The sequence below is a fragment of the Rhinoraja longicauda genome, chromosome 41, assembly GCF_053455715.1.
Source record: "Rhinoraja longicauda isolate Sanriku21f chromosome 41, sRhiLon1.1, whole genome shotgun sequence".
Classification (NCBI taxonomy): Eukaryota; Metazoa; Chordata; class Chondrichthyes; order Rajiformes; family Arhynchobatidae; genus Rhinoraja; species Rhinoraja longicauda.
The window spans coordinates 2,263,279-2,327,022 of record NC_135993.1 but is presented as its reverse complement, the minus strand read 5'-3'; the positions used below and the strand labels follow the sequence as shown (position 1 = coordinate 2,327,022).

The window sequence follows — 63,744 nt, the reverse complement described above, 5'->3', positions numbered from 1 at the left end:
GTGGAATTCTCTGCCTCAGAAGGCAGCGGAGGCCAGTTCGTTGGATGCTTTCAAGAGAGAGCTGGATAGAGCTCTTAAGGATAGCGGAGTGAGGGGGTATGGGGAGAAGGCAGGAACGGGGTGCTGATTGAGAGTGATCAGCCATGATCGCATTGAATGGCGGTGCTGGCTCGAAGGGCTGAATGGCCTCCTCCTGCACCTATTGTCTATACCTGTACGTCTTTGTGTACGTGTCGATACTCTCCACAGTGTCGACCAGTTGAACAGTACAGGGTGTCAGGGGTTGTGGGGAGAAGGCAGGAGAATGGGGTTAGGAGGGAGAGATAGATCAGCCGTGATTGAATGGCGGAGTAGACTTGATGGGGTATTCCTTATGACCTGAACGTTATTCCCTTATCATGTATCTGAACACTGTGAGTGACTCGATTGTAATGGTGTCTTGTCTTTCTGCTGGCTGGTTAGCAAGCAACAAAAGCTTTTCACTGTACAATAGACAATAGGTGCAGGAGGAGGCCATTCGGCCCTTCGAGCCAGCACCGCCATTCAATGCGATCATGGCTGATCATTCTCAATCAGTACCCCGTTCCTGCCTTCTCCCCATACCCCCTGACTCCGCTATCCTTAAGAGCTCTATCTAGCTCTCTCTTGAATGCATTCAGAGAATTGGCCTCCACTGCCTTCTGAGGCAGAGAATTCCACAGATTCACCACTCTCTGACTGAAAAAGATTTTCCTCATCTCAGTTCTAAATGGCCTACCCCTTATTCTTAAACTGTGGCCCCTGGTTCTGGACTCCCCCAACATTGGGAACATGTTTCCTGCCTCTAACGTGTCCAACCCCTTAATAATCTTATACGTTTCGATAAGATCTCCTCTCATCCTTCTAAATTCCAGTGTATACAAGCCTAGTCGCTCCAGTCTTTCAACATATGATAGTCCCGCCATTCCGGGAATTAACCTGGTGAACCTACACTGCACGCCCTCAATAGCAAGAATATCCTTCCTCAAATTTGGAGACCAAAACTGCACACAGTACTCCGGGTGCGGTCTCACTAGGGCCCTGTACAACTGCAGAAGGACCTCTTTGATCCTATACACCTCTGTACAGGTGATGATAAAGTGAGCTGAGCGGAGCAGATATTGTGGGCAAGACGCTGGTGTAGAGGAATGTTTTGCGTCTCAGGATGTTTTGTGTCTCAGGATGTTTTGTGTCTCAGGATGTTTTGTGTGTACGGAATTACAGATGCTGGTTTAAACCGAAGCAAGCCACAAAGTGTTGGAGTAACTCACCAGGTCAGGCAGCATCTCGGGAGAGAAGGAATGGGCGACGTTTCAGGTCGAGACCCTTCGCCAGACTGAACAAGAGGTCCCAACCCAAAACGTTCACCTGTCCACGTTCTCCACAGATGCTGCCCGACCCACTGAGTTATTCCAGCATTTGTTCAGTTGAGTTGAGCAGAGTAGACTTGATGGGCCGAATGGCCTCAGCCTGCTCCTAGAATCTATGAAGCCAGCGGGTTCAAGATTAGAAACCCGTGGTCTCCAGGTGGCAATCGCCTTCTGTGTGGATGTAGGGTTGACAGCGGCCCTGGGCAATAAGGCAATAAGGAGGACATTCCTTTCAGCGAATAAGTACAAGAGAACCCTTCACAAAAAGGGGCAGGTGGGGCCGCAGATTAGTGGCAGATCCGTATTACAGAGGACATGCTGGCGATGGGTTACACGCTTGGGTTCCACTCTGGCATCAATCCCCACCACAAATATGTTGACGCAGGCACTACATAATCAGTGCTGGAATGACACACCTGGAGTATCAACTTCAAAGCCTGTGCCAACGTACCTAGAAGCAATCAAAACTCAAAGACAATGGGGAGTACAGGATCGCCACACGGAAGACCAACACCAGTGTTCCAAGGTGTCTCGCCGAGCTGCCAAGCACAACAACGCCTCCACTTCTTGTCAAGGAAGATTGTTCCCGATGTTGGGGAAGTCCAGAACAAGGGGCCACACAGTTTAAGGATAAGGGGGAAGTCTTTTAGGACCGAGATGAGAAAGTTTTTTTTCACACAGAGAGTGGTGAATCTGTGGAATTCACTGCCACAGAAGGTAGTTGAGGCCAGTTCATTGGCTATATTTAAGAGGGAGTTAGATGTGGCCCTTGTGGCTAAAGGGATCAGGGGGTATGGAGAGAAGGCAGGTATGGGATACTGAGCTGGATGATCAGCCTATACCTGCCTTCTCTCCATACCCCCTGATCCCTTTAGCTACAAGGGCCACATCTAACTCCCTCTTAAATATAGCCAATGAACTGGCCTCAACTACCTTCTGTGGCAGAGAATTCCACAGACTCACCACTCTCTGTGTGAAAAAAAACGTTCTCATCTCGGTCCTAAAAGACTTCCCCCTTATCCTTAAACTGTGACCCCCTTGTTCTGGACTTCCCCAACATCGGGAACAATCTTCCTGCATCTAGCCTGTCCAACCCCTTAAGAATTTTGTAAGTTTCTATAAGATCCCCCCTCAATCTTCTAAATTCCAGCGAGTACAAGCCTGGTCTATCCAGTCTTTCTTCATATGAAAGTCCTGCCATCCCAGGGATCAATCTGGCGAACCTTCTCTGTACTCCCTCTATGGCAAGAATGTCACAGCAGTTACTAGATTAACTTCAGAGGAGTGGGTCGATTAATTTGGCTGCCGGCATGGAATCCCAGCCAAGAGCATCGCAAGCAACATTTAAGAATTGAATCTGGATGAATTCCAATTTAAAAAAAATGTTGTAAGAAAAATCTGTTCTTAAAGCATTATTTAAAAAAATCAGAGGACGCTTGGAATGAGAGAGGAGCCGAGGGAGGGAGGGAGGGGGGGAGAGGTGGGAGAGAGAGGGAGGGAGAGGGGAGAGAGTGAGGGAGGGAGAGGGGGGGAGAGGTGGGAGAGGGAGGGAGAGAGAGGGAGGGAGGGGGAGAGAGGGAGGGGGAGAGAGAGGGAGGGAGAGAGAGGGAGGGAGGGGGAGAGAGAGGGAGGGAGGGGGAGAGGGAGGGAGGGAGGGGGAGAGGGAGGGAGGGAGGGGGAGAGGGAGGGAGGGGGAGAGAGGGAGGGAGGGGGAGAGAGGGAGGGAGGGGGAGAGAGGGAGGGAGGGGGAGAGAGGGAGGGAGGGAGGGAGGGAGAGGTGGGAGAGAGAGGGAGGGAGAGGGGAGAGAGTGAGGGAGGGAGGGAGGGGGGGGAGAGAGGGGAGAGAGAGGAGGGAGAGGGGAGAGGGAGAGGGAGGGAGGGGGAGAGAGGGAGGGGGAGAGAGGGGGGGAGAGAGGAGGGAGAGAGAGGGGGGGAGAGGGGAGAGAGAGGGGAGAGAGAGTGAGGGAGGGAGGGGGAGAGAGGGGGAGAGAGGGAGGGAGGGGGAGAGAGGGAGGGAGGGGGAGAGAGGGAGGGAGGGAGGGGGAGAGAGGGAGGGAGGGAGGGGGAGAGGGAGGGAGGGAGGGGGAGAGAGAGGGAGGGGAGAGAGAGGGAGGGAGGGGGAGAGAGAGAGGGAGGGAGGGGGAGAGGGAGGGAGGGAGGGGGAGAGGGAGGGAGGGGGAGAGAGGGAGGGAGGGAGGGGGAGAGGGAGGGAGGGAGGGGGAGAGGGAGGGAGGGGGAGAGAGGGAGGGAGGGGGAGAGAGGGAGGGAGGGGGAGAGAGGGAGGGAGGGGGAGAGAGGGAGGGAGGGGGAGAGAGGGAGGGAGGGAGGGAGGGAGAGGTGGGAGAGAGAGGGAGGGAGAGGGGAGAGAGTGAGGGAGGGAGGGAGGGGGGGGAGAGAGGGGAGAGAGAGGGAGGGAGAGGGGAGAGGGAGGGAGGGGGAGAGAGGGAGGGGGAGAGAGGGGGGGAGAGAGGAGGGAGAGAGAGGGTGGGAGAGGGGAGAGAGAGGGAGAGAGAGTGAGGGAGGGAGGGGAGAGAGGGGGAGAGGGAGGGAGGGGGAGAGAGGGACGGGGGAGAGGGAGGGAGGGGAGGGAGGGAGAGAGGGAGGAGGGGAGAGAGGGGGGAGGAGGGGGAGGGGGAGGGGATGGAGGGAGGGGAGAGGGAGGGAGGGAGGGGGGAGAGAGGGATGGAGGGAGGGGGAGAGAGGGATGGAGGGAGGGGGAGAGGGAGGGAGGGAGGGGGGGAGAGGGAGGGGGGGAGGGGAGAGGGTGAGGAGACGTACCTGTACCTGTACCTGTACCGCCAGGTGAACAACGCCAAACGCCAATGTCGGGACCACAAGTTTGACAAAAACTTTCGCAACTTCAGCGCAAACTTTCCAGGGCTGCGGCTCGGGTGACGTCACGCGTGCAGTCCCCCCCCTCCGCCGCCAGGTGTGCCCCACCGCCGCCGCCTTCACTGCGCAGGCGCCGCCGCCCAGCCTGCTGGGAGTTGTAGTCCCACATGCCTGATGGGGACTACAACCCATTCCTTCTCTCCTGAGATGCTGCCTGACCTGCTGAGTTACTACAGCATTTTGTGAATAAACGCCTTCGATTTGTACCAGCATCTGCAGTTACTTTCTTATACAACTCTTGATAGCATTTGCTTCACCTCCCCATTCCCACACTGACCTTTCTGTCCTGGCCCTCCCCCACTGTCAGATGCAACCACCTCATATTTCTCTTGGGCAGCTTATTTCCCTTGGGCAAGGTTGTGACTTCTCTAACTGGTGGTGGGTTGTATGAAACAGAGCTGCCAGAGGAGGTATCACAAAATGCTGGAGTAACTCAGCAGGTCAGGCGAGAAGGAATGGGTGACGGTTCGGGTCGAGACCCTTCTTCAGACTGAGGAAGGGTCTGAAGAAGGGTCTCGACCCGAAACGTCACCCATTCCTTCTCTCCAAGATGCTGCCTGACCTGCTGAGTTACTCCAGCATTTTGTGATACCTTAGATTTGTACCATTTGTACCGGGACTGTCATATGTTGAAAGACTGGAGCGACTAGGCTTGTATACACTGGAATTTAGAAGGACGAGAGGGGATCTTATCGAAACATATAAGATTATTAAGGGGTTGGACACGTTGGAGGCAGGAAACATGTTCCCAATGTTGGGGGAGTCCAGAACAAGGGGCCACAGTTTAAGAATAAGGGGTTGGCCATTTAGAACGGAGATGAGGAAAAACTTTTTCAGTCAGAGAGGTGCGAATCTGTGGAATTCTCTGCCTCAGAAGGCAGTGGAGACCAATTCTCTGAATGCTTTCAAGAGAGAGCTAGATAGAGCCCTTAAGGATAGCGGTGTCAGGGGGTATGGGGAGAAGGCAGGAACGGGGTACTGATTGAGAATGATCAGCCATGATCACATTGAATGGTGGTGCTGGCTCGACGGGCCGAATGGCCTACTCCTGAACCTATTGTCTATTGTCTACCAGCATCTGCAGTTATTTTCCTACACAACTTGCCAGAGGAGGTAGTTGAGGCTGGGACTATCCTAACATTTAAGAATGAAATTTTGGGACTATCCCAACATTTAAGAATTTCCGGCGCAGCGGTAGAGTTGCTGCCTTACAGCGAATGCAGCGCCGGAGACTCAGGTTCGATCCTGACTACGGGTGCCGTCTGTACGGAGTTTGCACGTTCTCCCCGTGACCTGCGTGGGTTTTCTCCGAGATCTTCGGTTTCCTCCCACACTCCAAATACGTATGTATGTTAATTGGCTGGGCAAATGTAAAAATTCCCCCTAGGGTGTGTAGGATAGTGTTAATGTGCGGGGATCGCTGGGCAGCGCGGACCCGGTGGGCCGAAGGGCCTGTTTCCGCGCTGTATCTCTAAATCTAAAAAAATCTAAATCTAAAAAAGTGAAGACAGGTACATGGATATGACAGGTTTGGATGGATAGTCAATAGTCGTTTAATACGGACCAAACGCTCGTGGGCAGGTGGGACTAGTGTAGCTGGGACATGTTGGCCGGTGTGTCTGGGACGTTAGGCTGAAGGGCCTGTTTCCACGCTGTGTCACTCTATGAGAACTTGTTGTGCGCACACATACCTGCCCCCCTCACTGCCCTGTTTTGTTGCTATGTCTGCACCATGTTCAGTTTTCTGCAAAACTCCACACAGGAATGTCTTCACTACATAAATCAGCCTGCCTGCAGTCTGGAATGTGAGAATAGGTAATTAGCACGAGATTGATGGCAGTGGTGGGAAGGTTTGCCGTCTGATCACTGACAAACATGAAAACCCAGTTCGAGTCCCTCCCAAAACTTAAACATAGAACAGTACAGCACAGCATCAGGCCCATAGGCCCACAATGTCCGTGCTGAACTTGATGGCAAGACCAACTCTTATCCAGTACAAAATCCTCCTCATGACCTACAAAGCCCTCCATAACCTGGCCCCATCCTACCTGACTGACCTCCTCCACAGGCACACTCCCACCTGCACCCTCCGCTCTGCTGCTGCCAATCTCCTGTCCCCCCCCCCATCCGGACCAAACTCAGATCCTGGGGGGACAGGGCTTTCTCCATCGCTGCTCCCACCCTATGGAACTCACTGCCCCAAACCGTCAGAGACTCCTCCTCACTCACCACATTCAAAACATCACTGAAGTCTCACCTGTTCAGCACTGCCTTCAACCACTGAAGGTCACCTCACCTTCCGTCTCCTTTTTCTATTCGTTTACTTATTTATCTATTTATTTACTTCTCTATGTTCTAGTAATCCCTGTAAAGCGTCTTTGAGTGTTTGAAAAGCGCTATATAAATGTAATGCATTATTATTATTATTATTATCTGCCTGCACATAATCCATATCCCTCCATCCCCTGCAGACCAGGAACCTGCCCACGGCCCGGCCCGGCCCGCCCAGAGTGGAAGGAGCAGACGGTCTGTGGGAGGGAGGGCACGGCCTTGACGGGGGGAGTGGGTCGTTGGAGGCCCTGCAGCAGCCTGGGGCTCGGCTGGACCCGGCACCGCTCCAAGAGGCCGAGCGGGTGGACCGCACGCGGCCTGCGGCGGAGGACAACGCTTGGCCAAGTCGACCCTGCAATGCCGCCAGGACAACAGAGCTTCATGGTCAAGTCAAGACCCCTGCACGTACAACAACTGGGACTTGGAAATGGTGCCAAAAACAGGCGACTCAGTATACCGCCTCAATGTACTACTGCAACTGCACGACTACTCCTTCAACGGACCAGAGACCACACACAAATGTGACCTTTGCGACAGAGACTGTCACTCCTGCATTGGTCTCTCTAGCCGAGGTGTGGAGCAAGCAGCCAACTAGGATGCATCACCCATGGTCAGCCATGACCGAGGGGGGCCTAAGAAGACGACACACTAGTACTGTACCTGAGATGTTCATACAATACAATACATCTTTATTGTCATTGTACCCAGGGGTACAACGAGATTGGGAATGCGCCTCCCATACGATGCAATAATTTAAGTAATTTAGACAACAGCAACCCAACGAAACGAAACAATTGTAAGAGTTTTAGACAGGGTAAAGTGCAAGTTGATCTATGCGTTGTGGCCATCCGGCTCAGCAGGACCGGTTCATAGCAGCTATGGCCCTGGGGATGAAGCTGTTCCTGAGTCTGGAGGTGCGGGCGTAGAAGGCCTTGTATCGTCTGCCCGATGGAAGGAGTTCGAACAGACTGTTGCAGGGGTGTGAAGAGTCTTTGTGGATGCTGGTGGCTTTTCTGAGGCATTGTGTGTTGTAGATGCCCTCCAAGTCTGGTAGCTGTGTTCCGATGGCCCTCTGAGCTCTATGGACTACCCGCTGTAGAGCTTTCCTTTCTGCCTATGTGCAGCTGAGGTACCACACAGGGATGCCATGCGTTAGGATGCTCTCTATGGTGCATCTAAAATGTATCTAAGTGCTCATGTATGGTGATACTTGTACTGACCTGTTTATACTGTAAAAATGTGCAGGAAGGAACTGCAGATGCTGGGTTAAATTGAAGGTAGACACAAAATGCTGCAGTAACTCAGCGGGTCAGGCAGCATCTCCGGCAACAAGGAATGGGTGATGTTTCGGGTCGAGACCTTTCTTCAGACTGAAGTATGAATACAGAGGATAAAGTGCCTGTTTCCACGCTGTATCACTATGAGGACTCGTGTGCCGACATTCCTGAACCACCTCCGCCCTGATTTGTTGCTGTGTCTCCATGACAGGCTTTCACATCTGATTTATGCGTTGACTTGACCTCAAAAGCAGGGAAGCTATGCTGAAGTTTTCAAGCTCATTTTTAGCCGGAGTACTGTGTCTAAAATATGTGGGCAGTATCCGGGCCGTCTTAACGCATGGGCCTGATGGGCACTTGCCCGGGGCCCCACGAGCATAGGGGCCCCATGCTGATCTGTGTATGTTAAGTGACTTGCAATAAATAAATACTACTTTAAAAATGTAGGTTCAATAAGTGCTTTTTTCGCAACAGTTTCGGTCCCTAAGTGTTTTTTCGCAACATTTTCCATCCCTAAGTGCTTCTCACAGCGATCTGTTTCGCAACAATTAGCTCCCTAAGTGCTTTGCTTTTCCATCCCTAAGTGCTTCTCACAGCGATCCTAATGTTTCAACACCGATTTTGTTGGAAGTGCCAATAAAATAAATATATGTTTAATTTTATCGACCATTTACATTTTTATTCTTGTGAGTAGTTGTCGTAGGGGCCCCAGTACACTGCTTTGCCCGGGGCCCATAATGCTGTAAAGACGGCCCTGGGCAGTATACTATACATATCAAAACGAAACACAAAGCGCTGGAGGAACTCAGCTGGTCAGGCAGCATCTGTGGGGATAGATGATGTTCCAGGTCAGGACCCTTCTCCAGACTGATGTATTTGGTTGACACTGAAACATTCTCTGCCCATTCCCTCCATGGCTGCCTGACTCACTGGGCTTTGCTCAAGATTGCATCATCTGCAGACTCTGTATTTCTCCATATATTTCAAAGCTATGACGTAGTTACAGAAATTTACTCAAGAGTCATAGATTTGATGAGCGTTTGACAGCACTGGGCCTGTGCTCGCTGGAGTTTAGAAGGATGAGGGGGGGGACCTCATTGAAACTTACCGAATAGTGAAAGGTCTGGATAGAGTGGATGTGGAGAGGATGTTTCCACTAGTGGGAGAGTCTAGGACCAGAGGGCACAGCCTCAGAATTAAAGGACGTATTTTGGAAAGAAGATGAGGAAGAATTTCTTTTGTCAGAGGGTGGCTGTGGAGGTCACGGCAATGGAATTTAGAAGGATGAGAGGGGATCTTATCGAAACATATAAGATTATTAAGGGGTTGGACACGTTCGAGGCAGGAAACATGTTCCCAATGTTGGGGGAGTCCAGAACCAGGGGCCACAGTTTAAGAATAAGGGGTAGGCCATTTAGAACGGAGATGAGAAAAAACGTTTTCAGTCAGAGTTGTAAATCTGTGGAATTCTCTGAATGCATTCAAGAGAGAGCTAGATAGAGCTCGTAAGGATAGCGGAGTCAGGGGGTATGGGGAGAAGGCAGGAACAGGGTACTGATTGAGAATGATAGCCATGATCACATTGAATGGAGGTGCTGCCTCGAAGGGCTGAATGGCCTCCTCCTGCACCTACTGTCTATATTTTAAAGATTATTGACAGATTCTTGATTAGTACGGGCGTCCGGGGTTATGGGGAGAAGGCAGGAGAATGGGGTTGAGAGGGAAAGATGGATCAGCCATGATTGACTGGCAGAGTAGACTTGATGGGCCATATGGCCTAATTCTTCTCCTATAATTTATGAGCACAGAAACAGCCTCTCCGGCCCAAGTCAGTACTGACTAAAAGTGAGGTCAGAATTTAGCCTGGGTCTCCGAATCTGTGAGACAGCAGCACTACCCGCTGCGTGGCTCAAACGACACAAGAAACACCACCAAGCAAAGATTTCACAAGTTCTTGTAGTAGAATTAGGCCTTTCGGCCCATCGAGTCCACCCCGCCATTCAATCTTGGCTGATCTCTGCCTCCTAATCCCATTTTCCTGCCTTCTCCCCATAACCCTTGGCACCCATTCTAATCGAGTTAGAGGAGTGGTAACGATGTAAATACCAAAGGTAAAAGGTTCTGCCCCAGTGAACAGTCCCTTGTCTGTCTGCTCTGTACTGTACCCCACCCGAGTGAAAACTCGTTAAAGTGGTGAGTCGGCTTCCTTCAGGCAAAATTCCAATCTGTCCCTTTTGGAACACAGCTAGATGAGTGCAAACCTGCTTAGCAACCACTCACACACGTACAAAAAGACACAACGTGCTGGAGTAACTCAACGGGTCGGGCAGCATCTCTGGATAGGTGATGGCCAATGAAAGGCTGTTGGTAGGTTCTCTGTGTGGAGTTTGCATGTTCGCCATGTGACCATGTGCGATTCCTCCGGGTGTTCCGATTTCCTCCCACATCCCAAAGACTTGTGGGTTGTGTAAGAAAATAACTGCAGATGCTGGTACAAATCGAAGGTATTTATTTCACAAAATGCTGGAGTAACTCAGCGGGTCAGGCAGCATCTCAGGAGAGAAGGAATGGGTGACGTTTCGGGTCGAGACCCTTCTTCAGACTAATGTTAGGTGGGCGGGACAAAGGAAGGATATAGGTGGAGACAGGAAGATAGAGGGAGATCTGGGAAGGGGATGAGAGGGACAGAGGAGCTATCTAAAGTTGGAGAAGTCAATGTTCATACCACTGGGCTGCAAACTGCCCAGGCAAAATATGAGGTGCTGTTCCTCCAATTTCCGGTGGGCCTCACTATGGCACTGGAGGAGGCCCATGACAGAAAGGTCAGACTGGGAGTGGGAGGGGGAGTTAAAGTGCTCAGCCACCGGGAGATCAGGTTGGTTGAGGCGGACTGAGCGAAGGTGTTGAGCGAAACGATCGCCGAGCCTGCGTTTGGTTTCGCCGATGTAAATAAGTTGACATCTAGAGCAGCGGATACAATAGATGAGGTTGGAGGAGGTGCAGTTGAACCTCAGTCTCACCTGGAAGGACTGTTTGGGTCCTTGGATGGAGTTGAGGGGGGTGGTAAAGGGACAGGTGTTGCATCTCGTGCGGTTGCAGGGGAAAGTGCCCGGGGATGGGGTGGTTTGGGTAGGAAGGGACGAGTGGACCAGGGAGTTACGGAGGGAACGGTCTCTGCGGAACGCAGAAAGGGGAGGGGATGGGAAGATGTGGGCAGTAGTGGGGTCCCGTTGGAGGTGACGGAAATGTTGGCGGATGATTTGTTGGATACGCTGGCTGGTGGGGTGGAAGGTGAGAACGAGGGGGGGTTCTGTCCTTGTTACGGGTTTGTGGGTTAATCGGCCCTTTGTAAATTGCCCCCTAGTGTGTGGGGAGTTGATGAGAAAGTGGGATAACGTAGAACTAGTGTGAAACGGTGATCGATGGTCGGCGTGGACTCGGTGGGCCGAAGGGCCTGTTCCTGTGCTGTTTCTCTAAACTAAACAAAGTTCCTCTGGCACTAGAGACCTTGTGTCAGGGTTTTGATTTGTAAATTGTCCCTAGTGTGGGAAAGACCTCATTTCCTCACTGTAACTCTAAACTAAAGATGTTCTGACTCAATGAGTTGGTCCACCCCATCTCCCCTCCACATCCCTTCGTCCCCCATCCCCCCTCCCCTCCGCGCCCCCTCCCCAAAAGGTCTCACCAGGGACACGTTCCTTGCAACATTTTTATTCAACGCATTGCTGTCATTTAGTAAACACAATCTTTTAGGACGTTGCAAGTTTCCAAACACAATGCACATTGTCATTAAATATAATTCAGAATTTTAACATTTGAATAAAGTTTTATTTGACAATGACATTATGATGGCTAACACATACAATTATAAAACTCTTGTGCCTAAACTGAGCACCGGGTCTCCAAGTCTCCCTCCCGGCCCACCCCCAACTCTCTCTCCCTCCCGGCCCACCCCCAACTCTTCCTCCCGGCCCACCCCCAACTCTCCCTCCCTCCCGGCCCACCCCCAACTCTCTCTCCCTCCCGGCCCACCCCCAACTCTCCCTCCCGGCCCACCCCCAACTCTCCCTTTCATTTCAAAGGTTTGAATCTACACGGCTTGCAATGTCCAAGGGTGCTCTTACCTGTAAATCAGAATGGAGCTCGCAGCAAAGGAAGCACTCAACACATTCTAAAACTCCGTGTCATTGTGGAGAGAGAGAGAGAGAGAGACAGAGAGACAGAGAGGCATCGCAGTCTTTGTGAAGCACTGCTCTCCCACGCTCGGGCTGTGGGTCCAAACACTCCGGGAGAGGAATAAATCATTCCGGGAAGAATCCTGCCGCTACAACCTGGTGGGGCTCTGAATGATTGTCACAATCTCCTTTTGCACAGAGGCAGGGCCAGTGGGACATGCCTGGGGGAAGAGCCGGCCGGGAGAATGGGAGGAACGTTGGCAGCGGATTTGGGGGGTTGGCAGGGTTTTGTTTTGGGGTAAAAGTGGGGTTGGGAGGGAGGAAGAAGCTGGGAAGATGTCAATTGAAGGCGGTTTTGTTCAGCCGCACACCCTCTTGCCCTGAGGCAGATGTAGATTCCTCATCCATGCAAGGTCTGGACTTGTCCCAGCAGATAGGGCAGGTCTAGGCTCGAGACATTGCACTGCTCCCAGACGCAGGGCGAGTCTGCTGCCTCTAAGATATAACTTTGAAGACAAAAGCTGTCAAAGCAGGTTGTCGCTGTTTAGATAGGGGCGAGGGTGAAGCATGTCACCTGCATGTTCCCTCTGATCCCATGCATGTAACATGCTCCAGTGCTATAGGTGGGCATCTCGTGCCAACACTGGATGAACACGGGTTAGTCCACACGTGTCGGGGCGATGGGAACACTTGCCTTGCCTAGGGTTGCCAACTGTCCCATATAAGCCAGGACATCCCGTATTTTGGGCTAAATTGGTTGTCCCGTATTAGGCCCGTGGGCCGGGTTGCTACGCAACCTCTGTTAGGTGAACACACTCCGTTAGCCTACACCGCGGCCCAGTTGCTACACTGTTGGCCGGGACAGTGCGGGCTAACGGAGTGTGTTCGCCTAACGGAGGTTAGGGACAAAGGGTGATGTCGCCGCCCCGCGCCCCGCGCCCCTCATGACCTCACCCAGCCAGCGGCCCACGTGCTCCCGCTCCACCAATGGCGGCCGCCATTGGTGGAGCGGGAGCACGTGGCCGCTGGCTGGGTGAGGTCACGTGGGGAGCGGGCGTCACCTTGTCCCGTATTTGGGAGTGAGATAGTTGGCAACCCCAGCCCTGCCCCACCCGAGTGTTGATCCACGTTCTCCACAGCCTTCCTTCCCATGCACACCACTGTCCACTCACTGCGGATGGACTAACGAAGAGTTACAAAACCACTAGATGACCGTTGGCAAGACAGCCGAGACCTGGGGACCCTTGACGCGTACACAGTAGGAAAAAAAAAATCATTTATATAGTGACTTTCACGGGCATTGGGTGATGAATTGATGAGCTGCATGAAACACTTGATAAAGAGCAGGGTCCAAAGGCAGCACAAAGGGTTAAAAGTGGTTGGACAAGTGACAAATATCGGACAGGGCGCCAGATAGAACAGCCTGCTCTTTAGGCAGCTCTGTAGGACATGAAAGAATTCTTTGCATTTTACGGAAGGAACTCTACGCCAGTTGGCACGAGAAATGGAAGTTACAGACCTGGCATGTGTCGGAAGGAACTGCAGATGCTGGTTTAAATCGGAGGTAGACACAAAATGCTGGAGTAACTCAGCGGGACAGGCAGCATCTCTGGAGAGAAGGAATGGGTGACGTTTCTGGTCGAGACTGTTTGAGTCTGAGGAAGGGTCTGGACCCGAAAGGTCACCCATTCCTTCTCTCCTGAGATGCTGCCTGACCCGCTGAGTTACTCCAGCATTTTGTCTACCTTTGGTTTTAACCCGCATCTGCAGTTTTTTCCTTAAATACAGTGATGAGCCCTTGGTTCACTGCTTCATCCCCTCGCCTACTCTCCATCCAAGGCCACTGAGCCATCTCGGCAAGACTCAGCAACCCCTGAACTTGTAAAAAGTCCTGGGTGTAAACTCTGGATATATAAACCTGCAGTCCCCATTGATCTCCAACAGAAAGCCCCGTTACAGATTCAGACTTATAGGATTCATCCGTTAGTTGGTCAGAAGTGGCAGTAACAAACCTGAGGTAGACCCAAAATGCTGGAGTAACTCAGCGGGTCAGGCAGCATCTCGGGAGAGAAGGAATGGGTGATGTTTTGGGTGGTCTCCCATTCCGTCTCTCCCGAGATGCTGCCTGCCCCGCTGAGTTACTCCAGCATTTTGCGTCTACCTTCTATTTATACCAGCATCTGCAGTAATAAAATCCTACACAGTAACAAACCTGTTTGTACACCCCCAATCCACAAACTTCAACCGATTTAAACCATTGAGCATGGAGGCAGGTGAGAAAATCATGTTAATGGATTAAAGGTTTAATTAACTGGGACTCATTTGAAGTGGACTTCATGTCCCAGAGCTGATGAGACAACAGATGAGCTACAACCAGGTGTGGCAAGCCAGAACCAATTCCTGCAAACTGACACCAAGCGTTGCAATTTAAAAAACAACAAAATAGACACTTTTGGATTTTGTTGATGGAATGCTCGGGATCTCTGTGGGGTGGGAGGAGGTGAGAGTCAGAGATTGGGGGCTGGACTATTGTTCAAACAGTGTCGGGTCTTGGCAGGGGTGCAGAGGCTGCCAGAGCTCACCGGAGCGCCGCTCCGCCACCTCTGTAAACAAAACCCCCCAAAATAAACAGCGGGGAATATTAACTAGCGGGGAACTTAACAACGGCAACTCCGTCACCTAAACAATTAGCACTGCAACACTGGGTCTCAGTATTTCACTGTTGCTCAAATCAAGATGGCAATCATTAGACTGTGAACAGCCTCATCCAACCCCCTTCTCATTCAATGTAGGTTGAGTCACTGGGCTGGTTGTTGGCAGTGGGAAAGCGGGTGAAAGATCATCATCAGGAGCTGAGGGAATGAGGTGATTGTATTCTGCAGAGGTGCAGGTACTGAGGATGTGATCTGAGACCATCTGCTGGAAGGGCAAGGATGTCGGTGCCAACACGGTGGTCGTGTTTGGGAGCGTGGTTGTCACTCTGTACGTAGCCAGGGCAAGGGCTTGGGCCGTGGGGCTGGGGAGGTGGGAGACTTGGATCGGAGACGGCAGATCTAGTGAGGAAGATTAACTTAAACGCTGACGCCACCCCCCCACCTGTAGGGGGGGGGTCACTGCCCACGCCAGGCGTACCTCTGCTACATCATCCCCATCTGTAGTAGCGAGTTTGCGTACGCCATCGGTTTAACGTTGGGATGAGGCTGGAAGAGAGAGAGAGCGCGGGCGTTACACGGTTAGATACCCTTCCCTCCTCCCCTCCGTGCAGGCGCGCCTCCTCCCACGCGCTGCGGTCACCAGGGCGCGCTGCACCTCCTCTGCTCAGGTGGTTTCCACCCCAGTGTTCCCATCCCTGCGACAAACTCCATCGCCAGGGGTGGCGTCACCGTCACTTAACGCATAACAGCTTCTCTCGTCTCTTGGTATTTTGCTGTGAGTTGTTATAGAGCGATGCAGCGTGGAAACAGGCCCTTCGGCCCAACTTGCCCATGCTGGCCAGCATGCCCCAACTACACTAGTCCCACTGGCCCATATCCCTCCAAACTATGTACTTGTCCAACTGTTTCTTAAACGTTGCGATGGTCCCTGCCTCAACTACCTCCTCTGGCAGCTTGTTCCACCACCACCATTTGTGTAAAAAAGTTACCCCTCTTTCCCCCTTCACCTTAAACCTGTGTCCTCTGGCCCTCGATTCCCCTACTCTGGGTAAGAGACTCTGCCCGATCTATTCCTCTCATTGATCCTCCACTTGCCCTCCCGCTGGGCTTTGCACCCACCCTTGGCACCTCTCCCCTATCCCCATCCTACACTCAGAGCCACGCCAAGAACTCAACCCCCACCCCTACAGCTGACTTCAGACCTCCCCCTTTGCTGACTTAACTCACCACAGTTTTAAATTGATGAAATGATGGTTTTAGGTCAGAGCCCCTGAGATGGATGTATGCTCCTTGGTTTCCCATCTGGTCACTAGGACAGAAAGAGCACGAGTTAAATGATGGCATCAAACAACGAGCTACAACACGCAAGCAGACGCACACTTTTGCACACCGTTCTGCTGCCTGGAGCACAAGGCGGGAACGATGAACCGACTGGAAACACAGACAAACCAGCAGAGCAAAGCACAAATCAGCAGCGACGATCACAAGGTTTAAGAAGCATTCGGACAGGTGCACGGATAGGATAGGTTTAGGGGAATATGGCCCGCAGGCAGGCAGGCAGGCAGGTGGGACGAGTGTAGGTGGGGCATGTTACTCGGCGTGGGCAGGTTCGGCCGAAAGGCCTGCTTCCACGCCGTGTGACAAAGTCTGACACGGCACGGACTTTGAGGGCCGAAAGGCCTGCTTCCACGCCGTGTGACAAAGTCTGAATCAGTCTAGAGACTGAAACGACGTCTACCCATTCTCTCCACAGATGCAGCCTGATCCGCTGAGTTACTCAATAGCACGCGGCCTACGGCAGTGGCTTGGCCAGGCCGACCCTGCACGCTGCCAGCTCCATGGTCAGATCAAGATCCCTGCACTTACAACAACTGGGACTTGACAATGGCGCCAAAAATTGGCGACTCTGTACACTGTCTCAGTGTACTACTGCTATACACTTGTACTGTATATGAGATGCTTATCTAAGATGTATCCAAGTGCTTATGTATGGGGATACAAGTCAAGTCAAGTCAAGTCAATTTTATTTGTATAGCACATTTAAAAACAACCCACGTTGACCAAAGTGCTGTACATCTGATTAGGTTCCAATGGGAAAAAAAATGAAACATACAGTAGCACGCAAACAGTTCACAGCGCCTCCTCAATGAGCCTCAAACGCTAGGGAGTAGAAAAAGTCGAGTCAAGTCAAGTTTATTTGTCACATACGCATACAAGAAATGAAAGTGGCAACGCCTGCGGATTGTGCTAAACTACAAAACAGAATAGAAAAAAAAAATGTTAACACAAAAAATTAATTAATAGTAAATTAAATTAGTCCACAAATCATGGCCCTTTTGAGTTTGCACGTTCTCCCCGTGACCCGCGTGGGTTTTCTCCGGGAGCTCCGGTTTCCTCCCACACTCCAAAGACGGACATGTTTGCGGGTTAATTGGCTTGGTATAAGTGTAAATTGTCCCTGCTGTGTGCGGGGTAGTAGTGTCAGTGTGCGGGGATGGCTGGCTGGCTAGTCGCTGCGGGACTCGGTGGGCCGAAGGGCCTGTTTGCGCGCTGTATCTCGGCACAGTACTAGTACTAGCACAGCAGATACTTGTACTGAACTGTATACAAAAATGAATTTTACTGCAGGAAAAAAACAGAAGATACTGGTTAAAATCGAACACACAATGCTGGAGTAACACAGCGGGTCATGCAGGCACTCGGGAGAGAAGGAATGGGTGACGTTTTCGAAGGGCCTCGACCCGAAAAGTCACCCATTCCTTCTCTCCCGAGATGCTGCCTGACCCGCTGAGTTACTCCAGCATTGTCTATTGTCTATTGTGTGTCTACCTTTGAATTTTACTGTCCCTCAGTTTCAGCTAGCTTTAGGTTTATTACCGTCACGTGTACTGAGGTACAGTGAAAAGCTCTGCCTTGCATGCTATCCAGTCAGATCAGGTAACACTCTCTATATTGGGGGGTGCCACGGTGGTGCAGCGGTAGAGCTACCGCCTTCCAGACACCCGGGTTTGATCCTGACCACGGGTGCTGTCTGTACGGAGTTTGTACGTTCTCCCCTCGACCTGCGTGGGTTTTCTCCGGGAGCTCCGGTTTCCTTCCACACTCCAAAGACGTACAGGGTTTGTAGGTTAATTGTAACGTGCTTGGTAAAAATTGTAAGCTGTCCCCAGTGTGTGTAGGATAGTGTGCAAGGATTGTTGATCATGCCTCCGCGCTGTAATTGACTTGACTTGACCCCAGCTATTTACGATATACATTAATGACTTAGACGAAGGGATTAAAAGTACCATTAGCAAATTTGCAGATGATACTAAGCTGGGGGGTAGTGTGAATTGTGAGGAAGATGCAATAAGGCTGCAGGGTGACTTGGACAGGTTGTGTGAGTGGGCGGATACATGGCAGATGCAGTTTAATGTAGATAAGTGTGAGGTTATTCACTTTGGAAGTAAGAATAGAAAGGCAGATTATTATCTGAATGGTGTCAAGTTAGGAGGAGGGGGAGTTCAACGAGATCTGGGTGTCCTAGTGCATCAGTCAATGAAAGGAAGCATGCAGGTACAGCAGGCAGTGAAGAAAGCCAATGGAATGTTGGCCTTCGTAACAAGAGGAGTTGAGTATAGGAGCAAAGAGGTCCTTCTACAGTTGTACCGGGCCCTGGTGAGACCGCACCTGGAGTACTGTGTGCAGTTTTGGTCTCCAAATTTGAGGAAGGATATTCTTGCTATGGAGGGCGTGCAGCGTAGGTTCACTAGGTTAATTCCCGGAATTTCGGGACTGTCGTATGTTGAAAGGCTGGAGCGATTGGGCTTGTATACACTGGAATTTAGAAGGATGAGGGGGGATCTTATTGAAACATATAAGATAATTAGGGGATTGGACACATTAGAGGCAGGAAACATGTTCCCAATGTTGGGGGAGTCCAGAACAAGGAGCCACAGTTTAAGAATAAGGGGTAGGCCATTTAGAACGGAGATGAGGAAGAACTTTTTCAGTCAGAGAGTGGTGAAGGTGTGGAATTCTCTGCCTCAGAAGGCAGTGGAGGCCAGTTCGTTGGATGCTTTCAAGAGAGAGCTGGATAGAGCTCTTAAGGATAGCGGAGTGAGGGGGTATGGGGAGAAGGCAGGAACGGGGTACTGATTGAGAGTGATCAGCCATGATCGCATTGAATGGCGGTGCTGGCTCGAAGGGCTGAATGGCCTACTCCTGCACCTATTGTCTATTACCTATTGTCTATTGTCTATTGTCTCTAAACCAGTCTTTCTCAACCCTAGGGTTCTGCGAGAGGTCGCTAGGGGTTCCAAGAGAAATAGTGATAAATAGGCTCATCATATGTAAATACATTGTTGAGTCATTTTTGTGTTTTGCACTGTCAATAAAAACATAAGTTATTTTTTGCTTAAACCAGTTATCAGAAAAATATATTATGTTTGCCTTATGAACTTTAAGTTAATGAACAAGATTAATAAAGATAGTCTGAAGAAGGGTCTCGACCCGAAACGTCACCCATTCCTTCTCTCCTGAGATGCTGCCTGACCCGCTGAGTTACTCCAGCACTTTGTGAATAAAGATAGATAATAATTTCTATGTCGGGGTACCACGAGACATTAAAATTATTTCAAGAGTTCCGCAAGGGTAAGAAGGTTGAGAAACTCTGCTCTAAACTAGGGCCGCAGTTTAAGAATAAGGGGTAGGCCATTTAGAACTGAGGTGAGGAAAAACTTTTTCAGTCAGAGAGTTGTGAATCTGTGGGATTCTCTGCCTCAGAAGGCAGTGGAGGCCAATTCTCTGAATGCATTCAAGAGAGAACTGGATAGAGCTCTTAAGGATAGCTGAGTCAGGGGGTATGAGGAGAAGGCAGGAACGGGGTACTGATTGAGAATGATCAGCCATGATCACATTGAATGGCGGTGCTGGCTCGAAGGGCCGAATGGCCTCCTCCTGCACCTATTGTCTATTGTCTATAAACTAAACGAAAGCTGGACAGACGTGGACACTCACCAATAGTTAGGTGCGGAGAACACAGTGATACATTTGCCGTTGTGCGTGACCTCGTAACCCTCGGGCTTCACCTCATGGCTCCTGATGATGTAGTCCAGTTCGTTTTCTTCCAGGAACCGTTTCGTGACGTCCGGGCCAAACTGGCAACTGACCCCGCGCTTGCTGACCGATCTCCCGCTCTGGCGAGAGACAAGGACGCACACACTCACTCACTCACCCCGCACACTGGACAGCTACAGGTACTCCCCAGGTTACAATGGGAGACACAAGATGTTGGGAGTAACTCAGCAGGTCAAGCAGCATCTCTGGAGAACATGGATAGGGACCCTTCTACAAACCTATTCTTGCAGTGCTGCAGTTCCTTGTTATAACAAATCAAATTTAAAGTATCTACACGAGAGGTAGATGTCTGACTGAGCCTCTACCCGAAATGTCACCTATCCATGTTCTCCAGAGATGCTGCCTGACCCGCTGAGTTACTCCAGCACTCTGTGAAACGTCACCTATCCATGTTCTCCAGAGATGCTGCCTGACCCGCTGAGTTACTCCAGCACTCTGTGAAACGTCACCTATCCATGTTCTCCACAGATGCTGCCTGACCCGTTGAGTTACTCCAGCACTCTGTGAAACGTCACCTATCCATGTTCTCCACAGATGCTGCCTGACCCGCTGAGTTACTCCAGCACTCTGTGAAACGTCACCTATCCATGTTCTCCACAGATGCTGCCTGACCCGCTGAGTTACTCCAGCACTCTGTGAAACGTCACCTATCCATGTTCTCCACAGATGCTGCCTGACCCGCTGAGTTACTCCAGCACTCTGTGAAACGTCACCTATCCATGTTCTCCACAGATGCTGCCTGACCCGCTGAGTTACTCCAGCACTCTGTGAAACGTCACCTATCCATGTTCTCCACAGATGCTGCCTGACCCGCTGAGTTACTCCAGCATAATCCATATCACTCCATTCCCTGCATATCCATGTGCCTATTCAAAAGTCTCTTAAATGCCACTATCATATCTGTCTCCACCAGACCCCTGATTAGGTTTGGCGCTCCAAGCACACATCACACTCTGTGGGAAAAAAACGTGCCCAGCGCATCTCCTTTACAACTTGCCCCCCTCTACGGTCACGGTGGCGCAGCGGTAGAGTTGCCGCCTTACAGCGAATGCAGCGCCGGAGACCTGGGTTGGATCCCTACTACGAGCGCCGTCTGTACGGAGTTTGTACATTCTCCCCGTGACCTGCGTGGGTTTTCTCCGAGATCTTCGGTTTCCACCCACACTCCAAAGACGTACAGGTATGTTGGTAAATTGGCTTGGTGTATGTGCAAATTGCCTCTAGTGTGTGTAGGAGAGTGTCAATGTGTGCCGGGATCGCTGGTTGGTGCGGACCCGGTGGGCCGAAGGGCCTGTTTCCGCGCTGTATCTCCAAACTAACTAAAACCAAGCTATGGCCTCGGGAATTTGACTTTTCCACCCTGGGGAAAAAGGGTCTCCCCGTAACTTGCGTGGGTTTTCTCCAAGATCTTCGGTTTCCTCCCACACTCAAAGACGTACAGGTATGTTGGTAAATTGGCTTGGTATAAATGTAAATTGCCCCTAGTGTGTGTAGGATAGTGTTAGTGTGCAGGGCTCACTGGTCGGTGCGGACCCGGTGGGCCGAAGGGCCTGTTTCCGCGCTGTATCTCTAAACTAAACTTAAGATTGTGTCATGCAGAATAACTGGGTCCTCCCTCCTTACCTGAGGCTGTGGATCAGACCAGAGCAAGTCGCACATGGGACCTGTCACAAAACAAAGTGAATGATCAGAACTGTTTCACCGCGCGAGGGGAACACAGTTACGCAGGAACAGAGAAACACGAGGTGAGAAAGGGAGAAACAAGGAACCGCAGGTGCTGGTTTATTAAAAAAAAGATGCAAAGTGTCGAAGTAACCCAGCAGCATCTCGTGAGAACATGGATGAAATTCTCTTCCTTTGTCCAACCTCCTGCCTATCAAAAACCCGTCCTCATCTGTATCCACCTATCACTCACCAGGCTTTGTCCTGCCCCTGTGTGCAGGGAATAACTGCAGAGGCTGGTTACACTGAAGATAAGACACATAATGCTGGACACATCAGCGGGTCAGGCAGCATCTCTAGAGGAACGGAATAGATAACGTTTTCAACCCAAAACATCACCTATTCTTTATCTTCAGAGATGCCGCCTGACCCGCTGAGTTACTCCAGCATTTAGTGTCTATATTTTGTCCTGCCCCCCTTCTCTATTCCAGCTTTCTCCCTCCCCCCACATAATCAGCCTGATGAAGGGTCCCGACCCCTTATGCCACCTACTCATGTTCCAGAGATGCTGCCTGACCCGATGAGTTACTCCAGCACTCTGTGTCTTTATAAGAAAGTGAGTGCGTGGAGTGTAGGATCGGAAAATAAAACCGGAGAGGATACAATGACCATTAAATGTTCATTTGTATGGTTAAAGAAATAAAATCCATAATATGAAATATGAATACCTCTTTAGTTATAATCTGGAAACTCTTTTGTAACCGGTGGAAGTGAGATCCATTAAATGAATGAGACGCTGTTTACAAATTTGCAGACTCAGATGGATCAAATTCTCCACACATAGCTTGCGGGTTTAAAGTTTCCTCTCATCAATGAAGATCATGCTTTTAAAACTCTTGACTCTCTTGACTCAGTAAATATTGTTCACGTCATACCTGGACCTATGACCTACATTAGGCTTGCAGTGAGACCGTGTATTTTAAGATTCTTACTTCTGTCTACATACCCTTCCATGGTATCAAGTCCCTTCTGTCATCTCCTTCACTCCGAAAACTTTCATGAAGTTATCTTATTTCAAGCAGGTTAGTATGTCGGGTGTCAAGGGTTACGGGGAGAAGGCAGGAAGATGGGATTAGGAGGCAGAGATCAGACATGATTGAATGGCGGAGTAGACCGGCCGACTGAATGGCCTAATTCTACTCCTGTAAATTGTGAACGTCACATGGCTGGTGGTAACGCCTTCAACTACCAAGGTCCTTGGCTGCCTAATTTCCCCCCAAAACCTCCACGCACCTCTCCTTTCCTTTAAGATGGCCCTTAAGGCCAACGTTTTGGTCCCTCCCCTAATATCTCATAAGGCACGGTGCCAGAGAGTGTTTTCGAACACCACGAGCAAACACCTTGGAACATTTCTCAATGCAGGTAGTTGTGCTATCACCTACATTTCCATAACAGCCTCTCATGATCTTATACACCTCTTTCAGATCCCCCGTCATCCTCCTGCGCTCCAGGCAGTCCCTGCCTGCTCAACATCTCCCGACAGCTGTTTTGGCCAAGACCCCAGGCTGATCATTGAACTCAGCATCACGCACACACTGGGAGTCCTTGGTTGGAATGTCGTACCTGAGTCAGGTGGCTGTCGATTTCGGTCAATCTTCTTGATGTCATCAAGGGTTATACCATCTTCACTGAAAAGACCTCCGTGCATTATCTAGACGGTGAAAGATTTTGAATCCATCAGCAGTTTGCATACCTGTTATTATTCAGATGACACCATCACCATCTTTCTTGATTCTTGATTAGTACGGGTGGCAGGGGTTACGGGGAAGAAGGCAGGAGAATGGGGTTGAGAGGGAGAGATAGATCAGCCACGATTGAATGGCGGAGTAGACTGGTTGGGCCTAATTCTAAATGGTCTCATTCTGCTCCTGTCACTTATGCACCTAGAGTTGCCAACTGTCCTGTATTAGTTGGGATATCCCGGCTAATTTTGGGCTAATATAGTTGTCCTGCACGGGACCGCCCTTGTCCCGTATCAGTAGGGTTGCCAACATCCTCACTCCCAAATAAGGGACAAAGGATGATGTCACCTCCCCGCGCCCCATGTGACCTCACCCAGCGGCCACGTGCTCCCGCTCCACCAATGGCGGCCCATGCACGTGTCCTCTCTTTCCTCATCAGTGCAACATCCATTGCCTTCCCCCTCATACAGCTCCCCTTAAATGCACGCACAACATTCCATTCAACCATTCCCTGTGGCGGATTCCTAAGGTGAAGAAATCTATACACTAAAACTCTCGTTTGTTTGTTTGTTTGTTTGTTTGTTCCTGAACTACAGCCAAAACGGTACACGATAGCGCAACAATTTTAGGCCCACCTTACTCACCTTTGGTGCTAATGGAAGAAGTTTCATTGAAATCGGTGTTACATTTTAAAAGTTATTCACATTTTACAGTTTAAATCTATCTCCTAGGGAGGGAGGGGAGTGGAGGGACGGGGGGGGAGGGAGGGAGGGGGAGGATAAAGGAGGCTGAGGGGGATAGAGGGGGGGGGGAGGGGAGTGGAGGGACGGGGGGAGGGAGGGAGGGGGAGGATAAAGGAGGCTGAGGGGGATAGAGAGGGGGGGGGGGGGGGGGACACACGATAGGGTGCTGCACCAATGCAGGAGAGGTTTGGGCCCAACCGGTCCACTTGGCCTCGTTTCTTCTAAATTCCTGCTTTGAATTCTTACATTGATGGCTTGTCTCTCCCTCTTTACAAATGGAAACATTCATTCCCGATCAATAGACAATAGGTGCAGGAGTAGGCCATTCGGCCCCTTGAGCCAGCACCACCATTCAATGTGATCATGGCTGATCATTCTCAATCAGTGCCCCGTTCCTGCCCTCTCCCCATACCCCCTGACTCCGCTATCCTTAAGAGCTCTATCTAGCTCTCTCTTGAATGTATTCAGAGAATTGGCCTCCACTGCCTTCTGAGGCAGAGAATTCCACAGATTCACAACTCTCTGACTGAAAAAGTTTTTCCTCATCTCCGTTCTAAATGGCCTACCCCTTATTCTTAAACTGTGGCCCCTGGTTCTGGACTCCCCCAACATTGGGAACATGTTTCCTGCCTCTAACGTGTCCAACCCCTTAATAATCTTATATGTTTCGATAAGATCCCCTCTCATCCTTCTAAATTCCAGTGTATACAAGCCTAGCCGCTCCAGTCTTTCAACATATGACAGTCCCGCCATTCCGGGAATTAACCTAGTAGGGTTAATTCTATTCTATTCTATTACACCTTCCCTAATTTTAAGAACCTCTGGTTTCATAAGTCCTAGGAGCAGAATTAGGCCATTTGGCCCATCGAGCCTACGCTGCCATTGACTGATCTATCTTTCCCTCTCAACCACTTTCTCCTGCCTTCTCCCCCAAATCTTTGACACTGGTACTAATCAAGAACCTGTCAATCTCTGCTAGGGTCACCCATCATCTTTCTTTCTGTGAGGGAAGGGAGACACAGTCTGCTTCGTCTATAATATCCCCAGATTTTAGGTGCCATTTTGTCTGCACTCACTCCAGTGCCTCATAGAGAGAAACAGAAAATAGGTGCAGGAGGAGGCCATTTGGCCCTTCGAGCCAGCACCACCATTTATTGTGATCATGGCTGATCATCCACAATCAGTAACCCATGCCTGCCTTCTCCCCTCATCCCTCGATTCCGCTAGCCCCTAGAGCTCTATCGAACTCTCTTTTAAATTCATCCAGTGAATTGGCCTCCACTGCCTTCTGTGGAGGCTTCTGTTTCCTTTATACTGTATATAAAATAGCACAAGTGTGGTCTAACCAAAGTTCCACACAGGTTTGGCATAAAATCCTTGCTTTTCCCTTATCTTAATTTATCATACTCATACTTTATTAGCCAAGTATGTTTTGCAACATGCGTGAATTTCATTTGCCATACAGTCACTCCGATAAAAAGCAACAGAACCCACAAACACTTTATTCTTCAAGAAATAAATCCTGGTACTTGGCTTGGTGTTAAAGGAGCAGCCTTACAATGGCACATTTGTCAGGGCGTGCGTTCCTAAACCCGTAGTTCAGCTGCCCTATCTTGAAACACATCTTCGAAGTATTAAGTGACCTCCCTATTCTACGAACTGCAATGTGCCAGCTTGTAGTTATCGATGATGAGCTCCTCAATTATTTTCTCGTTCTACAAGTTTAATGTATTCTTTTTTATTGTGCTGAATCAGCATCTGCCTCAGTATTTAAAAACTCCAGCCTCAGCATTTAAAAACTCCACACTCCCACTGCCCCACCCTGCCATCCATGACAAAAAAATCTATATCACTTGTTAATTTAGAATCACATTTTTCAGTTTTAATTTGGTTTATAGGATCTCCGGTTTCCTCCCACATTCCAAAGACGTGCAAGTTTGTAGGTTAATTGGCTTGATATACTTGTAAATTGTCCCTGGTGTGTGTAGGATAGTATAAGTGTGCAGGGATCGCTGGTCGGCACGGACTTGGTGGGTCGAAGGGCCTGTTTCTGCGCTGTATTTCTAAAGTACTGCATTTAAAAAAGCACACCTATGCCTCTACTTCCTCAGCAGATAAAGGAAATTTGGTATATTTCCTACTCTCTCCAACTTCTAGTGAGGTGATAGAAAGGGTGGCGCAGCGGTAGAGTTGCCGCCTCACAACGCCAGGGTCAATCCTGGCCATGGTTGACGTCTGCATGATGTTTGTACTCCGTGACCATCTTGTTCTCTGTGGTCTGATGCAGCTTGTTGTGTATTGATGAGTTGCCATCTTCCTCACAGTCACAACAATGGCCGCGAGAACTTGAGCCAGGTCCATTGAAATGGAACAGTTGATGTTCAAGAAAAATAACTGGAGCTCAATGACCTTTCATTGAGAAAATCTAGAAAGTTGAGAATCTGCAAAGTCAGAAGAGCAAGCAACCGGTAATAGAACAGCAAAGAGCTGAAATACTCAACGCGCCCCACCAGCATTCGTGGAGTGAGAAGCTACGTTGACTATATCAGGTCAACAACCTTGTTCACTGTTTCTCTCTTCTCAGATGCTGCCTGGCCTGCTTGTTTCAGATTTTCAGCATTTGTACTGCAGGTCCGCCATCGATTTTCTGGCACCTCCTTTAATCCAGACTAAATTACGAGAGCGCACTTGAAATGCCCCCCCCCGAAAACGTGGCGGGTGGTCTGTTCCCATAGCCAACTCTCCAGGGCGAATCTGCCGGCCGGTATCTTGGCCCCTCCCCGGCAACCACTCCCGTACCGACCGCTGGGCCTCCTCTCAGAGGCCACGACCTCTGCTGTTCCGACTAAATGGACAATCCAGAAATGTTCTGGAACAAAGGGTGCCGGAAGATCGGTGGTGGACCTGTACGCTATTATACAAATGGCCACTGAGAGACAGTAACAAAACCCGGGCAGGCAGACCCACTGTGTGTACTCACCAGAACCTTACTGTTAATGCAGTGGGTTAGGGGCAGCCACTGGAACACCTCGCTGAAGAGCTCAAACATCTGCGATGTATATTTGGCCTTCACCTCGCCCTCGAAACCATACATTTGGTTCATGTTGTCCGTTTCATGGTTACCTGCAACAACCCAGCACAAACATCTCGTTAATCTTAGTTTAGTTTAGGGATACAGAGTGGAAACAAGCCCTTCCAGCCCACCGAGCCCATGCCGGCCAACGTTCCCTGAACTTGACAACGTTAGCGGCAGGCAACACAGGTTGACCATGTCGTACAGGCACTGGTAACTTCTGTTCAAAGCCACCTCGAACCTCCCAGAATTTCACCGCTGTTGTTGAACTTCTCCAACCCCCCCCCCGGTGTTCCGAGCCATTTGGCGCAAGAACTTGCACTTGGACACCAGGAGAGAATCCAAGCAAGGGGACCAATACAGCCTGGCTGCAGGAGAAACGAGGAACTGCAGACGATGGTCAATACACAAAAGGACACAGAGTGCTGGAGTAACTCAGCGGGTCAGGCAGCATCTGTGGAGAACATGAATAGGTGACGTTTCACAGAGTGCTGGAGTAACTCAGCGGGTCAGGCAGCATCTGTGGAGAACATGGATAGGTGACGTTTCACAGAGTGCTGGAGTAACTCAGCGGGTCAGGCAGCATCTGTGGAGAACATGGATAGGTGACGTTTCACAGAGTGCTGGAGTAACTCAGCGGGTCAGGCAGCATCTGTGGAGAACATGGATAGGTGACGTTTCACAGAGTGCTGGAGTAACTCAGCGGGTCAGGCAGCATCTCTGGGGGACATGGATAGGTGACGTTTCACAGAGTGCTGGAGTAACTCAGCGAGTCAGGCAGCATCTCTGGGGGACATGGATAGGTGACGTTTCACAGAGTGCTGGGCGGGTCAGGCAGCATCTCTGGGGGACATGGATAGGTGACGTTTCGGGTCGGGATCCTTCTTCGGACTGATTACAGTAGGGGAGAGAAAGCTGGAAAAGCAAGGCGGGGTTGGGACAAAGCCTGGCAAGTGATAGGTGGATACAGGTGTGAGGGACAAAACACAAAAGTGCTGGAGGAACTCAGCAGGTCAGGCAGCATCTGTGGGGGGAATAGGCAGACGACGTTTCAGGTTGGGACCGTTCTTCAGAGCAAATTCCTCCAGCACTGTATGTTTTACTCGAGATTGCAGCATCTGCAGTTCCTTGTGTCTGAACTGCGTTTCCTGATCACCTTTCTCTGCACCACTGAATGTAGCAATGCTTTTTAGATGAGATAAGACTGGGCAGGATTTTTATACTTTTAGATTTTAGACATACAGCACGGAAACAGGCCCTTCGGCCCACCGAGTCCGCGTCGACCAGCGATCACGCCGTACACTAGAACTATCCTACACACTTGGGACAAATTAACAATTTTACCTAGGCCAATTAACCTACAAACCTGCAAGCCTTCAGAGTGTGGGATGGAAACCGGAGCACCCGGAGAAAACCCACGTGGTCACAGGGAGAACGTACAAATTCCGTACTGACAGCAGCCGTGGTCAGGAATGAACACAGGTGTCTGGTGCTGTAAGGTAGCAACTCTACCGCTGCGCCACCGTGCTGCCCCTACGGTGGAGTGGAGTGGATTGTAATGTAGAGGTAGGATTACTGCTCCAGATTGTGACCTGGCACAAACACTGGCCGCTGTCTGCGGGTTGCCAACTGACTGGGTGCTTCCACCCTGACGTAACAAATCACAAGTACACAGTTAGCAGCCAAATATTTTGGTGTGTTCCCAGGTTGTGTTAAACTCCCTGGGAACAAAACTAGTTGTTTATCGAGACACCAGTTTTCATTCACAGGGACGGGTTAAGACATGATGAAACAGTTTAATTGCCAGAACACGTTTCTCCCAAGGCAGTGTGGAAAGTTTAAACCAGCTGCCCGTTGGTTGATGGGCGGGCACCCCTCTGTTGTTGCTCCCCGCCAAACCTCGGTTTTCGTTCTGTCCAGTTCCCTGCTCCCCTCACTCGACCAAAAACCTCACTCTCTCAAAAGCAGCTCAGTGCCTGGAGCAAGGACATAAACTAATTGAGATGAAGCTCTCTGCAGCTTGCACTCATGGTGCCCACCCTTGCTGAGCTGTACGTCCTCAGGTTATTTTAAGATTCACACCCTTGTTTTCCGATCTTCTCCGTGTTGATTTGAACAATCCGCAGATCTCTGCGAGCGGAATTAGGCCATTCGGCCCAAGTTTACTACGCCATTCAATCATGGCTGAACTATCTCACCCTCCTAACCCCATTCTCCTGCCTTCTCCCCATAACCCCTGACACCCGCACTAATCAAGAATCTATCTATCTCTGCCTTAAAATAACCACTGACCTGACCTCCACAGCCGTCTGTGGCAATGAATTCCACAGAGTCACGACCCTCTGACGAAAGAAATTCCTCCTCATCTCCTTCCTAAAGGAACGTCCTTTAATTTAGGCCATGACCTCTGGTCCTGGACTCTCCCACTAGTGGAACCATCCTCTCCACATCCACTCTATCCAGGCCTTGCAGTATTCGGTAAGTTTCAATGAGATTTGCCCCTCATCCTTCTAAACTCCAGCGAGTACAGGCCCAGTGCCGACAAACGGCCATCATATGCTCCTCCTCAGAATGTGCCCGCTCTATTGCCAAAGCCCCAAGATTTGGAAACCTCTCCTGAGCATTCCTTCACTTGTCTTTCCTCCTTCAAGATCTCCTCAAAATATGCTACTTTGAACAAGCTTTTAGACATCTGCCCGCAAATACCCTTACGTGGCTGGGTGTCAGACTCTGACAATGTTGTGTTTTGCTGTACCAAAAGATGCCGTACAAATTCAAGTATTTGTAGAACTATTAGTGCCATCATTCTCTTATTCCCCCACCCCCCACCATTCTATCTCACCGATCCTTATAAAAGATATCTACCTCTCCTTTCCCTTTTCCCCAACTAGTCTCAGTAAGGGTCTCGACCCGAAACCTCACCCATTCCCTCTCTCCTGAGATGCTGCCTGACCTGCTGAGTTACTCCAGCATTTTATGATACCTTCGATTTGTACCTGCGTCTGCAGTTATTTTCCAGCACAACTTGCCTAACAAAGCTAATCCCATTTACCTACACCCACATGAATGGGAGAAATTAATTGCCAGGCAATAATGCCTCATCTGATTTAATTGTTAGTGCAAATATTTTAATCATTTCAAGATTATTATAAATGAATCTTTTTTGAGAGGAGTTTTCATTTTAAATCTGTGATTTTTGACACCTGCCGTGCTGGGGGGGCTGGTGTCTAATTGCTTTTCTTTTCACAAGCAACTGCGGCCGTCCTGAGCTGAGAGGCGGACTTTCAGTGGAAGTCTCACGAGGTGTGACACGTGCAGAATGGTGAAAGGCCTGGATGGAGTGGATGTGGAGAGGATGCTTCCACTGGTGGGAGAGTCCAGGACCAGAGGGCACAGCCTCAGAACACAGGGGGACCTGGCGGGGGGGTACTCTGTAACTTTGCCAGCGCCCTTTACGTGGCGACTATTTGCATACCTTGGGTACGCAGGCAAAGGATTTCACTGTGACTCGTCACATGTGACGATAAAGTATTCATTTATTCAGTGTTCATGGGGTGTGTAGGTTAGTGTACTAGGTCATCGCTGGTCGGCGCAGACTCGATGGGCCGAAGGGCCTGCCTCTGTGCTGTATCTCTAAAGATACAGCACGGTATCTCTAAAGTTTCTCTTCCCCCTCCCCTTCCTCTCCCCCTCCCCTTTTTCTCCCCCTCCCCCTTGCCCCCCCTTCTCCCGCCTCCCCTTCCACTCCCCTCCGCCTTCCTCTCCCCTCCCCCTTCCTCCCCCTCTGCCTTCATCTCCCTCCGCCTTCATCTCCCTCTGCTACTCCCCCTCACCACCTATGTCCTTCCCTCACCCTCTCCTCTGCCCCAACCCTTCACGTCCCCAGACTCTCCCCTTCTTGCAGCCCCTCCCGGTCGCACTCCCCCTCTCCATCCCTCACCTGCTCGTTCCTGCTGCCCCCCCCTTCCCCCTCACCGCCTACTGCTGATTTCCAACACTATAACCGCGGCTTAACTTTAAAAGTAACGCCATTAGCAGCGTAACATTTTGACAGGTTGCGAAATAAATGCCAGTTACTCTTACAAATAAAGCGCGGCGCAAGGAAGAAAGGAAACCTTACCTCGTAGAACGTGGAAGTGATTTGGATAAAGCAGCTTGAATCCAAAGAGGACTAATATAACCTCCACGGAGAAAGACCCTCTGTCTACAAAATCACCATTAAATAACTACGCATGTAGGTTAAGGATCATGTAATGCAATGGCAAAGGAGAACAGAAAACATCATCGCTGAAGGAGGCAACATGTGTATGAAGGAACTACAGATGCTGGTTTGAACCAAAGATAGATACAAAATGCTGGAGTAACTCAGCGGGACAGGCGGCATCTCTGGAGGGAATGAATGGGTGACGTTTAGGGTCGAGACCCTTCTTCAGACTGAGAGTCAGGGGAAAGGGAAACGAAAGATGTGGACGGTGATAGAGATACAGTGAAAGATTTGCAAAAAGTGAAGATAGATACAAAATGCTGGAGTAACTCAGTGGGACAGGAAGCATCTGCGGAGAGAAGGAATGGGTGACGTTTCGGGTCGAGACCCTTCTTCAGACGGATCAGTCATTCCTTCTCTCCAGAGATGCTGCCTGTCCCGCTGAGTTACTCCAGCATTTTGTGTCTGTCTTCGGTTTAAACCAGCATCTACAGTTCCTTCATCACATGTACCTGTCTATATGTTTCTTAAACATTGTGATAGAACCTGTTTCAACTCCCACCTCCGGCAGCACGTTCCATGGACCCTTTGTGTGAAAAAACATTGCCCCTCAGGTTCCCAATAAATCTTTCCCCCTTCACTTTAAATCTTTGTCCTCTGGTCCTCGATTCCCCTACTCTGGGTAAAAGACTGCATTTACTCTGTCTATTCAATGGCGAAGAGGAAGAATAAGGAAGTCTTCTATTGTTTTGACCAAATTTTATACTAAAAATATAGTTTAGTGAAAATATGCTGAACAAGCTCATTTCTAACTGAGAGACCTTGCAAATTGGTGGCCACATTTTCTATGGACTGCACCTTAAAACTCCATTCAAAAAGTAGGATACATAAGGATTAGTCTCTGATGGCAATCCATTGAGTTCAAATATATTCAACATATCATAGTACTGCCCATGAATATCTCCGCAAATGGTAATGAACTCTTTCTGAAAGAGAAACGGACAGGTAAGTAATAACATGTAATTGACTCTAAATAATGTTAGCAGAATAAGCACAACTTTTGCAAATAAAATTACAATCATTGATGCATCGAAGAGTTTAGGTTAGTTTAGTTTAGAGGTAGAGCATGGAAACAGTCCATCCAGCCCACCGAGTCCGCGCCGACCAGCGATCCCCGTACATTAACAAGCTAGGGACAATTTTACATTTCTACCAAGCCATTTAACCTACAAACCTGGACGTGTGGGAGGAAACTGAAGATCTCGGAGAAAACCCACGCAGGTCACGGGGAGAACGTACAAACTCCGTACGGACAGCACCGGTAGTCAGGATGGAACCCGGGACTCCGGTGCTGTGAGGCAGTAGCTCTACTGCTGCGCCACCGTGCCGCCCACTAAGTTGTAAAGCAAGGAGTTTGGTAATCTGCAGACTGTGAGGGGGTTTTGTTTAGTTTTAATTCAGTGTTCAACAAATGATGGTAACTGCCTTCGCTGTGCGCTTATCAGGAAAGGCTATAAACTATTACGGCTGCTAAATTCTATGTCCAGCTCACAGGATTGCAGGAACAGTGGCAAACCCACACAGGTCAGGGGTTGATTATGGAGCAGTGGCAGGGCTGTGGGCTTACAGTGCCAGAGATCCAGGTTCGATTCTGACTAGGGGTGTTCGCTTTATGGAGTCTGTACGTTCTCTCTGTGTAGGTTTTCTCCGGGTAGGTTTTCTCCGGGTGCTCCGGTTTCCTCCCACATTTCAGACGTGCGGGTTTGTAGGTTGAGTGGCTTCTGTAAATTGTCCCTGGTGTGTTGGATAGAACTAGTGTGAACAGGTGATCGTTGGTTGGTGCAGGTTTGTAGGTTAATTGGCTTCTGTAAACTGGTGTGGTTGGCGTGGACTCGGTGGGCCGAAGGGCCAGTTTCCACACTGTATCTCTAAAACTATGAACTAAAACTGAACAAGGTTTACCTTTATGTAAAGTATTGAGAAGAAAGAAATACAACTCTGGGAGGATAAAACCTTCAGTAATCGCATAGAATGTCCAGCGCAGGTGATGGCCCAGAGACTACTTGTATCCCACTTCAGCTCCTCTTCACATACAGTGCCCTCCATAATGTTTGGGACAAAGACCCATCATTTATTTATTTACCTCTGTACTCCACAATTTGAGATTTGTAATTAAAAAAAAATCACCTGTGGTTAAAGTGCACATTTTCAGATTTTAATGAAGGCCATTTTTATACATTTTGGTTTCACCATGTAGAGATTACAGCTGTGTTTATACATAGTTCCCCCCCCCATTCAAATCGTGGAGTACAGAGGCAAATAAATAAATGATGGCTCTTTGTCCCAAACATTATGGAGGGCACTGCATCCTCTTCCTGGAGCTGTTTTGATGCCCCTGAGAGTTTAGCCTTGATACTGACATCTGTGAGATGAATGTTAACACTTGTACCAGAGTGGTGTTTCAGCGTAAGCTGGCATTCCTAAGATACACAATATTCTTGACCAATTGTCAAAACCACGACTGGACTGACATAAAGGCAAGACAATCTACTCAAGGCTTTCTTAGTTCCCCATTAGAAATAATTAGAGGGGCAAGGAATAGATCCCTTCTTGCTATGGAGGGCGTGCAGCGTAGGTTCACTAGATTAATTCCCGGAATGGCGGGACTGTCGTATGTTGAAAGGCTGGAGCGATTGGGCTTGTATACACTGGAATTTAGAAGGATGAGGGGGGATCTTATTGAAACATATAAGATAATTAGGGGATTGGACACATTAGAGGCAGATAACATGTTCCCAATGTTGGGGGAGTCCAGAACAAGGGGCCACAGTTTGAGAATAAGGGGTAGGCCATTTAGAACGGAGATGAGGAAGAACTTTTTCAGTCAGAGGGTGGTGAAGGTGTGGAATTCTCTGCCTCAGAAGGCAGTGGAGGCCAGTTCGTTGGATGCTTTCAAGAGAGAGCTGGATAGAGCTCTTAAGGATAGCGGAGTGAGGGGGTATGGGGAGAAGGCAGGAACGGGGTACTGATTGATAGTGATCAGCCATGATCGCATTGAATGGCGGTGCTGGCTCGAAGGGCTGAATGGCCTACTCCTGCACCTATTGTCTATTGTCTATTGTCTATAAAAGTCAAAGGACCTGTTGGCCCTTCATTGCTGTGGCTTTACACTTTAGAGATACAGCATGGAAACTGGCCCTTCGGCCCACCAAGGCTGCACCAACCAGCGATCCCCATGAGCTAATACTATCCTACACACTAGGGACAATTTTTACCGAAGTCAATTTAACTTCAAACCTGCACGTCTTTGGAAGGTGAGATGAAACCAGAGCACCCGGAGAACATCCAAGCAGTCACAGGGAGAATGTATAAACTCTGTACTGACAGCACCCGCAGTCAGGATCGAACCCGGGTCCCTGGCGTTGTAAGGACTATCCAATTAGCCCCATTCCTCTTCAAAATTGTGGCAGGATGCTAAGTCCAAATGAAGCCCTAAACAGTCCTTACCTCGCCCAGTGTGATATCTACCAGACTCGGTAGTTTTGACAGCACCTCCTTTACCTGGACCAGTATCTGTAAGAAAAGGTGAGCTATTAATCTCAGGAAAGCGTGACTATATAGTACACAAGAGCCTTGATCCCAAAACTCCCACGACACACAGGCTTACCGTGAATCATAGGGGCTCCAGCTAGGGTTGCCAACTGTCCCGAATTAGCCGGAACACCGCGTATTTTGGGCTAAATTAGTTTGTCCCGTACCGAATAGCCTTTGTACTGTATTAGTAGGATTGTAAACTTCCTCACTCCCAAATTTGCCCAAAGACGGGACAAGGTGACGTCACCGCCAGCGGCCATGTGCTCCCGCTCCCGCTCCACCAATGACGACCGCCCTAGCCTGGCGGCCGCCATTGGTAATGGGGGAGCATGTGGCCGCTGGCTGGGTGAGGTCATGTGGGGCGCAGGGCGGTGACGTCACCTTGTCCCGTATTTGGGAGTGAGGAAGTTGGCAACCTTAGCTCCAGCCCAACAAATCCACTCTAATGAAAGCCATCCATTTACACCTCTCCGACATTAATCCCATTTTATTCACTCCACAACTCCTTCCAGATTTCACCACTAACCTGCACACCAAGGGGCAATTAACCCACCAAACGACACATTTATTGGGATGTGGAAAGGAACTGGAGCACCCAGCCAAAAGCCTTCCAATCACAGTGATACAAGCAAAATCCACATAGACGGCACCCAAGGTGAGAGTCTCCACTTTATGAGGCCTGACACGCTGAGTTACTCCAGCATTTTGTGTCTATCTTTGGTATAAACCAGCATCTGCAGTTCCTTTTTATTATACAATTATTTATTAAAATGAGTATGGGGAGAGAGAAGAACTGGGTCGATAGAGCAATACTTCTAGTATTTTTTTTGGTGGAATATTTAGCATCACTTCACTATCAGTGTTCAAATATAAATAAACCAAGAGAAGTGGCTTAACCAGTTCACCGAGGTACAGTGAAAAGCTTTTGTTGCGCGCTATCCAGTCGGCGGAAAGACAATACACGACTACAATCGAGCCATTTACAGCATACAGATCAATGATTAGTGCAAGATAAAGCCAGCAAAGTCTGATCAAGGGTAGTCCGAGACCATGAGAAATTGCACCTGATAACTCTAATAATCTGAAAGGGTCTGAAGAAGGGTCTCGACCTGAAACGTCACCTATTCCTTTTTCTCCAGAGATGCTGCCTGACCCGCTGAGTTACTCCAGCCTTTTTGTGTCTACCTTCTGATAACTCAATGTGCTTCATAGAAACCTAACAGGGCCAGATGTTTCCATGACCTTACTGCTCCGGCTAATGTGATATTGATGGCAGCTTGTGTATTAACCATGTTGATATTGCCCGGTTACAACCCACGGCGGCAGGTCTTCACAAAGGACTTACAGGAGAATCATTACAAGACATGACAAACAGCTGGGCTACCGGCCCTTTCCCACCACCCAGAGGGAATAATTTACGTTGACATTAATGGAACTTGATGCATGCAAACAGCTTATTCAACATAATTAGTTCACGCTGTTGATTATATTATTTCCAACCTGTCTCATCGAATTCTTCCACCTGAATACTACTCCAAACCATCAAGCCTGGTTTGATTTTGCTTCCCTTTAAATACATCCACGGTTTCCCACATTACGGGTCGAGACCCTTCTTCAGACCCTGTATACTAGTTCTGTTCTACACACTCAGGACAATTTACAGAAGCCAATTAACCTGCACGTCTTTGGAGTGTCCCGCCCCATCCCCTGACATCAGTCTGAAGAAGGGCCTCGACCCGAAACGTCACCCATTCCTTCTCTCCAGAGATGCTGCCTGACCCGCTGAGTTACTCCAGCATTTTGTGCCCACAGCCAAGGGGTAATGCCGAGCAAGTGATTTAATCAGCAAGAGGAATAAAGGATAATCTTATCCCATGCTGACATTACTTTTTATGCAGATACCTCTGTCAGAGTAAACTCCAGTCAGTCTGAAGAAGGGTCTCGACCTGAAATGTCACCCATTCCTCCCCTCCTGAGATGTTGCCTGAGCCGCTGAATTACTCCAGCATTTTGTGTCTACCAGCAAGGGATTGGTGCTGCCACTTAACCCAGTGTGAAATGAGTGTCTCTCACCTGATAAGCGCACTTTCTGTGCAATTTCTTCTGGTCTTTAAACCACTGCATTAAGTCCTTCATAAACTGTAAAGTGACTTTGCCATCTTCCAGTTTGGGACCAGTGTAATCGCCTTCGATTGCTAAACAAAAAAGAAAGTCCTAGGAGAATGAGAGATCGCAACACACGCAAAATGACCGCACAGGTTGGATTCAGGGTGGGCTGGGCTGAAGGTGGCAGGGGCGGTCACGGTGGTGCAGCAGTAAGTAGAGTTGCTGCCTTGCAGCGCCAGAGACCCGGGTTCGATCCCGACTACGGGCGCCGTCTGTACGGAGTTTGTACGTTCTCCCCGTGACCACGTGGGTTTTCTCCGAGATCTTCGGTTTCCTCCCACACTCCAAAGACGTACAGGTTTGTAGGTTAATTGGCTGGGCAAATGTACAAATTGTCCCTCGTGGGTATAGGATTGTGTTAATGTGCGGGGATCGCTGGTCGGCGCGGCGCTGAACGGGCCTGTTTCCGTGCTGTATCTCTAAACTAAACTAAACTAAACTGGAGAGAGGGGCAGGGAAAAAAACAACTTATTGTTAGCATTGGGGGAGCAGGAGTCATCATTACATTTTATTTTAAACTTCTGGGTAATCAGATTCAAGATTTATGGAAAAAAGGCACAAAGTGCTGGTGTCTTCTTTCTCCAGTACTTTGTGTTTTGGTTTTGTATGTGGGAGGTCGTGTCTCGCAAATCTGATTACATGTTTAGGACATTTTGGAGGGATGTAGACCAAATGCAGGCAGGTGGGACTAGTGGGCAAATTGGGCCAAAGGGCCTGTTTCCACAATGTATCACTCTGTGACTCTATGACCTTGTGGCTGTAGGCCTGTTCTATGCTGTAAGAAAGATTTGGGGTATATTTTGAAACCAAACTCAAAGAGAATCCCCGATGGGGTATTGTGAAGAACAGCACTTAACAAGCATGGTATGAAGTCAGCCTGTGATTCTTGAATGTCCACAACACAATGGAGTAATGATGTGTGTGCTCAGCCTTGAGTTTAGTCAATAGACAGTTCTTTGAGGTATTCTTTAGTTTAGTTTAGTTTAGAGATACAGCGTGGAAACAGGCTCTTTCGGCCCACCGGGTCCGCGCCGACCAGTGATCCCCGCATATTAACACTATCCTACACACAACTAGCAACAATTTTTACATTTACCAAGCCAATTAACCTACATACCTGTACGTCTTTGGAGTTTGGGAGGAAACCGAAGATCTCAGAGAAAACCCACGCAGGTCACGGGGAGAACGTGCAAACTCCGTACAGACAGCGCCCGTAGTCAGGATCGAACCCGGGTCTCCGGCGCTGCATTCGCTGTAAGGCACCACCATGACTGCTCATCACCACACATTATTCTGGAGTACTTTACAGTTGATTAGGTAATTCTGAAGTTACTTTCACACAGGAAGGGCAATTGGGAGAAATACACAGCATGTTCTGTGGAAAATACCTTTTTAGGAACGTCTAATAATCGGGACGGGATAATATTTGATTTCCGATACTAGTTCTGTGTGGAAATGAATGGAGTATTATGGCAGCTCTCTCTTCATCTGGAAGTATGAAGCATAGCGAGCTTCGCTTCAGGGGCAGAGGCTTCAGCATCTTAGCTCCAAAGGTCATTCTGTGCACAATCTGTTTATTTTTAGATAAGTTAAATCCACAAACGTCATGGCAAGTTTTCATGCGAGGTAAACAACTCCCAATGACAACAAGAGTCCTCAACCACAATTTAGCATCAAAATTAAAACCACTTGGAGTGCAGGAGGATGAGGGGTGATCTTGTAGAGGTGTACAAAATCATGAGAGGACTAGATCGGGTAAACGCACAGTCTCTTGCCTAGAATAGGGGAATCGAGAACCAGAGGACATAGGTTTAAGGTGAGGGTGGAAAGATTTAATAGGAACCTGAGGTGTAACTTTTCCACACAAAGGGTGGTGGGTGCATGGAACGAGCTGCCGTAGGAGGTAGTTGAGGCTGGGACTATTGCAACGTTTAAAAAACAATTAGACAGGTACATGGATAGGACAGGTTTGGAGGGATATGCTCCAAATGCAGGCAGGTGGGACTAGTGTAGATGGGACATGTCGGCCAGCGTGGGCAAGTTGGGCCAAAGGGTCTGTATGACTCTGACACGATACTTCGAGAGGTTGGTGGGTTGGAGTGATGGGGAAAGGGGCATTGCCTGAGATGGGGACAGGGTATTGGGAGAGGAAGGGGAGAAACTGCAACAGTGCCAAATTAGGTCCCAGCCTGTCCTCCAAGAGAGCGAATGGAAATGGGCCAAATTTCCCATGTAGTTACAGGTTGTGTTAACTCATTCCAAGAGTTCAAGGGTAAAATAGAGCAAAACATGACGGTCTCCATTTTAAAAGCCAACCATCTTGGATACTTACTCATGCTCTCTATATCCAAAGAGTCTACCACCGACCTCTTCAGCTCATCATTTGCTATTGCACGTTCAAACGCTTTCCGTTTGACGATTTTATTGCATTCTTGGTATTTCATTTTTGCATCCTTGTCATTTGGTTTTACTTTGACCACCTGTGACAGAACAGACAGGCACATTATCACAACAGATGATAAAACATATATATCAGAAGGAAGGCACAAAAAGCTGGAGTAACTTAGCGGGGCGGGCAGCATCTCTGGAGAGAAGGAATGGGTGACGTTTCGGGTCGAGACTCTTGTATCATCAGTTCCTTCCAACACATACTCCTTCGGTCTGGCAGGTTATTTATGTTAGGAACTGCAGATGTTGGTTTAAACCGAAGAGAGACTCAAAAAGCTGGAGTAACTCAGCGGGACAGGCACCATCTCTGGAGAGAAGGCATGGGTGACGTTTCGAGTCGGTTCCTGAGGTCGGTTCCCGACCCGAAACGTCACCCATTCCTTCTCTCCAGAGATGCTGCCCGTCCCGCTGAGTTACTCCAGCTTTTTGAGTCTATCTTCGGTTTAAACCAGCATCTGCAGTTCCTTCCTACACAAAACATTTATAGACACACCCACACACATCAGCACGGCACAGTAGCGCACCGGAGACTCAGGTTCGATCCTGACTACGGGTGCTGTACTGTAAGGAGTTTGTACGTTCTCCCCGTGACCTGCGTGGGTTTTCTCCGAGATCTTCGGTTTTCTCCCACACTCCAAAGACGTACAGGTATGTAGGTTAATTGACTGGGTAAAATGTAAAAATTGTCCCTAGTATGTGTAGGATAGTGTTAATAGTGTTAGTGTGCGGGGATCACTGGGCGGCGCGGACTTGGTGGGCCGAAAAGGCCTGTTTCCGCGCTGTATATATGAAATGAAATGAAATGAAATTATACACACACACACACATATATATATACACGCAAATAACATTCCAAGAGGCACAGATAGGGTAGGCAGTCAGAACGTTGTTCCCCAGGATACAGATGTCCAACACTCGAGGGCATAGCTATGTGATGAGAGGAGGAAAGTTTTATGGAGAAGGTTTTTCTTTTACACAGAGTGTGATGGATGCCTGGAATACATTGCCGGCAGTGGTGTTGGAGGCAGGTGGTGTTAGTTGCGTTCAAGAGGTTTTTTAGATAGGCAAGTGTTGGGAATGGAGGGATATGGATCATGTACAGGCGGATGAACTTGGCATGGTGTTCGGCACAAACACGAAGGGCCCGTTCTTGTGCTGGACTGTGTTATCTTCCATGTTCTACAAGAGATGCAGAAACTGAGGCTTTACAGACGGGAGGTTTGCTTTGCATTGGATGAATTTAGCAGCTGGACTTGTTTTTACTTGGGTTGATAATGCTTGTAGCTCCATGAAGACAAATGCGGAGGATGAAATGTAGCACTATGCTGCCACCTGGAGGATGAAGGATGTGTTGCGTACAGGTTTACTCTCGCCTAAATAAACGTCTGAGGAAGGGTCTCGACCCGAAACGTCACCCATTCCTTCTCTCCCGAGATGCTGCCTGACCCGCTGAGTTACTCCAGCATTTTGTGAATAAATCGAGGAACTGTAGATGCTGGTTCAAACCGAAGATGGACACAAAAAGCTGGGCGGCACGGTGGCGCAGCGGTACAGTTGCTGCCTTACAGCGAATGCAGCGCCGGAGACTCAGGTTCGATCCTGACTACGGGTGCTGTACTGTAAGGAGTTTGTACGTTCTCCCCGTGACCTGCGTGGGTTTTCTCCGTGATCTTCGGGTTCCTCCCACACTCCAAAGACGTACAGGTTTGTAGGTTAGTGTGTGTAGGATATTGTTAATGTGCGGGGATCGCTGGGCGGGACGCTGGGACGTCTGAAGAAGGGTTTCGACCTGAAAGGTCACCCATTCATTCCTTCTCTCCAGAGATGCTGCCTGTCCCGCTGAGTTACCCCAGCATTTTTTGTCTACCTGCATATCCATGTACCTATCCAAACATCTCTTGAGTTACTTTTGAACTTTACTCCTCAACAGATTTAATTGTTTTGCCCAATTTGAAAAGACTGGGCAGAAATATCTACCAATTGCCTACATGCCAATACCATCTCTAGACACTGATCAAGATTGTTCTCCTCGGCATATTTCCAGCAACAGCTACCCCTGACACTTATGCTTTACAGGGGACAATATTGACTGTGGATTTTAAAAAAAAATTCTCATCTTTAAACGGGGCTGTTTAGCAACAGAGCAGCATGAATTACTGCGGGAAGTTGACCTAACCTTAGCGGCTGCTGAAAACCGCTGTCGCATAACATGAGTGCCACCATTACACTAATCTACACTCATCTACAACTTCATCTTAAAACTAAAGATGATGAAGTGGAGTCGGGCTAGCAGTAGTTTTGTGGGACAAAACACAGCGGGTGGCGTGGCAGTGCAGCCAGTGGAGATGCTGCCTCACAGTGTCAGAGGCCCGGCTTCCATCCTGACCATGAACTCTGTCTGTGTGGAGTAGCATGTTCTCCCTGTGACAGCATGGATTTTTTCCTGGTTTCTTCCCATATCCCGAAGGCGTACGGGTTTGTAGGTTAATTGGCCCCTAGTATGTAGGTGGGCGGATGCAAAAGCGTAACTGGTGTTGACGGATGATGGATGATCGATGGTCGGCGTGGGCAGGCTGGGCCAAAGGTCCCGTTTCTATGCTGCATCTCCAGGCAAACAAACTACATCGCCCGAGTGCAGGTGATGGCAAAATCTGGGGCAAGTTGAAGGGGATTCGGGGAGGTCAAAATGGAATTGAAGGAAGATTAGTGTGAACGAGTGGAGCCGTTGGGCCCAAACCTCTCCTGCATTGGTCCAGCACCCTCTCCTCCCCTACTCCCCCCCTCCACCCCCACTCACCCACTCCATCCCCCCTCCTCCCCCTCACCCACTCCATCCCCCCTCCTCCCCCTCACCCACTCCATCCACCCTCAAAACTCCCCAAACCTCTGCTGCATTGGTCTAGCACCCTCCCCTCCCCCACTCACCCACTCCATTCCCCCCTCAAAACTCCCCAAACCTCTCCTGCATTGGTCCAGCACCCTCTCCTCCCCCACTCCCCCCCTACACCCCCACTCACCCACTCCATCCCCCCTCCTCCCCCTCACCCACTCCACCCCCCCCCTCAAAACTCCCCCAAACCTCTGCTGCATTGGTCTAGCACCCTCCCCTCCCCCCCTCACCCACTCCATCCCCCTCAAAACTCCTCCAAACCTCTCCTGCATTGTTCTAACACCCTCTCCTCCCCCACTCCCCCTCCCTCACTCTATCCCCCAACCCCCCTCCTCCCCCCTCACCCACTACATCCCCCCTCAACCCCCCCCCTTAAAACTCCCCCAAACCTCTCCTGCATTGGTCGATGGTCAGCATGGACTCAGTGGGCCAACTCCATCCTGTACCATTTTATGACACTAAAAAGATTTAAGTAGGGGGGGAAACCAGGCTGATGAGTTACTAAAATAAGACATGCGTAAACCCAGCTTGTATTTATAACAACTGACTGAGCGTGGAATGATTCTGATAAGCTTCCACAGGATCTTCATCACTATTACACGACCACTATAAATACCCTGACATTTCTGTCCACGCACCTGACAATACGCGTTGGAAAATGTTAAAACTGCCGCCAACGTTTGTAGAATTTATTGCCGGTGGGCATGGCACCAAACACAAGAGAATAACTCGTTTTAAAGTACCACAGACAACGGTCAAAAAGTAAAATATCTGCACTCGCAAATTCCTTTTCTTATTCAATGGACTCACGGTGCGGTAACAGGTCTGTCTCACAGCGAGGCTTCCCTCACATCGCAGCAGCGAGGTTTGTGTACACAGACGAGAGGACATCTTCTTTGGACACTGTCAAGCCACGGCGCTTTTAAATACTAATCACGGCCCATCCTACAAATCGCTTCCCTCCCTCCCTCTCCCCTCTGTTTACGTTCCGTGCTTCAAGTGCCGAACATTTTTTTCCTCCCCTTTAACTAATCAGGTTTCTCCAATGGTTCGGTTGTCCGGGGTGGTGCATGACCAGCCTGGAAATAATTCCCCTGGCTTTCTGCGTGTTCTGCTGGGAGTCGGGGTGGGCAGGAGGCAACTCAGTTGCGATGGTGTCCACGGTGGAATAGTCTTATTGCGTTGAATTAGTTCATAAGTTGTGGGAGCAGAATTAGGCCATTTGGCCCGTCAAGTCTACTCTACCATTCAATCATGGCTGATCTATCCTTCCCTCTCAACCCCATTCTCCTGCCTTCTCCCCATAACCTCTGACACCCATACTAATCAAGAATCTGTCAATCTCCGCCTTAAAAATATTCATTGACTTGGCCCCCAACCTGTCCTTGGCAATGAGTTCAACAAATTCACTACCCTCTGACAAAAGAAATTCCATCTCATCTTTCTAAAGGTACGTCTAGCCCCCTCACTCTGAACACAGGATTCCCCCAGGGTTGCGTCCTTAGCCCCCTACTGTACTCCCTGTACACACATGACTGTGGAGCCAGGTTCAGCTCAAACTCCATCATCAAGTTTGCTGATGACACTGTGGTGGTGGGCCGGATCTCCGGCAACGATGAGAAGGCCTACCGGGAGGAGGTGGCTGATCTGGCACTCTGGTGTCAGGACAATAGCCTCCTCTTGAATGTCACAAAAACTATGGAGCTGATTGTGGACTTTAGAAGGGCTCAACATCCAAGGACGTACATGCCACTGGAGATAAATGGGTCTACTGTGGATAGGGTGAGCAGTTTTAAATACTTGGGAGTCCACATCACAGAGGATCTGACATGGACAACGCACATTGCCGCACTGGTGGGTAAGGCAAAGCAGCGCCTTTACCACCTCAGACGGCTGAGGAAATTCAGAGTGTCTCTGAGGATCCTTCAGTGCTTCTACTCTGGGGCTGTAGAGAGCATCTTGTCCGGAAACATCACAGTCTGGTTTGGGAACAGCTCTGCCCAGGACAGGAAGGCCCTGCGGAGAGTAGTGCGTTCGGCTGAACGCACCATGGGAACTACACTCGTCCCCCTGCAGGACCTATACATCAGGAGGTGCAGATCCAGAGCCAGCAACATTATGGGGGACCCCTACCACCCCAGCAACGGACTGTTCCAGCTGCTACGGTCAGGCAAACGCCTCCGCTGTCACGCTGTGAAAACAGAGAGGATGAGACGGAGTTTCTTCCCACAGGCCATCAGAACTGTTACTATTATATCTCCAGGGACTACATTTTTTTTCTGTATTAATTTTAATTTTAATGCTGTAATTGTGATTTTTTTGCACAATCCGCAGGCATTGCCACTTTCATTTCACTGCACATGTGTATGTGACAAATAAACTTGACTTGACTTCCTTTTATTCTGAATTATGCAGCATTCCACATGAAGAGTAACTGGCTCTGTGGAACTATAAACAGTGATGATTTTTGGTTGAAAGATACAACATGGATACAGGCCCTTTAGCCCACTCAGTCCACACCAACCATCACCCATCCGTTCACACTAGTTCTATGTTATCCCACTTCTGCATCCACTGCCTACACACTTACAGACGACAGTTAACCTGTAAAACTACATTCTGTCTTTGTCCCGCCCCCTCTCCTGACATCAGTCTGAAGAAGGGTCTCGACCCGAAACGTCACCCATTCCTTCTCCCCCGAGATGCTGCCTGACCCACTGAGTTACTCCAGCATTCTGTGTCAACCTGTAGGTCTTTGGGATGTGGGAGGAAACCGCAGCTGTCAGAGGAGATCAGAGGGAACATGCAAACTCCACAGACAGCCCCCGATATCAGGATAGAGCCCGGCTCTCTGGCACAGTGAAGCAGCAGCTCTACCAGCTGCCTAACTGGGCCTCTCCTACTGTGAGGTATTCAAAAATATGGGGGAGGTGGGAAGAGAGGAGGGGAAACATATCTCAGGCCTATAGTTGCTAGCACCCAACACAGCATAGGCATGTCCCAAAACACGTCATCAATGTGCAGACAAAAGTCCCACAATGACCATCAATCAGACAGCATCAGCAGTTCCTCGAATTGAAGAAAATTTAAGCTTAGTTTTAAACTATGGTTTTAACGAGATCAATGGGAAGTCCAACCATATAACTACAAACCCATCCAAATACAGGGAAAATATGTTGTCACTAGTGCAGCACAGCGGCAGAGTTGCTGCCTTATAGCGCCAGAGACATGGGTTCGATCCCGACTACGGCTGCTGTCTGCACGGAGTTTGTACGTTCTCCACGTGGGTTTTCTCTGCGTTGTCCGGTTTAATCTCACATTCCAAAGACGTGTGGGTTTGTAGGTTAATTGGCTCGTGTACGGGTGATCGCTGGTCGACACGGACTCAATGGGCCGAAGGGCCTGTTTCTGCATTGTGTTTGTAAACTAAACTAAGGTCGGCAGCCTGCTGGTGGCCTATCTCCCTCGTCTCACTGAACCATTATTTTCCACCGCTATTTTCAATGTTGTGGGCAGAGCTCTTCGAACCACAGACAGGCACAGTACAGAAATAGACCCTTTGATGTACCGTAGATACACTGACCAGTTACTAAGGAAAGGAATGAGCACTTCTCAACCAACCACAGCATTGTAAAGATGTCCCAAAGCTCTTCCTAATGTGCACAGAAAGGTCCCACAAACAGGAAACGGATATTTTATTCATTCCCGCAACACATTTTATTCTCTCTATATTCCCATCAATTCTCTTTAAATGTCACCACTCACTTGGGGCGGCAGTGTGGTGTGGCGGGTAGAGCTGCTGCCTCACAGCGCCAGAGACCACTGTTAGCTCATGGCTGCTCAGATACAGTCAGAGTGGAGTTTACACATTCTCCTTGTTTAGTTTAGTTCAGAGATACAGCGCGGAAACAGGCTCTTTCGGCCCACCGGGTCCGCGCCGACCAGCGATCCCTGCACATTAACACAATCCTATACCCACTAGGAACAATTTTTTAAAATAACATTTACTAAGCCAATTAACCTACATACCTGTTCGTTTTTGGAGTGTGGGAGGAAACCGAAGATCTCGGAGAAAACCCACGCAGGTCACGGGGAGAACGTACAAACTCCGTACAGACAGCACCCGTAGTCAGGATGGAACCTGGGTCTCCGGCGCTGCATTCGCTGTAAGGCAGCAACTCTACCGCTGCGCCACCGTGTCGCCCACAGCAGGTTTGACTGTGTAGGTTTCCACTACGTGCCCCAGTTTCCTTCCACATCCCAAAGACGTGTGGTTTTGAAGGTTAGTTGGCCTCTGAAAATTGTCCTTAGTGTGTAGGGAGTGGATGAGAAAGTGGGATATAGTGTGAACAGGTGACCGATGGTCGTCATGGCCTTGGCGGGCTGAAGGATCTGTTTCCGCGCTGTATCTCTTTAAACTAAACTCTAAAGTCCATCCATACATTACAAACAATTTGCAAGCCAGTCATCGATTAACTTACACAGAAGAAAGAACTCCAGATGCTGGTTTAAATCGAAGGTAGACACAAAATGCTGGAGTAACTCAGCAGGTCAGGCAGCATCTCTGGAGAGAAGGAATGGGTGACGTTTCGGGTCGAGACCCTTCCTCAGACTCAAAAAGGGTCTCGACCGAATCCTCATCAATTAACCCCAACCATGCCAGGTGTTTTGGGAAGTTGGAGGAAAGTGGATTACCAAACGAAACCCACAGAGTCACATGGAAAAATGTAAAAATTTCACACACACCACATTGCAGTCGGGCAGCACAGTGGCGCAGCAGTAGAGTTGCTGCCTCACAGCGCCAGAGATCTGGGTTCCATCCCAACTACGGGTGCTGTCCGTACAGAGTTTGTACGTTCTCCCCGCGGGTTTTCTCTGAGATCTTCGGTTTTCCTCCTACACTCCAAAGACGTGCAGGTTTGTAGGTTAATTGGCTTGGTGTAAATGTAAGTTGTCCCTAGTGTAGGGTAGTGTCAGTGTGCGGGGATCGCTGGTCGGCGCCGACTCGGTGGGCCGAAGGACCTGTTTCCGCACTGTATCTCTAAATTAAACGAGTCGCTGGAATGAGAGGCATGGGTGGGCAGGCAGCTATTAAATACGTTTGATGATTTGCTATTCCCACTTTGTAGTATCACTGTCGATGAATTTGTTTTAGGGATTTACAGAGCCAACCTTGTTTCTCCTCAATAAAATTCATGCCGAACTCTCATCCGGACCCAAACCCCAGGCCTTGGATGCTTCCCCCACTAAGCCAGACCAATGAATGAAACAAACCAACTCACTGTGTCACTTAGAAGACAAGTATTCACCCCACCCATCACTTCGAACCTTTATCAAATCATTAACTCCCTTTCCGATTACAGTAGGGATTGTAATACCAAGTCCTATAAGCTCAACTCAGTACAAATATATAAATGGGAACTCATAAGTAACACTTGGTAGCACTGACTGGAGGGAACTTGAACGTAACTGGAAAACAAATCTTGTCTTTTAAAAACATGTGGATTTTGAAGCTAGAACAAATCTCTCAATCGACCAAACAAAGTAAACAAATTTCAAAGGGGCAACACATATCAAACATTTTAATTCCCCCCCCCCCCCCCCATTCCCACACTACCCTTTCTGCCATGGGCCTCCTCCACTGTCAGAGTGAGGCCAAATGTAAATTGGAGGAACAGCACCTCATATTTCGCTTGGGCAGCTTGCAACCCAGCGGTATGAACGTTGATTTCTCTAACTTCAAGTAACCCTTGCACCCCCTCTCTCTCTGTCCCTCCCCCACCCTAGTCGTCGTACGGGTTTCGCTGTCGTCCTGTTGAGTTTCACTGTCTGCATTACTCGTTATCACCTACCCCACAGGCAACAATGGACCATTGTGGGCTCCACCTTTCCTTGATCATCGTTGCATTTTTGCATATCATTCATTTGTTGTATGTGCTGTCTATATCCCTCATGTCCCTTTCCCCTGACTCTCAGTCTGAAGAAGGGTCTCGGCCAATAACGTCACCGACCCCAGAAATAACAATCACAGCTATCCTAACAGTGCCTTGTGTAGTTCAACGCTAAATTTAGTTTCAAGAACCACAAACGCTCCTCGCTGTAAGGGACCGCTGTTCTATCATATGCAATTTGCTGGCTGCCTTCCCTTTCATTTTGAGAGATTACACACCGCAAAAACATCACTTCAATGGTTAATCCGAGTTCTTTTCAACAGTATAAAGTCCCAGTGTTGAGCAGAGGAGAACTTCTTCAAAGTTTGAAGGTGGCTCCTGACCCGAAAGGTTAGTCAGTTAAGATTAGTTTATTGTCACATGTACCGAGGTACAGTGAAAAGCTTTTTTTGATGTTGTCTGCCATCCAGTCAGCGGAAAGACTATATATACATGATTAGAATTAAGTCGCCCACAATGTTCGGATACAGGATACAGTCTGTCCATACCCTCCACAGATGCTACCTGACCTGCTGGGTTTCTCCACCTGTTTGTTTTTTGCTCTATATATCCTCTCGCTTATAGGCCCATCACTGATAGTATTATTGATTCAACAATCGGTAGTGAAAACTAGCTTGTACTGCAACCTCGCCACTCTGTTCACTCTCTAGATTCTGAATGTACGACATTTCCTCACCCCGTTTCTGCTTCTAATAATTATTTTTGATTCACAAATCTAAAAGGCTGACTCAGTAAAAGTGTATAAGATTGTGTATTAGATTAGACAGGCAGCCCTGCTTGCAACTGTGGATATCCAGACCAGACCATCCCACACATGGTGAATGACTGCTCACTGAGGCTTTTCCCTGGTGGCATCAAGGTCATCCACCCAGCAACTGCTGTCTACCCTTGACCTACAACGTTAGGCTGTGCACACCATACGCAAGAAGAAGAAGAAGAAGTAAAATTGTACTTCTGTGCACTTGGAACTGTGGATGCTACAAACTTGTGTAGAACACAATGTGCTGGAGTAACTCAGTGGGCCAGGCAGCATCACTGGAGAACATGGATAGGTGACGTTTCACAGAGAGCTGGAGTAACTCAGCGGGTCAGGCAGCATCTGTGGAGAACATGGATAGGTGACGTTTCACAGAGTGCTGGAGTAACTCAGCGGGTCAGGCAGCATCTGTGGAGAACATGGATAGGTGACGTTTCACAGAGTGCTGGAGTAACTCAGCGGGTCAGGCAGCATCACTGGAGAACATGGATAGGTGACGTTTCACAGAGTGCTGGAGTAACTCAGCGGGTCAGGCAGCATCACTGGAGAACATGGATAGGTGACGTTTCACAGAGTGCTGGAGTAACTCAGCGGGTCAGGCAGCATCACTGGAGAACGTGGACAGGTACAAAGTGCTGGAGTAACTCAGCGGATCAGGCAGCATCACTGGAGAATGTGGACAGGTACAAAGTGCTGGAGTAACTCAGCGGGTCAGGCACCATCTCTGGAGAACGTGGACAGGTACAAAGTGCTGGAGTAACTTAGAGGGTCAGGCAGCATCTCTGGAGAACATGGGAAGGTAACATTTCGGTTGGGAATGTGGGTGTCATAACACAGATGCTTGGATAAAGTATGCCTTCGCTCTGCATAAGCATGACTATTAAATGCACGATCGGTTGGGTTTCTGGTAAAGCAAACATATTAAAGTTAATAAAGAAAAAAATCTACATATTCTTGTCCCCGTTCTGCTGCTGAATCCCTCGTATATTTTTCTTACCAGCAAAACTGATGATAATGATAACACATTCCTATTCACTCTAAACCAGAGATATCCAAAACTCTTCTCAACTTGTCTTAACCTGCACCTAATCCAATTCATCGCCAGTCCTACTTTGGATTCTGTTTGTGCAATGCTTTGATGTTAAAAATTTCACGGCTAATTTCACTACCTGACATAGCCTCTCCCTGACTATTTTTTCTCAGGTCCTGCAACATTCAGAGGTCTGTGCTCCAACCCTGGAGAACATGGATAGGCAACGTTTTGGTTCGGGACCCTTCTTTCGGCAGTAAATGCGAGTGTGGTGACACAGATGCTTGGATAAGGCATGCCTTTGCTCTGCACAAGCATGATTTTTGGATCTGCCCAAATCCAGATTGCTTCAATGTTGGCACACCTTCAATTCTGGGCTCCCTGTGTAAACTCAGCTGTGTTGCGAATCCTTTCCCCCCTCGCGCTTGACCATGCCACTGAAAGCCAAGCCTGTTGAGCAAGCTTTTCATCATCACGCCTGGCTTAGCACCGATTTATTTCATAACACACCCGCCTAGAGCCTTGCAGTATTCTGCTATGTTAAATATGGCATCTCGATGCAAGTTGGTCTTGCCGTTTGTGGATCTGCCACGCAGCTGCTGTGTTCAATGAATCACAAGAGGATGAGGGGGTGGCGGCAAAATGTGCACTTCTAAAGCGGTGATTGATGGGTTCTTGATTGGTAAGGGCGTTAAAGGTTGCAGGGAAAAGGCAGGAGAATGGGGTGGAGAAGGAAAAATAGATCAGCCATGACTGAATGGTGGAGCGGACTTGATTCTGCTCCTATGTCTCTTGCATGGTTGCTGGTCGACCGAGGGAAGGCGATGGCTGGGGGCCTGGCAGCAGCCTGGGGCACCGCTCTTAACAACTGGTGCGTTAACTGGGCTTGGAGGATGGTGCCACACACGGTGTCTCTTGTACGCGGGTTCAGTAGACTGTTTATGTACAACTGCTAAGTGCGGAGGTGGTTCGGTGACACTGTACTGGGCTGCTTAGTTTAGTTTAGTTTAGTTTAGAGAAACAGCGCAGAAACAGGCCCTTTTGGCCCACCGGGTCCGCGCCGACCAGCGATCCCCGCACATTAACACTCTCCTATACCCACTAGGGACAATGTTTACATTTACCAAGCCAATTAACCTACAAACCCATATGTCTTTGGAGTGTGGGAGGAAACCGAAGATCTCGGAGAAAACCCATGCGGGTCACGGGGAGAACGTACAAACTCCGTCCAGATGACGCCCGTAGTCGGGATCGAACCCGGATCTCGGGCGCTGCATTCGCTGTAAGGCAGCAATTCTATGGCTGCACCACCGTGCCACTTGTCGAAAACAATTTCACACATTGACAATAAGGCACCATGGAACCACTGATTGAACCACTGTGGCCTTATGGTCTCAGAGCTATAAAAAGAACAACTGTATGGTGTTTGCACTCACCGTATCGTAGTCTTTCAGTGCTGCCTTAAATTTGCCCAGTGCCATGTTGGCTGTGGCCCGTCTATAATACCCTTTAATGTATTTCTTATCCAGCTCCACCGCCTTGGTGGCGTCTGACAAGGCATAGCCATAACATTCAGTCCGTAAGTATGCCAAGCTACGATTCCCATAATAAATAGCGTTCTCCGAGTTCATCTCGATGGCCTGTGTGTAATACTTTATGGCATTGTCGTAATCCTTATCTGCAAAGACAGGAGATCTTAGTTAGAAAATGACAAGAAGGTGCATCTCGTGTACCAACTATTTGTTGGTAACTATGGTACCAACGTACCATAGCTAAAATCAAACCATTCCTCCAATTTGACGACATTGAAAAAATCATCCACGCATTCATTCCCTCCCACCTAGACTACTGCAACTCCCTATACACTGGGATCAGCCAATCATCCCTGTCCCGCCCGCAATTGGTCCAAAACGCCGCAGCGAGACTCCTGACAGGTACCCGTAAAAGGGACCACATCATCCCGATTCTGGCCTCTCTCCACTGGCTCCCAGTACGGTACAGAATCAACTTCAAGCTCCTCCTATTCACATACAAACCCCTAAACGGGCTTGCCCACCCCCCCCCATATCAAAAATCTTCTAACCCACCACTCTATCTCCAGGTCCCTCAGGTCGGCCGACTTGGGGCTACTGACTATCCCGCGGTCTAGGCTTAAGCTCAGGGGTGACGCGCTTTTGCGGTTGCAGCTCCGAGACTGTGGAACAGCATCCCTCTCCCCATCACAACTGCCCCCTCCATCGACTCCTTTAAGTCCAGGCTCAAAACCTATTTCTACTCCCTAGCATTTGAGGCCCTCTGAGGGGGCGCTGTGAACTGTTTATGTATGTGCTGTTATGTTTGTGTGCCATTGTATGTTCGTTTCTTAGTACCTGAACTGATGTATGGCACTTTGGTCAACGAGGGTTGTTTTTAAATGTGCTATACAAATAAAATTGACTTGACTTGACTATTTAGTTTAGTTCACAGATACAGTGCAGAAACAGGCCCTTCGGCCCGCGCCGACCATCGATCACCAGTTCTACGTAATCTCACTTTCACATCCATTCCCTACACAGGCGGGTCAATCTTACAGAGGCCAATTAGCCTACAAACACGCACATCTTTGGATATGGGAAGAAACCGGAGAACCCGGTGGAAAACTACGTGGTCACAGGGAGAACGGGCAAACTCCATGCAGACGACACCCAAGATCAGGATGGAACCCGGGTCTGTGCCGCTGAGAGGCGACAACTCTACTGCTGCAACACTATCAGCACACAGTACACAAGAGAATCCGACTAGACACCTGACCTCAAACCTCCTGTCATTCAATATGATCTACCCTAGGCTTCAAAATATACCTACCTCCACTTTTAAATTATTTCCAATGAGTGAGTCTGCACAACAAGAGGACACGGAGGTAGTCTGGAGATTCATCACCCTCTGGAAGAAGTTTCTACGCAGGTTATAGACAATAGACAATAGGTGCAGGAGGAGGCCATTCGGCCCTTCGAGCCAGCACCGCCATTCAATGTGATCATGGCTGATCATTCTCAATCAGTATCCCGTTCCTGCCTTCTGCCCATGAGTCGACTCTTGTCTTGTAACTATGTCCCCTTATTCAAGAGTTTCCTCCAGTGACACACACCGTTCATGTTCCCACAAGGTTTTATCTGCTTCAGCAAGATCACACCTCAACCTCCGAACTGCCAAAAAACACAGATCCAGCTTGTTTAGCCTCTCTGGATAGCACAAACCTCTTGTCTCCAGAATCAGCCTGGTGAATTGTCTTTGGATGTCTCAATGCCATCATACCAGGCGCAGAGAGGATTTACAAGGGAGTTGCGAGGGCCTGAGGACCTGAGCCATAGGGAGGCTGGGCAGACCAGCACTTTATTCCTTGGAGCGCAGAAGGGTGAGGGACGATCTTATTGAGGTGTATAAAATCACAAGGAGGATAGGGTGAATGCATTGTCTTTCACTCACAGGAGGGGAATCAAGAACTAAGGACCATAGCTTTGAGGCGAGAGGGGAGAGATTTAATAGGTACTTAAGGGGCATTTTTATTCCAGAGGATAGTGGGTATATGGAACGAGCTGCCAGATGAGGTAGTTGAGGCAGGGACTATAACAATATTTAAAATACATTTGGACAGTTACATGGATAGAAAAGGTTTAGAGATATGGGCCAAACGTATATGGGCAGGTGGGACTAGTGTAGATGGGGCATCTTGGTCAGTTGGACAAGTTGGGCTGTAAGACCTGTTTCCATGCTCTATGACTCAATGCAACCATACTGTTCTTTAGGTAAGACCACCAAAACGTGTACAGTACTGCAGGTGTAGCCTCCCCAACACCTGTACAACGATCAGCCATGATCATAATGAATGGCGGTGCTGGCTCAAAGGGCCGAATGGCCTCCTCCTGCACCTATTTTCTTTTCTATGTAACTGCAACAAAACTTCCCTATTTCTAAACTCCAACCACTTTGCAATAACAGCCAACCCGTCTTTAACTACTTGCTGCACCTATCTTTTAATGATTCATGCACAAGAACATCAAGATCTCTTTGTACTTCAGTCACTTACAATCCTTGCCTATCAAATAACAATCTGCTTTTGATTCCCCTTACGTAAATGCATGACACACCTTGCCATATTCCATACCTTTTGCCAAGTTCATCCCCCTCAATCCATTTAAATCCTATTGCAAAGACACAATATCCTCATGACAATGTGCCCTTCCACCTATTTCTGTGTCATCTGCAAAGTTGGATTACATACATTCTGTCCCCCATCTCTGGTCATTGATATAAATAGTAAGTAACTGATGGCCAAGAACTGATCCCGGGAGCAGTCCACCAGTTACATCCTTCCAACTGGGTGGCCTGGTGAGGCATCAGTGGAGTTGCTGCCTCACAGCACCAGAGACCTGGATTCCATCCCGACTACGGGTGCTGTCTGTACGGAGTTTGTATGTTCTCCCCGTGACCACGTGGGCTTTCTCCGAGATCTTTGGTTTCCTCGCACACTCCAAAGACGTGCAGGTTTGTAGGTTAATTGGCTTGGGATAAATGTAAAATGTCCCTAGTGTGTGTAGGATAGTGCAAGTGTGCAGGGAACGCTGGTCGGTGTGGACTCGGCAGGCCGAAGGGCCTGTTTCCGCGCTGTATCTCTAAACTAAACCCAAAGACTCAAGTCATTGGGCAAGAAGGCAACGTAGAATACTTCGCCGCAGAAGACTGTGGAGGCCAAGTCAACGGATATTTTTAAGGTGGAGATTGATAGGTTCTTGATTAGTCCGGGTTTCAGGGGTGATGGAGAGAAGGCAGGAGAATGGGGTTGAAAGGGAAAGATAGATCAGCCATGATTGAATGGCAGAGTAGCCTTGATCGGCCGAATGGCCTAATTCTGCTACTATGACATCTGAACTTATGAAGTCCGGAGTCAGCAGCAATAAATGCAATGAAGACTCCAATAAATGCAATAAAATGTGGAACTTCCTACCGCTAGATGTAATTGAGGTGAACAGAGTAGATGCATTTAAGGGAAAGTGAGAAAATGGAATAAAAACATAGAAAATAGGTGCAGGAGTAGGCCATTCGGCCCCTCGAGCTAGCACCGTCATTCAATATGATCATGGCTATCATCCAGAATCAGTACCCAGTTCCTGCCTTCTCCTCATATCCCTTGATTCCATTAGTGCTAAGAGCTCTATCCAACTCTCTCTTGAATACATCCAGTGAATTGGCCTCCACTGCCTTCTGTGGCAGAGAATTCTAGATTCACAACTCTATGGGTGAAATAGGTAATGCAGAGCAAATAGAGCAGAGAATAATAATAATAATAATAATAATAATAATAATGCATTACATTTATATAGCGCTTTTCTAAACACTCAAAGACGCTTTACAGGGTTTACTAAAACATAAGAGAAGAAAATAAATACATAAATAAGTAAACGAACAGAAAAGGAAAAAGAAGGTGAGGTGACGGTCAGTGGTTGAAGGCAGTGCTGAACAGGTGAGACTTCAGTGATGTTTTGAATGTGGTGAGTGAGGAGGAGTCTCTGACGGTTTGGGGTAGTGAGTTCCAGAGGGTGGGAGCAGCGATGGAGAAGACCCCAGTTTGACTGTAAGCACTAACAGCTGCCTCATTCAGTGATGTGAATTCTTTACAATGGTTGGTATCTTTTCTGACAATATCATTTTTTTCTCATCCACCATTACATTGCCTCCCTTTCCGTTCCATCTCCACCTCCCCACAGCCCACCCATCATTGATGGGACCCATTATTCTAGGGAATTTGAATAAGATTAAAGCCTGTGACTCAATCTTGAATGGAGATTAATCCGTTTATTAAAGGCCACTCAGTAATCAAGCCATGCCAGCTTTTCTTTTCCCGCTAAACCGTTTACTTCATCAAGCGAATGGGGTTCAAAATAAGTATAAGAAAATAACTGCAGATGCTGGTACAAATCGAAGGTATTTATTCACAAAATGCTGGAGTAACTCAGCAGGTCAGACAGCATCTCGGGAGAGAAGGAATGGGTGACGTTTCGGGCCGAGACCCTTCTTCAGACTGAAGAAGGGTCTCGACCCGAAACGTCACCCATTCCTTCTCTCCTGAGATGCTGCCTGACCTGCTGAGTTACTCCAGCATTTTGTGAATAAATACCTAGGGTTCAAAATAATGTTTGCAAGGATAATAGCAAAACTAAAATTAAAATTATTGGTAAAAAGTGAATCATATGTGTTTATGGCTTTATAAAATGTGAAGAGATGATTTAATAGTGCTTCTTTAAAATAATGAAAGGGCTTGATCGAGAGAAGGGGGAAAATCCCCAAATTAGTTCTCAAATTTACGGGCTTCAGAATTGCATTCAATAGCCGAAACGTCTCTTACGCAGGGAGTGGCGAGAATGTGAAAATTGCCAGGTAACAGTGATGGCAATGTGGCTAAATTGCCAAGCTAGTAATCCAAAGGCTTTGACTAACAATTGAGAGATAGACTTTCAAGTCTGACCAGAGTCTCACAGCATAGAAACAGGCCCTTCATCCCAATGAAATTAGATTGAGACCACTCTGTTCATTCCCTCCATAGATGCTGCCTGAGCCACTGTGTTCCTCTAGCACTTTTGTTTTTTTCTCACATTAATATCCCGTGGCTCAGATTATTAACCATCAGCCATTTACACTAATCCTACATTAATCCCACTTTTTATTCTCTCCACATTTTTATTAATCACCCCCAGATTCTTCCACTCGGCTCACATGAAGGGCAATTTACAGAGGTCAATTAACCGACGAACCTGCATGCGAGGAAACCGGAGCACCCGGTGGAAATCTACATAGTCACAATGGAAAGGTGCAAACTCCACACAGAAAGCACCAAGATCAGGATCTAACCCCAGGAATCTAGTCATGTGAGGCAGCAGCTCTATCAGCTGGGCCACTGGGCCGCCCGGCCATTGTAACTACAGTGGCTGTAGAATCTGAAAGCAGTCATGGTGAGTACAAAGCTACCAGATTGCCACGTAAAACCACGAGTTTGCCTCTCAGGAAGGTAAATGTGTCTGCACCCAGGCTGGACTATGGGATTCTGGACACAAATGGAGTTTAGTCCTAACTTTAGTTTCTTAGTTATAGAAATACAGCGTGGAAAGTCCCTTCAGTCCACACTGACCACCTGTCCACTAGTTCCATGTTATCCCACTTTTGCATCCGACGCACTAAGGGATATTTACAGAAGCAAATTAACCTACTATCCTGCACGTCTTTGGAGTGTGGGAGGAAACCGGAGCACCCGGAGAAAACCCCCGCAGCCACAGGGAGAACATGCAAACTCCACACACAGACAGCATCTGCGGTCAGGATCAATAGACAATAGACAATAGACAATAGGTGCAGGAGTAGGCCATTCAGCCCTTCGAGCCAGCACCGCCATTCAATGCGATCATGGCTGATCACTCTCAATCAGTACCCTGTTCCTGCCTTCTCCCCATACCCCCTCACTCCGCTATCCTTAAGAGCTTTATCCAGCTCTCTCTTGAAAGCATCCAACGAACTGGCCTCCACTGCCTTCTGAGGCAGAGAATTCCACACCTTCACCACTCTCTGACTGAAAAAGTTCTTCCTCATCTCCGTTCTAAATGGCCTACCCCTTATTCTTAAACTGTGGCCTCTTGTTCTGGACTCCCCCAACATTGGGAACATGTTTCCTGCCTCTAATGTGTCCAATCCCCTAATTATCTTATATGTTTCAATAAGATCCCCCCTCATCCTTCTAAATTCCAGTGTATACAAGCCTAATTGCTCCAGCCTTTCAACATACAACTGTCCCGCCATTCCGGGAATTAACCTAGTGAACCTACGCTGCACGCCCTCAATAGCAAGAATATCCTTCCTCAAATTTGGAGACCAAAACTGCACACAGTACTCCAGGTGCGGTCTCACCAGGGCCCGGTACAACTGTAGAAGGACCTCTTTGCTCCTATACTCAACTCCTCTTGTTATGAAGGCCAACATTCCATTTGCTTTCTTCACTGCCTGCTGTACCTGCATGCTTCCTTTCAGTGACTGATGCACTAGGACACCCAGATCTCATTGAACATCCCCTCTTCCTAACTTGACACCATTCAGACAATAATCTGCCTTTCTATTCTTACTTCCAAAGTGAATAACCTCACACTTATCTACATTAAACTGCATCTGCCATGTATCCGCCCACTCACACAACCTGTCCAAGTCACCCTGCAGCCTTATTGCATCTTCCTCATAATTCACACTACCCCCCAGCTTAGTATCATCTGCAAATTTGCTAATGGTACTTTTAATCCCTTCATCTAAGTCATTAATGTATATCGTAAATAGCTGGGGTCCCAGCACCGAACCTTGCGGTACCCCACTGGTCACTGCCTGCCATTCCGAAAGGGACCCATTTATCCCCACTCTTTGCTTTCTGTCTGTCAACCAATTTTCTATCCATGTCAGTACCCTACCCCCAATACCATGTGCTCTAATTTTGCCCACTAATCTCCTATGTGGGACCTTGTCGAAGGCTTTCTGAAAGTCGAGGTACACCACATCCACTGATTCTCCCCTGTCAATTTTCCTAGTTACATCCTCAAAAAATTCTGGGTCAAACCTGGGTCTCTGGCACTACTGCTGCTCCACTGTGATCCCCATGCCTCTTGAAATGTCCTAGCAAACGATTCAGTTGCATCTAGTCACTATGTTATAATGGAATAAAGATAAAACCTTACTTCCCACAGGCATTGACCCAGACATGGCATTTGGCAAAATCTTTCCCAATCCAAGACACAAAGTTCCGGAGTAACTCAGTGGTTCAGGCACTAATTGATCTGACTTTTCGGGTCGGGACCCTTCTTAAGACAAACAGTGTGAAGAAGAGTCCCAACCCAAAACATCATCTATTCATGTTCTCCAGAGATGCTTCCTGACCCGCTGAGTTACTCCAGCATTATATGTCTTTTTAAGTGATGGAAAAAGTCAACCACAGTATGATCAGCAGCCCTTGCTCTCCAGAGCAGCAGGCTGGCATAGCGGTAGAGCCACTGCCTCACAGCGCCAGAGACCCGGGTTTGATCCTGACTACAGGTGCTGTCTACGGGTGCGGAGTTTGTACGTTCTCCCCGTGATCTGCGTGGGTTTTCTCCGGGATCATTCGTTTCCTCCCATACTCCAAAGACATACAGGTTTGTAGGTTAATTGGCTTGGTATAAATGTAAAATTGTCCCTGGAGTGTGTAGGGTAGTGTTAATGTGCAGGGATCGCTGGTCGGTGCAGACTTGGTGGGAAGGGCCTGTTCCCGTTCTGTATCTCTAAACTAAACTAAAATAACCTGCTTATAAATAACTGATTTGGGACTAGGTAGACACAAAATGCTGGAGTAACACAGCGGGATAAGCAGCATCTCTGTAGAGAAGGAATGGGTGGTGTTTCAGTCTGAAGAAGGGTCTCAAGCCGAAACATCGCCCATTCCTTCTCTCCAGAGATGCTGCCTGGCCCGCTGAGTTACTCCAGCATTTTGTGTCTACCTTTGATTTAAACCAGCATCTACAGTTCTTTCCTACTGATTTGGGACTCCCCATTACCAACAACCCCAAAACTAACCAGAGCCAAGGCCCTAATATTGGTGAAAGGATGAAATTCCAGCGATAAAGTGAAAGTGACTCAATATTAAAGTAGCACTTGGCCAAGTCTGGCACCAGGGGCCTCTGGTTAATGAAGTCCATGGGCAAATAGTTAGAGTCACACCTCCAACAGGAAGAAAGATGGTGATCACAAACCTGAGCCACAGGAATAATGTGAGAAAGGAAAGTGCTGGAGGAACTCAGCAGGCCAGGCATATGTGGAGGGAATGGAGTTGATGAGAAGATGGCAAAGTGAGTGGGAAATGAAAAGGGTCATAAACTATCCTAATTTGGAACAGGAGTCACAACTGACAAGTCTAAATCCTGGGGCTCCAGTCCAAAGTGCCATTGAGCAGCCCCAGTAACTGTCAATATCTCACTATTTGGTAGTCCTGACAGCGTCTATTTCCCACTATTTGGCAATCCCAATAGCTGTCAATATCTCATTATTTGGTAATCCTGGTATGTCAATAACTCACTATTTGGCAGCCCCTGTAACTGTCAATATCTCACTATTTGGCTGTGAGACCCTGTGGATGTAGATATCCCACTATTTGGCAAACCCACTGGCATTCAATGTCTCACTATTTTGCAGCGGGCCTTGCTGGCTTTCACTAACTATCTGGCAGCCCTGGTACCTGCTTATTGTCTCCCTATTTGGCAAATCCCATTGCTGTTAACATCCCACTGTTTGGCAGTTCCCATAGTTGTCAATGTCCCACTATTTGGCAACCGCCATAATGGCCAACGTCACACTATTCAGCAGCTCCCATTGACGTAAGCGTCTCACTATTTGGCAACTCCGACAGCCTTCAATATCTCACTATTTGGCAACTCAACCGACGGTTCGTCTCACTATTTGGCAGCCCCACTGGTTAGTCTCACTATTTGGCAGCCACGCTGACGGTTAGTCTCTCTATTTGGCAGCCACGCTGACGGTTAGTCTCAGTATTTGGCAGTCACGCTGACGGTTAGTCTCGCTATTTGGCAACCCCACTGGTTAGTCTCACTATTTGGCAGCCGCGCTGACGGTTAGTCTCACTATTTGGCAGCCCCGCTGGCGGCCAGTCCCACTATTTGGCAGCCCCACTGGCCGCCAGTCCCACTATTTGGCAGCCCCGCTGGCGGCCAGTCCCACTATTTGGCAGCCCCGCTGGCCACCAGTCCCACTATTTGGCAGCCCCGCTGGCCGCCAGTCCCACTATTTGGCAGCCCAGGCGGTTGTCCACGCGGGGCCCGGGACCGGCTGCGGCCCCGTCGCCCCTGCCTTGGGGCCGGGGATCGGGCTCCAGGGCCTCACCTTTGAAGTGCTGGTTGGCCATGGCCTTGAGCCCCTCGGCGCCCCCGTGGGCGAGTGCCGGCGCCTCCCCGCTCGCCGCCACCTCCGCCATCTTGCCGCCGCCGTAAACCCGCCCTGGCAACCGGTCGCAAAGCGGAGCCTGACCCACAGCGCCTCCCGCCGGCCGCCGCCGTCACTGCACCCCCCCCCCCTCCCGCTACAGCGCCCCCGCCACAGCGCCCCTGCCGCCACTGCTCCCGCTGCAGCGCCCCCCATCTGCCGCTGCCGTCACTGCACCCCTCCCGCTACAGCGCCCCCGCCGGCACTGCTCCCACCACAGCGCCCCCGCCGCCACTGCTCCCGCCACAGCGCCCCCGCCGGCCGCCGCCGCCACTGCACCCCCTACACCACAGCGCCGCCGCCACTGCAGCCCACCTCCCACTACAGCGCCGCCGCCACAGCGTCCCTGCCGGCCGCTGCCGTCACTGCACCCCCCTCCCGCCACAGCGCCCCCGCCGGCCGCCGCCGCCACTGCACCCCCCCTTCCGCCACACCGCCCCCGCCGGCCGCCGCCGCCGCTGCACCCCCCTCCCGCCACAGCGCCGCTGTCACAGCGCCCCCGCCGGCCCCCGCCGTCACTGCACCCCCTCTCGTCACAGCGCCCCCCCGGCCGCCGCCGCCACTGCACCCCCCTCCCGCTACAGCGCCCCCGACGCCACTGCACCCCCCCTCCCGCTATAGCGCCCCCGCCGCCCGCCGCTGTCATTACATCCTCAGAGCTCCCCTTAGCATCCTCAGAGCGCCCCTTGGCTGCCGCCCCACATACTGCAACCCCTCCCGCCACAGCGCCCCCAGCCGGCCGTCACTGGAGATACCACAGAGGGTTCCCTCCCTCATCAGATGATAAAGTGATAGGAGCAGAATCAGGCCATTCGGCCCGTCAAGTCCACCACTCATTTACTTACTGGAGTAACACAGCGGGTGCGGCTGAGAGAGAGAGAGAGTCTGGGGAGAAGGGACGGGTGACGTTTCGGGTCGAGACCCTTCTTCTGACCGACTGAGTGCGAAGTTGAGACTGAAAAAGGGCCAAGTCAGTGGATATTGTTAAGGCAGAGATAGATAGATTCTTGATCAGTGCGGGTGTCAGGGGTTATGGGGAGAAGGCAGGAGAATGGGGTTAGGAGGGAGAGATAGATCAGCCATGAATGAATGGCGGAGTAGACTTGATGGGCCGAATGGCCTGATTCCGCTCCTATCACTTATGACCGTTTGAGGAGGGAACGCCCTGAGGTGTCTCCAATGGCACGGAAACAGGCCCTTCGACCCGTCAAGTCCGTACCGACCATCGTGCACCCATTCACACTAGTTCTATGCTATCCCACTTTCTCATTCATTCCCTACACACGACAGAGGGCCAATTTACCTATAAACCTGCAGGTCCTTGGGATGAAAACAGAGTTTTGTGATCCAGAGAAGGCTTTGAGAGATTTAAAGACCAGCTGAGAGCGTGGCGGAGATATGTCGCAGATGGATATATTACGTGGAATAACGTCCTAACACGAAAGAGAAACGCTGAACTTTGTTTTTGAAATGGTGGAAGTTTAAGAAATGTGTAGGAAACACTCAGGAAGTGGCGGCTCACCTGCAGTCCGTTTGTCTTTTGTGTTTTTTTATTGTTTTGTGTCTTAATTGTAGTGTTTAGATGTGATGTAGTGTTTTTTGGTGGTTGTGTACTATGTGTGGGGGGGGGGGGGGGGCGGGGAACTGTAAAATTGTCTCTTCTGAACGGAGACCCGACCTTTTTTTCTGGGCCCTGTCTCCGTTCCCGCTGCGGCCTACCATCGGCCAAACACCTGGAGCTGGCGGCCTCCACCTGGGGCTCTGGTTCGCAGAGCCCGTGGACCGGATTTACCATCTGCGGAGCTGGCTACCTTCGGAGGCTGTGGTGGCGCTGCGGCAGTGGCTGCGACTCGCCTTCGGAGGCTCCGGAGGCTTCGGCTGCGGGCCGCGTGGATATCGGAAGCTCGCACGCCCCTGGGTGGGGGCCGACATCAGGAGCTCCGGCAGCGGCAGCGTCTTCGCCCGCCCCCAATCGCGAGGCTTGGGTCGGCCCGCCGCGGACCTTTCACCGTCTGGCGCGGCCTGAAATAGGCCGCGGGATTTTTCTCCGCCCGGCGGGGGCTTCAATGTCGGGAGCCATGATGGCCCCGACGTGGCAACTTCAACAGCCTGACCGCGGGAGAAGACGGCAGGGGAAGAGAAAAAGACATTCTGGCCTTCCATCACAGTGAGGAGGTGACTGGAGGAGACTCACTGTGATGGATTTTTCCTTTTTTTTTGTTTTGTGTTGGTTTGTGATTGTGTGTTGTTGTGAGGCAAATGAGAATTCCAATTTACTTAAACTTTATTTAAGCTTTAAGCAACTCATTCCTGTAATACACATCGTCTGGAAATTATCGCTGATTCCGCAGGTCTCGCCCGCCCGAGAGTCCCGCACAAGTGCACACTTCATTCTCCCCTCCTATTGATAAGTGGAGACGGTCAGGGGGTTTAGTATGTCTTGATGACCGTCGCAGCACTGGAGCATCAGGAGATAATGGTGTTTCAATAGCTGGTGGTACATATATTGCTTGGTCATCAACTTCACTCATATTGTTTAGTTACATTTTCAATTTTACAATCACTTATAGAAGTTTTCATAGGGGACGATGGGAGTGTTGAAGGAAGTTCTCGATTAA

General features: G+C 49.3%; 1 protein-coding gene across 1 annotated transcript; it reads right to left on the bottom strand.

The window, feature by feature from the left end:
- Positions 1–13,113: 13,113 nt before the first annotated feature.
- ppp5c (protein phosphatase 5, catalytic subunit) lies at positions 13,114–61,155 on the bottom strand. The gene is made up of 13 exons (XM_078431016.1): positions 61,028–61,155; positions 51,532–51,773; positions 39,352–39,499; positions 36,927–37,048; positions 34,767–34,832; positions 32,147–32,245; positions 31,176–31,281; positions 26,963–27,105; positions 23,121–23,208; positions 21,459–21,499; positions 19,716–19,894; positions 15,945–16,026; positions 13,114–15,263 (listed from the first exon to the last, which is right to left on the bottom strand). Exons 1-13 carry the CDS (start codon positions 61,116–61,118, stop codon positions 15,201–15,203), a joined length of 1,470 nt encoding a protein of 489 aa, XP_078287142.1. The 5' UTR covers positions 61,119–61,155; the 3' UTR covers positions 13,114–15,200.
- Positions 61,156–63,744: the final 2,589 nt, after the last annotated feature.

What these genes read in the sequence shown, in the direction of transcription:
- ppp5c (XM_078431016.1), bottom strand. Translation starts at nt 61,118, where the DNA reads ATGGCGGAGGTGGCGGCGAGCGGGGAGGCGCCGGCACTCGCCCACGGG. An exon ending in TAGATATCACACTGGGCGAG is followed by an intron (nt 32,246 to 34,766) that starts GTAAGGACTGTT and finishes TTTCTCTTTCAG; the next exon opens with AAAGAGTTCATTACCATTTG. An exon ending in CATCAGAGACTAATCCTTAT is followed by an intron (nt 31,282 to 32,146) that starts GTATCCTACTTT and finishes CTACATGCGTAG; the next exon opens with TTATTTAATGGTGATTTTGT.